This window comes from Ciconia boyciana, chromosome 4, assembly GCF_034638445.1.
Source record: "Ciconia boyciana chromosome 4, ASM3463844v1, whole genome shotgun sequence".
NCBI classification, from domain to species: Eukaryota; Metazoa; Chordata; class Aves; order Ciconiiformes; family Ciconiidae; genus Ciconia; species Ciconia boyciana.
Window position 1 is genome coordinate 20,080,685 of NC_132937.1, and position 72,089 is coordinate 20,152,773.

Genomic DNA, 72,089 nt, shown 5'->3' on the forward strand with positions numbered 1-72,089 from the left:
AAGTGTGCGTAGGGGAAAAAGCTGTTGTGGAAGGTTTTTTTTATTTTTTTCTTTTTGTTTTCCCTGGTGGTACAGGACAATGTATAGATTCATTCAAGAAGAAAATTAAGGCAGTGAAAACATAAAAATAAGAAGAGGGAACATAGTGTGGGGTTAAATATGCTGTATTTAGCTCCCTAACAGGAACTGAAATTGTCAGCACCTAATGAAGCAGTCCTCCTACAGTAAGTGAGGATGATCATTATCTAGCCAAATGAAAATAGATGTCTTTGAAGAGCTCCAGTTTGTAATGGTGTTTAGGGAAATACCCATTCAGGAATTAATTCCCTGGTTATTTTATCAAAAGTATGGTGTGGCAATAAGTTAAAAATTGTTTGCAATAAATTTCGGTCTGCCTATCAGCTGACAAGACACTGACACAACCTAAACAGTGATCTGAGGACACTGCCAGCCAGTGACGAACAGGAGGGAAGAGCACAGATCTTCTCTTGGAGGGGGCTGCGATGTTATCTCTTAAACAGAGCAAAATAAAAAAAACATGAGAAGTAGGACAGCAAACTCAATGTGCAGATAGCTATTTCTCCAAAATGCATGGAGAGGGATGAATACAGGATTAATCTGAGACAACTTGAAATGTCATTGATTTACCAAGCTACACTTTGGTCTTTACAACCCTTCTCTTGCTTTAAATAACAATAAATAGAAAAGTTCAATGCCGCCTTTAAGTCAGCTGTTTTAGCATTTGTTTTTTTAGATTGTACACTATCCCAGTTATGGATAAATACAAGGAAAACCACTAAATATCTTGATCTTTCCACAACACTGGTTATATTTCTATAGCCAAAAATGAATTTTAAAAGCTACAGTTTTAAATCCATAAAGGGTGTGGGTTTTTTGTTGTCACATCTGTTTATATATAAAAGGCCTGCTATTGAGATCTGTATAGAAAAAGCAACACTAAAGTGCTTTCCAGTAGTTAGACTAACACTAAGTCAAAGTCTTCCTCACTTCCCATCAGTACTTATTAATCATTTCCCAAAACAGCATGTCTGCTTATCAGGTTGGCACATAGGACTGTGAAACCAAGGACAAACTGACATGATGTTTTGGGTGTATGGCATCTCATCAGTGCTTCATGACAATTCTAACACATATGATGCAGATTTCCCATTTCTGATCTAAGACAGTGGAATTTGCAAATAGATGCTACCAGCTTTTAGATGGTTCCTGTTTCCCTTCCTCCACTAACAGGAAAATATAAATATCTTTCTCAAATGCATAAGTTATTATGTAGCACAGAGGTCATAACTTCACTGAAGTCAGCAGAGCTGCTCCAATTTATATCAGCTGAAGTATAGCCCAAGTACTGGGAGTGCAACATTTTCAGGCAAATTAGCTTAAAAACTTTACTCCTCTGTTTACTTGTGTCTTTTTCCATTTGGTGTCTCATAGATGGGGGAAGCAAAGGACAACCTCTGCAGCTCCAGTTCAATACCTTCATACCACCATCATTCTTTTCATCCCTGCTTGAGAACATACCAAGCAATGAAAAAGCAAAAGAAAATGAAAATTTACAGTAGGAGAGGAAAGAAAAATCTCATTAATAAAACAGACCTCTGTCTACAGGAATTCTACAGTTCTGTTCAGATTCACATCCAGTTATGTGATGGATAACTCCCTTTTCTGAGCCTCAGTTTCTTCCTGTGTAATGTGCGGAATGACAATACTCTCTTTCACCTGGATGTTGTGAGCCTTAAGTCCTAATTTTTGCAAGACTATTGGAGATTAGTTGAAGCAAGAGAACAAGTCTTATGAGGAGCGGCTGAGGGAACTGGGAGAAAAGGAGGCTGAGGGGAGACCTTATTGCTCTCCACAACTACCTGAAAGGAGGTTGTAGCGAGGTGGGTGTTGGTCTCTTCTGCCAAGTAGCAAGCGATAGGACGAGAGGAAATGGCCTCAAGTTGGGTCAGGAGGGGTTTAGACTGGATATTAGGAAAAATTTCTTCACTGAAAGGGTTATCAAGCATTGGAACAGGCTGCCCAGGAAAGTGGTTGAGTCACCATCCCTGGAAGTATTTAAAAGATGTTTGGATGAGGTGCTTAGGGACATGGTATAGTGGTGGTCTTCGCAGTGCTAGGTTTCCAGTTGGACTCGATGATCTTAAAGGTCTTTTCCAACCTAAATGATTCTATGATTCTGTGAAAGAGTTGCCTAAATATGCACATTATCCCCATGCTAAGTAACTACCACATCAGTACATGTTGTATTGAGACTACACAAATCACTCTGCACTTACTTGTTCTCTTTATTATTGAGGCCAAATACTCTGTCAGTAAAAACACTGTGCCTACAAACCTGAAATGTGGACGGACAGAACTCTAAATGCCTGGGAAAGAGCAAAAGGACATTTTGCAGTATCCGTGATGAATAAGGTTAATGCTATCTTCAAAAAGTTAAGGGAAGTAATATTAATTTTTTTACTGGAGTCTCTCATGTCTCATTAGCAATATCGTATCCGATTAGCACATTAGCAACATTCCTTTGTGTTGCTTTAGCATTCATATCATATCAGAATATATTGTTGCTAATACAACGTTACAGTCGTATCGTATTAGTGACTTTCATATCAGATTACTGAGAGAGGATACTAATAAGACATTCCGATTCAATTAGTAAGGTATCAGAATTCCCTTCTTTCCAAGTCACTTCCAGCTTTGCTCCTAAATATAAGCTGATGATATGCATCAGTGGAGTAATCCTTTTACCCTCTCAAAAGAAAATTGCCCTTCAGAAATCATGTCTGTAGAAAGAATTGGAAATTGAGCCCAATGTTCCTATCCTGCTAAACTCGGTGATCTTTCCATTTCCAGGGATGCTGAAGGGAAGAGAAAACTCTCTCATTAGGCACAGGCCTTATTGCCTTAGCTGACAGATAGTGCTATTTTCTGGGGTGAATGTTGTGAAGGGGAAATCAGCACTTTGCAGGATGAAACTTTCAGGTGGTATGTTACAAATAGCATAGAAATGCAGATTTATTTATTTTACATTTCTTTCCCACTTGAAAAATCCTGTTTAGACAACTTTCACTGAAGAATCCAACAAATCACATTCATCCAAATTTTGAGAATTTGAAAATATTTTGCCTTTATAAGTACTGATAGAGTCTCAGCATTAGCGTGCAATGCACAACAATTTAGACTCTAACCTGCTCAGAAATGCAGTTTGAAGAGGAGGAATGCGCTTTGGTAAAAAACATATACCTAGGATTCAAGTGATGCAGGTTGGATTGCTAACTTTTTTATTATTACCTTCAATTTTGTTATTACCTTCAATTAATCTGTGTGCACCACAGGCATTAATTTACTGTGAGTGAAGAGGGACTTCGGGAACTGTTTCTTCTCCATCTTTCCCCATTAGTTGGCAGTTACAATATGTGATCCCAGCTCTATGGTACAGTAATGGTTACATGCCTGTACAGCACACTTCCCCTTCTTACCATGGCAGTCGCAACTATGTGAGCTTCTGCTGTATCCCACCTATAAATCACAGATACAGATGCTGACAGATGCTCCAGAGGATGCACTGCAATTTCCATGGACTGAGGTTAGGATGATGTATTGAAATAAAAGTATTCCCCAGATGTTTGTTCAACTCCAGGGACCTCCATACTGCTTTTGCTAGCTGGAAGTCATGGCCATGTGTTGCATTTTCCTTCCTTTGAAGGCTTTCCATCAAGGGCCAAGTCCATGAGCATCATCTGTGATATGTCTCGCAGTCAATAAGAAAATACTATAAACCAAATTAATCTTTTATGTCATCTATGAAGTAGATAATGATTTACAACATCTCCCTGTCTCAAAGCAATAATGAAATGTATGGATGAAATGTTAGCTACCTTTATCTCAGTGTAAAGAATGTGCTGGTTTCAGCTGAGATAGAGTTAATTTTCTTTATAGTGGCTGGTATGGGGCTATGTTTTGGATTTGTGCTGGAAACAGTGTTGATAACACAGAGATGTTTTTGTTGTTGCTAAGTAATGTTTGCACTAGTTGAGGACTTTTCAGCTTCCCATGCTCTGCCAGGTGCAGAAGTTGGGAGGGGACACAGCCAAGACAGTTGATCCAAACTGACCAAAGGGCTATTCCATACCATATGACATCATGCTCAGTATATAAAGCTGGGGAAGAAGAAGGAAGGGGGGACATTTGGAGTGATGGCGTTTGTCTTCCCAAGTAACTGTTACGCGTGATGGAGCCCTGCTTTCCTGGAGATGGCTGAACACCTGCCTGCCAATGGGAAGGAGTGAATGAATTCCTTGTTTTGCTTTGCTTGCGTGCGCGGCTTTTGCTTTCCCTATTAAACTGTCTTTATCTCAACCCGCGAGTTTTCTCACTTTTATTCTTCTGATTCTCTCCCCCATCCCACCAGGGGGGAGTGAGCAAGCAGCTGTGTGGTGCTTAGTTGCTGGCTGGGGCTAAACCATGACAATATATTGCCCATGCTGATTATTAACCTCATGAAGTTAATTACACAGACAACATATACTAGCAAATTGAGTAGTATCTCTGCTTAGGTCTTCCCAAATTAAAGTGATATTCATTAAGAGTCTCAGACCTATTCCTGACGTAATATGGCATCATCATTGTTCTAGTGATAAGCTCTTGCCGAAGACATTGTAAGTCATGAGTGGAAGTTAGCCAAGTTTTATCTGCTATGAGCTGGATTCTCTGCATAATGCAGTCAGGAGCAGAACGTGCATTGGATTTGATTGTACAAGGATAATGCATTTGGACTCTAGCTTTTATTAATACTAGAGGTATTAAATATTAGTTAATATGTAGTTGGAAATTTCAATTAGTGTAAAGTTATTGTGATTCTCATTAATTATGCTGCTATTATTACTATTGCTCCTACTATTTCTTCATCTAGCTTCATTGTACCTGTGGTTCTCCAGACTGTTCGTGTATTCCACACTAGATAATTGGCCAACTTCATGCAAAACAGACATCTTCCAGGTCCATCTTCTTTCAGCTGAGATCTCTAACCGTAGTGCTGCAGCCATCTCTTTTTTGCTTCTTTCCTTTTACCTCCCTGAATACTGAATTCTTTTTTGCACAGTGCTCAACTTTTACAGAAATAGTGTATCAAGATTTAAAATGTCCAGTTATCCAGTGCTTAACTCAACGCCTTAGAGTGTGTTACTACTCAGGTTAAATTCTCTCAACTTGAAGAATACTCAAAATTTCTTTTTTTTATTAAATGGGTGTTCAATTACTAAAGATACAGCATGGATGTCTCAAAAAAAGAAAATAGTTTAATTTACCCGTACTCATCTGATTGGCAGACTCCTGCCCACAGGCAATACACTGCAATATCCTGCATTTTCTTCAGCATTAGGGGAGGACAAAGAGGCACTCAGGTCAGGTCATGGGGCTCAGTTTAGTTGCCCATACTCAGGTGTCCAAAGCCAACATATCCAAAGATATCAGTCTTGACCTGGAACATGACACCCATATGACACCTAAGCCAAACTGGAGCAACATCTGCAGAAAAAATGCAAGGGCCTCTCAGATAGCCCTGGTTGACTATAAATGCACCTAAGTCAGGCCTCTGCAGTTTTCCAGCTAAATATCCTTCTAGAGTCTGCATTGACTAGATCTCCATTAACTATAATGGGTGCTTAGACACTGATTACTCCTGTAGTACATTTTACTTAAATTTAGGTGTCTATATCTGCCAGCAGATGTCCTCCCAAAGGATGAAATAAAAGATATTTATATATCCATTTCCCTTGGGTGAATGCTATCAATGAGAAATAAATATCCTTTTATTTTTTTAATCAGAAACTGTAGTAACGCCCATCAACGATTACAGTACACCTGCAAAATATTGTAGAAGATCACAAAGCATCTGTATCATCAAAGTTTTAACCTAAAAATAACGTAAAAGTAACATGACTTTACTGAACACTTGAGAACTTGGATATGAAGACTGACTACTTGCATAAGTTGCTCAGTGAAGAATAGAAAAAGAACATGCTAGTCCAATAAATAAACTCTATACAATACATGTTCAGTTTTGGAAGTGTTAATGTCAGAAAAACAAGAACTTGTGACTGTCATAAGACATCACAAAATAATCACAGAGATTGCTTTCTATTTGAATGAATATTCATAAAAAAACCACTATTTGCATATCCCTAGTAATTATATTCTTCTAAAGTTAAATTTCCCCCAAAAGGCTTATTGGAGGGTGGAGGATAATTTCCTTATAGTATAAAATGTTATAGACTTAGGTTAGATAACTGCCCTAATTTTAGCTATCCATTGGTGGCTACAATTCCATGGAGAACTTGGTAATGAGTAAATTTGTTAATTCCTTCTACAAAACAGTCTCCATTTGCATTAAGCACTGATGTCTGGAATCCTTTTGCACTGAAAATATTATATCAATGCCATTATTAGCTACTAAGAGATGTAACCAACCAAATAAGCTAAAAATAATGTTTAGAATATGCTTCAAAAGGCAAAAAGAAAATATTACTGTCTCTGCCATGTGAGATTTGGAACTTTTGGGAAGCAATTCCTTAAAAACACAATAGAAAAAGAATATCTGAGGAAAAAAAAAACCCAACCAACTGTTATTATTTTGATTTTGAAAAAAATAGCAATATGAAAAAAGATATGCACTTTAGTTTCAATTCTCCTGAGAAAACCATTTGTCTTTTATTTTTCATGTCACTTCTAACTGAAGCTGATGCTTAGTAGCAGATGCTGTTTTCAATGTGAGGACAGAAAAAAAGAATTGTGAAAATCCATCCTCAATAAAGTAAAATAAAATTAAATTAAAAATTCATTACTTGCTTGTTTGATGTAACTTCATTACAGCTTTCACTTAGATGTCCACAAAGCTGTTTGCAATATCAATATCATGTAAAAATTCATTGGTTATTTGCACTATTTTTGAATGAAAATAAAGCATGAATGCCTGCAATATGTATGTTGGATATACAAGACACCAATATTTCTCACTTTATTTCAATATTAAAACTATGAAAATACTTCGAAAAGTGAAAAGGCCAGCAAGAAATCTGTTGTTATTATCAGAATTTTTCCTGCAATTTTCAAAAACTCTTTTTATTAATAGCATTATACTCCATGGGAATCACTAATAAAACTTCTATTTAACTTCAATATATTTTCCTTTGAAATAATTCTCCTAAATACCATCTTAATGTATTCTGTTTTCAGAAACAATGGAGCTTTTGTAAATGTGCTGTACAAACTCTTAGCAGAGATATCTTGCCCTGGAAGGTATGAAACCAGCATTTGAGTCATAGAGCTGGTCGTTCTGAGGTCAGCTCTGCCTTCTTTTTGCAAATTATCTGACCTTTATATTAATTTCTTCCCTTGCTCTCTTCTTTGATAGTGAATGCTCAGCTCTGTATTGCTTTTGTGATCTATGCCAAGGAAAAAGTTTGCTCCTGTGCTGTTAGGAACTAGTTTGTGTCTGTATTATTCCTAAAGGTCAGACTTAAGAATCATCACCAATGAGAACAATTGCTTTAGTGAGAATTGGAGACACTAAGTATGCAGTAGGGACAACCAAGGAAAAAAATGGGTGGAGAAAAGCAAACTGGTAAAGTGGGTACAAGAATTTCTAAAACTTATTTCTTGGGAATGTTGCAAGTTGATGATTTAATGTCATGTTTCACTATGTTCTCATGACTTCTCATCTTCCTGTTTTCAGAGGCAGCATTTGTTTTGTCAGTAAAATCCTTGATGCTTTGACTTTTGAGCTCTGAAACTAAGAAGTTTGGCAGTTGTGAATTCGTCATGTTATGCCTGATGACAATTCTCCAAAGAAATGCAGTAACTAATGCATTCTTAAGGTGAGAAACTTAATTTTATTTATTTATAAGTACAGGGTTCTATTATTATTATTTTACATTGAGGTTGTCTATTGGTTTTGAAGTAGCTTTTCTGTGATGTTAAAATTATTCAGGATAAAAGATTTCTAAAGCATCTAAGTTATATAAATATGTATGGAGGGATACAAGCTGTTTGTATGCACAATAGGATGGTAATAAAAGCAATCTGTAAGCTTCTTCCAATAGTGATCTCTTATAACCACCCACTTTTTAGTCATTTTGTAATAAAGTGATGGATGAAAATGTTTCAAAGCTGAAATACCAAATAGATCTGCTCAAATTGCATCTACAGATAGCAAAATAATGCTGGAAATATATAGATAATAAAGTGTCCATTCAATATCTCTAACCACTGATACCCTGAAAAAGCAGATTCTATAAGCTAATATGAGGTTGATATATCCCACAGCTAGTGATAGCTTTGTTTAAATTAGACTAGCGATCTAGACCTAAGTGGTCCCTTTCCCAGTTATAGGAAAAACTGGGATTTTCTAGTACATTCTCCACTGTTAAATCCTGAGCCAGATTCTTTAGCCTTAGCTATTGACCTGGAAATGTGGTCTAAGGAGCATCTGCAAGTTGTGTCAGACTAGATACGGATTTTTTGCAGCTTTGTGTAATCTCTTTTCCTGACAGGTATAAAAGGGTAATGCAGAATGATATCAAACACTACCATTTTGATTTGTTAATGTGTTCTACCAACCTTGCATTCACTTTAAGAGGTATAAATGGCCTCAAAGTCTCCAGGTGACTTCTGTTAACTTAGGCAGTCTTAACTTGGCATGGTACTTTAAGCACCATGGAAAGAAATATAATTATTTCTTTTTATCTATTATCATCATAATGTATGAGGCTGGAAAGAGATAGGTCTTCAGAGTTCCAAAGTTACGCTTCTGAATTGGGCCTAACAACTGTAATCAAAAATTTTCACTAGGTTTCTTATACTAATTAAAGGAGCTAAAGACACTGAGGAGGATTTACAAGAAGACATTCTGTTCCCAATGAGCTTTGTAAAACCTAGAAGCCTAAAATGGAATTCCTTCCTCACCCTGGTGTAACTTCTGTGGTGTGAGAATACCAGAATTACATCAGAATAAATCAGATGTTTGTAAGAAACAAATCAGTTCCTGTATGGTCATTTCTGACAACAGAAAACTCAACATGTTTTTACACAGTAACAGTAATTCTAAAAGATATAAATAGAAAAAAATATATCTTGAAATTGGAAAAAAAAAAAAACACCAAAGAAACAAACAAACAAAAAAAACAAAACCCAAAACCTACAAGAAAGCTCTGAAAATCAAAACTACAGAAGACTTTAAAAAAGTAGCCAACTTCATTTATATATACAAAGACTCTGGAGAGGATGTAATCAGTGCTACATCTTTTTAGTGGGCAGCTAGTGTAACCTGGTAGAATGACCTATAGGTCAGATCATATACTTTAGTATCAGAAAATGCCTACATTTGCCCATGGGAGATACAAACTTTTAGACAGAGTTTAAAGGTATAAAACAAACACTGTTTTAAGTTCTACAGTACACAACCATGGCTAAAATGTAATTAGTAAAAAATGCTAGGCAAGAGCATTGTGTGACCAGAACAATTCAATCAGAAAGTGCTGATTGAACACATATAACCACAATCAAAGCCTTTATTTAAATAGGGGTTACAGTCCTAATAAAACACAATGGGAAATAGGGGCAGAGGGCTTCTAGACAGGTAATGAAAGAAAAAATTAAACTCATCCAATTACATCTGGGGAAAAATCCATTACCTATAACAGTGAGAGGACAGCCCCAGGAAAATTCAGATGCAAAACTAATAATAAAGGCACAGTGTCCTTTCAACAGATTCTAAATGAGCTCTAATTTTCTTACATCCACCATTCCCAAAGTATATAAATTTCAACTAAGCAGAAAAAAAGTGACATGCTAGCACAATTGTTATTCCAAACAGGCACAGCTGCTTACTCACCTTAATTAGACCTAATCCCAAAAGGGAACCAATCTTTCCCTATTTTCTTTGATGAGCTCACCTGATTTACCTCAACTTTTCTTTTCTAATAGGTTTTGCCCTAACCTTTCAGCTATTGTTGTTTCAGAAATTCTAATGGGAACTGAAGAGCTGCAGCTCCCTTGTGCCAAACTGCTTTATCCTTTTTTTTTTTTAAAGCAAGTTTTTCCCAAATGTCAAAATCTTACTGAGGTGAAGAGGCATTTGGAGACATGATGGGATGGGGGGGAGAAGCTGAGAACAAAGAGGGGGAAAAAGCTGAACATCTTGTGTGATTTTTTAAATCTCATTTTCTAAGATTCTGGGTCAAATCAAGAGCTTGCCTCCAACAAAACTTCTAGGAAAGTGTGGATTGCAGAAAAGACTAAGGCTAGCAGGATCTGACCCCTGAGTGCTGTGGCAATGCACAATTTCTCAGTGTCTGTGTCAGTGAGTTATGGGAAGAGAGTTTCAATACCCACAGAGGTAAGTATAATATAGGGATCTGCTTATATCTTATTTTTGTGGACCTCCACAGCAAGTTAGGTAATTATATCTGGAGAATAAACCTTTCTCATTAGTGCTCTAGATAAGAAAGAGCATCCAGAGGAGCAGAGCAAGGTCCTGAACCCAGGGTCCTGAACCTTTCATCTTCAGTGTGTTCACTTTCCTAGCTTCATCTGTTCCCAAGTTTTTCCATCAAAAGTGGCAACAAAGACACACTCATTTTTCACAAGAGATGTCAGAGTTTATACTGTGGACACATTCACAAAGAATTGCACTACAAAGACTTTTTAGAACCACAACACAATTTAGAGAAAAAAAGTTTCCTTGTAACACAAATCAGTCTGTTACAATTATCATCAGGATAGTTTTCAACTCATTGTGTTTTGCTGTTTCAAAGGAAAGCTGCACTAGTGGATATAAACCCACTTGTATATATAGTCTCTTCACTAGCTATCAAAATGCACACTCAAAATGTATTTTAAAAAACAACTGCAGATTTTATTACTGCTCACATTTTTTTCCCTCCTCTGAGTTTAAACTTAAATTTGCTTTGTTTAATTTTGGGCATGTGAGGTCAGGTAATTTGGAACTGATGAAGCTACTCATGAATAAGAAATTAAAGGACCTAAAAGTATTTCCAGCAGCCCAGCCTATGTATATACACAGTGTCACCTTTGCCAAGATATCACTTCAGTGTTCCTGAATTCCCATTGACTCATAGCCGTTTGATTTCAGAGCAACTGCTTTGACTTAAAACAGTTATTGCAATTGAGAGATGAGTGTCGTGGTTTAACCCCAGTTGGCAACTAAGCACCACACAGCTGCTCCCTCACTCTCCCTGCACCGCAGTGGGATAGGGGAGAGAATCGGAAAAAAGTAAAACCTGTGGGTTGACATAAAGGCAGTTTAATAGGGCAGCAAAGGAAGATATAATAATAATAATAATAATAATATTAATAATAATAATAATAATAATAATAGAATATACAAAAGGAGTGATGCACAATGCAATTGCTCACCATCAACTGACCGATGCCCAGCCCAGCCTCGAGCAAGGATCGCTGCCCCCTGGCCCACTACCCCCAGTTTCTATACTGAGCACGATGTTATACAGTATGGAATAGCCCTTCAGTCAGTAGGGGTCAGCTGTCCCAGCTGTGTCCCGTCCCAGCTTCTGCCCCTGGCAGAGCATGGGAAGCTGAAAAGTCCTTGATTTAGTATAACCACTACTTAGCAACAACTAAAACATCAGTGAGTTATCAACTTTATTCTCATACTAAATCCAAAACACAGCACTATATTAGCTACTAGGAAGAAAATTAACCCTATCCCAGTTGAAACCAGGACAATGAGAAAAATAATAACATCTGAATTACCTCTTCTTCACCTGAATTTATATATAAGCAAACAAATACACCTACCTGTTTAATATACTTTCTAAAATATGCCTTACCTGTTCAATGTACATACAAGTTCATTACAAATGAAAAAATGTTGAAGCTTCCTTTTAAAAGATTTTTATTATGATGTAGCTCATGGAGCTTTTGCACAAATAGTTCAGGATAATGAACACCACTGAAAACATTTTCTAATGCAAAAATGCATTCATTTTGGGGGGGGGGTTATATACCAAGTACTTTTCTAGATACACATTTCTTTTATTTCTGAGTGATAAAGTATAAAGGGGGAAGAAGTAAGTGAAGAATAAAAGGGAAGAGAAAAGAAGGGAAGGGAAGAGAAGAACATGTTTATTTGCATTTAATAAAAATTCTAACAATTAGGAAATGTTAGAAATTGAAACACTTTTATTATTACAGAAAATAAACAAGTTTTTGACTACTATGCTCTGAGATTATACTAGTATTTGTACAAAATCCATCCTTAAGGACTGAAACAATTCCCTTGATCAATTTCCAGATAGTGTTCTTCAAAAACTCTGAAAGAAGAAAGCTATCTACTGTTATGTGTGTAGACAGAGAGGATCTTCAGTGCTCAATATATAGGTAAAAATTTGGTGTATTGTTTTCCTTTTCTTGTCACATATCTATAATTTGAAATGTGTATCTTATCTCCCAAACTTGTTTTTTATTATTTTCAAAAATGATGTCAGAAAAACAAAATGCCCCAGAGAAAAAAGGACTTTTTTTCTTATTCTTTTTTTTTTTTTCCCTTTTTTCCCCCTGAGATATCATATATCTCTTTCTGACTCTTCCCTTATGTCTCTCTCTGACTATTCCCAAGGGGACATTAAGACCTCAATCTTTGTGAGAAAGTGGCAAAAGGAAACTCTCCAGAAGAGAGTCAGCAAAAGTGACAAGAATTCACTTGTGCATTGCAACTTTAGTGAAGTACTGACTCTGCAAATCAAAAATTTGTACCTGAATATTCACATTGCATAAACTTCACTTTGTCTTCTTTGATGGTCCAGGCATTTATATTGACTGCTCTGGTATGGCCTGGTTCCTTCACTTCTTTAAATCCTCTTGTCAGTGCAGAAGCACACCTTAAGAACTCTCTCCTCTGCAGGAGAGGAGGTGAAGTCCAGCCTTTAAAAAATATCTGAGGAATAGAGTTGTATAAAAAGCCATTGACTTGTAAGGGAAAACATCCTTCTTGATAATAAAAGGCTGAGATAAGAGATCATGCTATACAGTCTAATGACTGATACAAGGGGAATATTATCATTACTGTAATTAATTATTCATTTATCACATGGAAAACTGAAAACAAGGGACAGGAATAGAAAGTGGGATCCACAAGTGGAGTCACAAACAATGATTCCCAGGAGTTAATTCTGGAACTGAAATACCTACATCCACTTCATCAAGGTGCATCAGCATGGTACCATGACCAGTTAGTTAATCAGAAGGTGCTCAGCTGTGCAGCCATTACACCTTTGGTGGTTTGAAGCTGTATCTCTGCTCCACTTTGCACTGCATTGTGGACACAATGCTACCCCAGAGCTGTCCAGTGGCACATGTTATCTCAGGCAGGCCTGCAGTGAGATGAAGCAAAAACTTTTCATTTCTTTTTATTTTTTTTTCATTAGGAGCACTTTGCATACAACTGTGCTTTCCATCTCCCCAGTACAGGTGGTTCTGGCAGACCAGCAAGCATATTTAGGTTTTGTAAATCTAGTTTTCTGTTCCCCAGTTCTCATTTAGATGGGGCTTCCACAAGACACAGAGGTAGAGTCAAGCACCTGAGAATGAAATGCCAGAGAGTGAGACTCAATATGAATTTCTGCTATCAGCATTAGGACACTTAGTTGGAAGAAGGGTAAACTTGAGCTCTAGGCAATGTATGACTTCTACATGAAATAATCTTTACAAGAGGGAAGAGAAGCCAAGAAAGAGCCGTACTCACTGAGCAAAGAATTACAGTTTGAGGCTTTGGAGCTTTTGTGAGTCTTCCTCTTTCTCTCTTGTCGGTCCAACAAATTTTAATTCTTTTATGTTCAGAAGAAGAAGAACCATGAGCTCCCCTTATTAAATGGCCATCACCATAGTGATTAAAGTGCTTTATTTAGGGGTGAGAAATGTGGACTTGAATCCACTCCAAAGGAGGAAGGAACTGTACACAGGTCTCCTGGGAGCTATTAAATAATAAATAAATCTCCTTCTTCTCTGGCCAGGATCTGTCCAGTCTGACTTTGAGAAGAGACATTTTGAGAAGTTTTACTGTGTGAAAATCACACTGCTGGCTGCTGCCCCCACAGCCAAGCATGCATCTCCATCCAGGTGCCCTGTGGTACATCACAGACTGGGAGAGAAAAAGCTGTAATGATGGGAATATAGTGATGGCTGTTTGGGTTTTAACTGAAATAGATGCTGTCTGTCTGGGGCTTCAGTGCAGTGTTCCTGGAGGTGACAGTGAATACCTGAACAAAGTACCTATTGATTTAACACAGCAACTTCCTACCTAACAGAAAAAATTAGGACACCTTCTTCATATAGGAAAGTATTTAAGCACAAGCTTCATTTTAATTTAATTTTAGGCATGTTTAATATGTTCCTGAATAAGGGCCACTTAGGTAATTGTGTGGCATAATTGCAACAGCCTACTTTAAAAGCTCTGTGTAGCACCACAGAAATGTAATTCCCAGTGTTTGTTTAAGGAGGTGATCTATAGCTTAATGTTAGTATAATTGTCATTTGATGTAGCAGTTGCTAAGATTGTAACATGTCTACTGAACAGTGTTTAAAAAAAAAAAGATAAATAAATACATAAAATAGCATAGTTTAAATTTCTCTTAAATTACCACTCCCCCCCCTCTATGCATAATGCATCAAATGTATTTAGCACCAGTGAACCGGATAACACTTTTTAAGATGACTCACTGTCTTCATGTTGGAGTCACATTCCCTTGCGGAGAATAAAATGTGTTACCCTTGGGAGCAAAGAGATTTGAAGAAAAAAAAAATCTGGGGGAATAGCTTCACATCCATTATTTGAGATGGTTCTGTAAAATTCAAAGAGCTTGTGACAAAGACATAGATTATTGTTGTTATTATTGTTATTATTTAAGAAAATGGCCTCTAGCCAGCTTAACAAACCATCTTGCAGCTTGCATTACTTATAACATTTTGCACTGTAAATTTCTTTTTGTTTCTAAAATATGTATGTTTTGAGGGCTTATAATTAACCTTATTCCATCATTTATATTTTGATGCATTCATGTGCAACTGAAATAAAAAAACCATATTGATGCAACTAATTAAATAAAAGTAAAATCGTATAAAGTTTCATTATAACTGTAATTGATTTGTCAACTGAGTAATATAGCTAGATATATTACTCTGTTGACAACTTAAGTTAAAATGATAATGACACTTAGCCTGATCCTTTTTTTTTATTGCATTCCTTCCAGATAATTTCTCATTTCTTACAAAAATAGAATTCAACTTTTCTTTTTGGTGCCTCATAAGTCTGTGGATTAAAATTCATATATTAAAGTCCTTCACCATTTCTGTTTCTTTTAACTGAAGTAGAATAATTTAAGTAGTTAATCGGCTTTTGCCAAAGTTAATTTGATAGTTGTGATAGAATGCAGTCAAAATATATCTACTGTCCGTAGGTGCAATAACATTTAGATAAGTAGGTAATTAAACCACCTAGAATCTAGAGGCCTTCACACTCTCCTTCATCAACAAGGAACTTGTCTTGGAAAATGAATGCCCTTGGCTTGGGACTAATTCTGTATAAGACAATATATTTTCCTTCAAGAAGAAGGGTGCAGCTTTAGGGAGGCAAGAAAAAGCTGCCCAAGGATGACCTGTGATGATAAGTGGTGAGTGATGAGTGAGCAAGAGGTAAAAGAGGAACAGTTATTCAGTGTTTCTCATAATACAGGAACTTGAGGGCAAAAAAAAAAAAGGTAATGTTCAAAACTTGAAAGGATACCATGATGGGTTGCCCTTGGCTGGCTGCCAGGTACCCACCAAGCCACTCTCTCAGTCCTGCTCCTCAGCAGAACAAGGGGAGAAAACAAGATTAAAAACTCATGGGTTGAGATAAAAGCAGTTTAATGAAAGAAAGTAAAGGCCACATGTGGAAACAAAAAAAAAAAAACAGGTTTATTCTCTAATTCCCATCAGCAGGTGATGTCCAGCTGCTTCCTGGGAAGTAGGGCCTCAGTATGTGTAGTGGTTGCTTTGGAAGACAAACGCCTTAATAATGAATGCTTCTCCCACTCCCCCCTGACCCATCCTCTTCCTTTCTCTTAGCTTTTATTGAAGAGTATAACATCATATGGTAGAGAATATCCCTTTGGTCAGTTTGGGTCAGCTGTCCCAGCTATGTTCCCTCCCAATCTCTTGCCCACCCCCAGCCTACTGGCCTTTGGGGGAACAGGGGTTGGAGAGACAATCTTGATGCTGTGCAGGCACAATTTAAATGTTGTGATGTGAACAGTGCTATAGGCTTCAGCCATTTTGCCTTGTTCAGTTGCAGTTCATTGCAATCATAATTAAAGATTAAGCATAGTTTTTATTTTATAATGTCTTAAGTGAAATATTTCTCCTCTTTTTTTCTTTTTATTTAAAGAAAAATATTTCTAAATCTGTATATCCTTCTAAATATAAGTTGTTCCAAAACTTAAGGCATTTTGAAAATATTCAAGCAAGATGTTTTGATTTGGAAGCGGGGGATGTCTTTCGCTTTCTCTTTTTTTATTTTTCTCTGTCCAAACTAAAAGCATTTGAAGTTCTTCAAATGGCTTTATTTTGCATCTACACTGAAAAGAACAGTGGGTGAAAAATACTGTCTAGGTCCCAAAGATACCAAAGTCCAAGGTCATACATCTCCTGATACTTCAAAATCCACAGAACAGAAGCTATAAACAAACTTTATTCTTCTGAAGCCAAGTAGTGTGTACCTCAGTGTTGAGAAATGTGTAGAATACAATGCAACTGTACAATACAGTTGTTCACAGTTCACAGACAACAAAGGCACGTTATAGCCCCCAGCTATTTAGTACTGGCTCCAAAGCACAGAACTGCTCATATGTTTAATTCTGGAGACCATCTCAATTGAAGTACCAGTGTGCTGGCCATGACGACAAACATTACACTTACAGTCAAGCATCATGCCCTGAGGGCTGAAAGTTTTAGCCAAACCATGAATAAGGTCTTATGTAACAGCGAAATAGTTCTCTGTTAAAATATCTTTTAATCTAAGACAGGTACATTTTATTGAACACTGAAATCCTTAAAATCATGCTCTAGATAAAGGACAGGGAGATAAGATAACACCATATTCTCATTGGTTTGCGATCCACACAGTGTTAATCTACTAGCAGTCCTCGTGGGCACACCATCTATTGAAATTGAGCTCAAGTCCTTCAAAATTAAAAACATGTGTTTCTATTGTTATAGCTAAAACACCACTGTCAGCAGATGAAGGTCAGCAGTCATGTCATGACCTTTTTAAAGCATTCCAACAACTAGACAAATTTTTAGCTGATGTTTTTACACACTTATGAGACAAGAAAATTCAGAAGTTTGTGCTGTGATGTTTTTTTTTCCACAGATCATGTTATCTACATATCATTCCCATGACACCTGGGCTTTCAAGCTCTCCAGGAGCTTCCACATGTTAATGGCACTTCATAGTGCAACTAGTCACAGGTAACTGCTCCAGGGTCTGTTTTCAGACTCACTCTTGCAGAGACTAGACTCGTTCACTCTTGTCCAGCTGAGGGCAAGTGCAGAATACCATCAGGTATTCTTGCAAAGCTATAACCAGATAACACTTTCCAAGTACCTGAATCTAGACACCACATGGTATGACTGCCTTCCTATTAATTTAATCAGTTTGTACACCACATCATGGATCCTCCTGTTAAATACCATGCTGTATACCTACCCATTGTTTGCTTTTTAATTAGCTAATTACTGTGTTCATACGTTAAAGAGGACTCAAGTCCCAGCTGTTTGGGGGCTTGTCAAGATGCATATTTTTAAGTACTATATTTATATAATTCCAGGACTACACAGTGTCCAACATACAATATCATAGGTGACATTCATAGACCTTTTTTATTCTTTCAATGGACTGCAAACATCCTGTTCATTAGTCTACTATCTAGCTGCATATCAGTCATACTTCTAATCTTTTTGTTACTTTTATTGCACAGAAACCATAAGGATTCTCAGGTTTGCATAGCATTGCTTTAACATACACATAGCACTTAAATCAGTTTGCAGTGATGTGTCTCTTCTTGCCACACACGAGATACAGAAAGTGCATCTGATTCAACAATAAATTGCTATGTCTTGTTCTTTTTCCAAGGGATGTTAAAAAGAGTGGAATATAAATGATTCAGCTTCTCAGCATGGTAGTACAAGTATTTCATGTTTTTTAGTTTTAGTTTGCACTAAAAACATGCACAACTTTGCACAAGTTGTCCAAGTGCTCTCTGTCCTATTTATCTGACGCTAAAACTGAGGTACAGTGTAGATAAAAAACTACTATATTTACCATAGAGATTGTGGGTCAGACTCTCACATGAACCACATTAGTGATGAAAACAAACAAATACAATTTAATTACCTGCAATCAATAGAACAAATTCTATATGCTGAATGCAAGCTGTGAAAAATAGCAAATTAAAGCTCTGGCACTGCCTGCAAGCATAAAAGCACAAAGATTCTATAAGTAAAATATGATTGTAAAGCAACAAAGTAACTGCAAAAACCAACCAGATCAGCTCTTCCTTTAGGAGCATTTTTTTTCTAAATTACCTAAGTAACACAGCTTCATACGTCATATTTTCATAAATCATATAAGCATTTAGGATCCCAGTGGGATCTAGACTCCAAAGTACCTATGTGATTTATGTGTGTATACAGAAGTCATTTAGGTGCTTTGGAAAAGGATACTTCTAGATTTTTCTCATTTCCAACTTAAAAAGAGGAGGAAGTGCCACATATTTTTGCAGGATTTTTCAGTGCCCAAATAAGACTTCGGGATTTTCTGCTATAGGTGTCCTTTGATAAGTAATCTTGTCACTTGGTTAAGAAAAATTTTAAGCCAAAAAGACCACCTAACCTCTTTTGGAAAAAAAAAAAAAAAAATGCAGGGCTGCAGTGCAGGGCTGTCACAATGATTTTTATATACAATCAATTCACAATGAGGCTAGACTTTGTACTTTCTTTATGTCATTGATTTGGGTTTTGTTTTTTTTTTTTTTGTCTGTCTTTGTGCATATATGTATTCATGCTTTTTTATTGTCATTTTAAGTCTTCAAAGTAATTTCATGGACCATCTTTTAATTGCTTATAGGCAATCAGAGAAAGAGGGGCTATAAACTGAGAAATGGTGTTAAGAAATATTCTGTTATTTTTCTTTTTAAATAGAACTAATAGCATATCTTTGCCTTTCAGATGTGTTTGGAATATAAAGATTATGGTATAAGAAAAAAAATAATTGTTCTAGCAATAGGTGATATAAGTGCAGTGACATTGGTCTTTTTTTGTAAAAAAAGAAAAATATTACTTTTACTGTTTGTGGAGTAGCTGTGGATAGCCACTCACAGGTTTATAAATGGAGAATGAAAATCTGAGATTTGGGTACATTTGGTCTTATTTGTTCCTACTCTCCCTGCCAGAGCAAGTGTCCACCCAGGTTCAAGCCTGAAAGGTACTATTTTAATGCTATATTTACAAAAAGAATTAGAAGGGGTGAAAACAGTGAAAACAAGTAACAAAAGTGTAAGCAGGTGCAAGCTGTGTTATTTCTATTTTAAAATATATCTTCTAGCAGTGTGGTATAGCAAGCACCATCTTAAACTTCCATGGTCAGATGCCGAGTCCCTTCCCTTTGCCGCAGATCTGGAATAGATACTTGATGACTACATTTTTTTTCTTGTTTTACACCACTGTGCCTGATATCATAACCTGGACCCTTGACATTCACCAAGTCTCCCCTAGCCCAAATGTAATTTGCACCACCAGTTAATTCATTATTCAGCCTCAGACCTTGAGTCTCCTTCCCCAAAAAGTCAACAACACAATACCAGAAAGTGTCAGTGTTAGAAAAGGTATTTTGCTGTATAATAGGGAACATAATTTCCTTCTCCAACAGATTTCCAATCTAAATAGTCTCTTATTTAGAATCCTGCATGCAGTGGTAAGTGACGTTTTGGTACCCAGCTAGAAATGAGCAATAACATTCAAATGAAAATTGGAAGCTGAAGATCTAATCATTAACAACAGATGGTTCAACTCGAATCTGATAAACAAGTTGTTGGTCCCGTCACCCCCCCTTCTCCCTGCCCATTTCTTTTCCTTTCGCTTGCATATGTTTGTGTGTATGCAAGTTGTTTTACCACAGTCAAATCAACAGGGGAAAGAGAACTTCCAAAACCAAAAGGTAAAACTCATGGTAAATCTGGAACACATTCAGATGGAAGTGGAAATCACTTGAGCATCAGATGCTGAGGAGTTTGGGATTTAATTCAGGCAGTTCAGCTAGCACAGTGGCAGCTTTCTTAGGCTCTGGATTGCCTTCTGCATTGGTCCATGTCCCAGTATTCTCAATGTACAACCTGCTCCACTAAAAAATCCAAATATGAGAGACTCTGCTCCACTCTTGGATGCTTATGTGCAGAACACAGTGAAAGGCAGTTGGAGACCTACAAGCACATCTAATCACAGAACTTGGCCCATCATGGCTGGATTTCATCCCAGTTTTACAATAGCTCCTTCTTTCTTTTTCTCTGTTCACCGAAAAGAGAGTCTTTGCCTTTGTGCACAATCACACGTTCAACAGAAAGGGGAACATGGAACACAAAACTGGAATATTATCAAAAGCAATAAGTGAAGGAAACATATGGATAAAATACAGAGGTATGCAATTGCCCCATTTAACATCCTGCTTAGTACTTGTCATTGCATAAGTTCAAAAGCTGTGCAAAGGCTTTTTGGTCAGATAAACATTGTTATTTTGCTCTGTATGGAAGTAGTTTGCTCAAGCCAAAGCTTAGTTAAAAGTAATTTTATTTTGAATACTCCTTAAGAACCCCGGTGGCATAATTGTCAAAATGCTGCAAGTTTAAGGAATAAGTAGCACAGAAGAGCATTCAGTGAATCATATGGTCCCACATCTCTGGTATTACAGACCTGGAACCACACTGCTGAATGTATTGGGTGGGATATATCCAGACTGTGACTCAAAGGGGACTACAGCAGCTCCATTGAGTTTCTCCAGATTACCCAAACTAACTTTTGAAGGAAACTCAGCAGTACAGTAGGAAGAGTAAGTGAGTCTAAATCATTAAGAGCTGGGACTAGGGACGTGCAGGTCTGTAAATTCTGGGTCACAGAGAGGCCATAATATCCATCAGTTAGGGATTGTAACAGCACTCATATTCCATCTAACCAAAGGTCCACCTGCCCCATTATCATGAGCAACCATGTAGTCTCACAAACAGTCATCCTGGTACAACTTAGGGAAAGGGGGGGAGGAAACTGGGAGTTGCTTAAAGTAATCTGTCACCAAGAAATAAGCCTCACACTACAGCCCTGTCTGAGATGAACTCCATACAAGGAATATATATGTACAGCTTCTGGAAATTATCAATTAAAGGACTTACTGGAGCATTAGCCCAGTGTTGTGAGGAGAAATGTGGTGAAAAGGTCCTTAAACACCATGGCATTGAAGAACATTGGGTTTCTGAGACTAGCAGTAGCTTTCTTTTGTTTCTAGACTGGAAAATAATTTCTTCAGAAGAAATGATGTAATAAACACAGTTTTCCTTCCTATAGTATGGCCCCACATTCTTTTGAACATGGAAGGAATAATCACACCAAATCAAATGAGTTTTGAAGTTTGATCCAAAATATTTATGTTCCAAGCAATGAATTATTTTCAGTAGTTGCCAACTCATGACAGATTCAATCTACATCTGTAAACACCAGAACATTTTACATTCTGATACAATTTTCCTGAATTTACCATAGAAACAAGATTTCTGTGTGTGCGCATGTTAATCCCAGTGTAAAATATCCCCAAATCAATCGATTAATCGATTAACAAATTAAGTGCTAAATAATGTATGGGACTGTGAACATTTCCTGACAAGATGCTGAGAATAAAATATGTGTCTACAATTCTTTTGTAAAATAGTCAGCCAACAAAGCATTGCAGTGTTTTCTTTAGGAGTTTACATAAATGCCTGGAAAACAAATGGAACAGTGTGTTCAAACAATATTTTATCATTCATATAAGCCAAGCAGAAATGGTCATTACACTGAAAAATGAATAAAATTCTTTTTCTTTCAAATTAAATTTTAATGTAGCAGAACTTTACATGATCCCAGGAACATAAATAAATACAAGGCGACAACTAAATATTTTCCACAGCTAATTATGCCATTAATACTGAACATAGTGTAAAGTACTCATGAAATAATGTTGCTAAATACTAAAAAAAGGAAGGCAAAGCAAGAGTTGTGCAAACACTGAAGATTTCATATAGTGAAGTTTGTCTTATGCAAGAGCTGTATTGTATTTATTTTAATTCCTAATCATTATTTTCTTTTATGCTGACATAATAATATAACTAATTTGTGGGCCGTCTGTTACCATAGTTTTGAATCCCTTTATATATATATTAAATCATTGGGGCTTAGTCATTTAAAGTTGTTTTCAGGTTGAAGTGTCAATCTATATGTTTGCACATCACGAAGTGTCTTACGGTGAATGAAAGCTAACAAAATGGCTTGTTTTCTCCTCATCATAATGCTATGAAAAGGGGACTATCATACTCATTTTGCAAAAGCAAAGTGAGGCATGAGATAGATAGTAAACTGTCACACTAGTCTGTGGATGTTTGTGTGGTTAAATCAGAACTTGAACTCTGCCCTCCCATGGGCCAAGCTAACAGCTTATTTTCCCCCGACCATTTCCCTACTTCATTTATAAGCAAATGTACCGTATATCTACAGCACATGCAATGCCACTCAGCCTTGATGTGATCAACATGTTATAAACAACAGTCTAGTTTGGAGTGTTTAGGGCTGTTAGGATAATGATTTTTCATGGCTACTCTACTTCCCAGTGGAGGTGTGTTTTCCTAGATTTGCTTTAATGCAAGTGCTTTTTGCAAACAGAGACACTGGAGAGGTTTGCAAAAATGTAAGCCCTTTTAACAGTTCATTGGGAAGCAAAGAAGGATCCCTTGCTAACCAGACTGACTGTAACTGTTCAGCTGAACAATCTTGTCACTCCTATAGTCGCTTTTAATATTTGATGACTGGTCATGTATGGCATGCCTCATCACACCATCTCTGGAGGCAGTGCATTGGGAAATTTTAAGAGATGCCACTCTGCTGGAAGGATACTGTTGCTGATTTAATGGTGAGGCTATGTTTCTAGGTTCTTATTTCACATCTCAGGATTATTAAATTACTGGCTACTATTGAAAATTAAAAGAAAATAAGAATATGTATAAGTTTGTGCCATGCAAGGCTCAAAGGGCCACTGTACTTTGTGACTGACCTGTGGTCACATATCTACAAATGTGGAACAAAAAATCATTAAATAGAGATGAGAGATTTCTCATTAAAAAGAGAAAGTAGGATGTTATTCCCCCACATCCATGTACATAATTCCACTTGATCAGTGGCTAGACTGAAACCTTGCTACATTCACCAGGGACTCTCCCACACACTTTAAAACCAAAATATCTTCTCTATTATTTCACTCAAATTGCAAAATTTTTCACAAAATAGCAAGACCGTCCTTCCAGTCTATGGCAGAGGGAGTACCACATCTGTTAAACTGGGTGGAGATAGGAGTTAAAAACCCCAGTGAACTAACCTAAGGCCAGAAAGCCAAGGGAGTAGAAAAACAAGAAAAGATGAATGTGGGTATCTGCTAGCTCTGAGCTTCTGCCAGCCTTCTGAGACACTTCTGAGGAGTTTTGAAGGCAAACTGAAAGAAAAGGTGCATGGCACCCATCAGGACATCAAGGAAAATGACTTTGTGTTAGAATTTTGCAAAAATCAGTGTGTTCTTATAGGAATTTCTGTATCTGTATTTGAGTTTGGTTTTGTGCCAAAAATTTAAACTCAGATTAGCAGAAGTCAGTAAACCTGGTGACAGGAGCAGGTACTTATTGAAGTTGATGGCTCCTGGTTTAAGGGTATATTATTAGTGATTTAACAGCTCTCAACACTTTCCATGCTTCTCTATACTCTTTAAATGGTGTGGGAATGAAGGAGGAAAAAACAGCCCAGGAAAGAAAGAAACATTTTGGTTTAGCCTTTGACAGTGAAAGCAATGATTTGTAGCCATGGGCTCAAAAGCACACAGATAATAGCTCAGCCATTTAGACTAATCTGAAGTTAGCCATTTCGTACAAAATGTCCCACCCCTTTGTAACTGATGCTCCTGAATTTCAAATTCTTTCCTTTATTGAATAATGAAAAACCTGGTCTTCAGCTAACCTTGGTAAAAAATTTCTTTTTGAAAGCAATAAATACTTAGTTAAGTTCTAAAATGTTAATAGTTGTGCAAATAGTTACTGCTGTCTAAATGAGTGACCATTTAATGAATCACTTCCACCAAAAAGGTCAGTGTAGCAAGTCCCATGTGCATCATGTTATTACAACTTACCAGCAAATGACCACATTAATATTAACTGACAGATTGCAGACTTTTATGTTTAAGTACAGTGGGTTTCTGGAAAGTGCACTTCTGGGAGGTGTTAGAAAACTTTCTGCCAGCATATCATCCTGTAAATTGTGCTGTTTTCAGGTCATTACTTGTTCAACATGTGGACGTCTAGTTATGGAGATTTCTGAACGAGAAGTATGTTAATGAATAAAGCACACTTGACCTCTCACCTTCAAAATCTTGTCTCAAAACAAGCTGGTATTCTTAATTCCTCTTGTTTCAGGGGTCTGAGACATGTCACAGACAGGTGTTCCTATCAGGAAACCCCATGACATCTCTGAAATAGCTAATTGTGTGCACTAAGGTCAGAGACTGTTTAAGACAGAGGCAACAGCACACTTTCGTGTCTCTGATGATGCTGGTGCTTGTAGTCCCTGTGATAAGGGTGATTGCGTTAAGGTGAATTTCTGAATTAAACATGTTGTATCAAGCTTGTACTGAGGACCTGTCATGTCACCATGGCACAGAATTCCCACACTGAGGGCAGACACTCCCTCATGTTCACCTTCTGAAATGACACGGTGAGCTGCATTTCCAAGTCAGCTATGGAATATTGAGCCCTTCTTACTAATAGTGAACCACTTACACAAAAGCCTCATCTATCCTAATAAGGACCGGATTAAGGATATGCTTAGACATAACTAAACAAGGGCCAGGGCACAGTCTTGAGCTCTGTCCTTCAGAGGAGGAATCAGGAGCGTCCTTGACTTTGCACACTGTAGGAGCCTGAGCATTGCTCCTGTTCCTATCCCATCATGCGGCTGCGAGTGTGTCACAGCAGCACTACTCATCAGAAAGAAAGGGTAAGAATGAATTCAGCTCCTTCCACATGGGAAGATTCCTCCTCACCCAAGGTCTCTTGATGTCACCTCTCCTTCAGTCTTTTCATTTTGTCTACTCTCACCAGCCTACTTAGAGCTCTCGTCCTTCAGACCTGTAAGAGATCCAAGTTCAGGACAGGAAAATCAGGCACACATACACCCTGGGTCAATGGTCTTGTAGATCTTTGAGAAAGGTAATTTGTTCCTGATCACTCATAAGCCATTTTTACCTCCTCAGAAATTTAGTGAATATCACAAAGATGCTGGAAAAGTGATCAGGAAGTTAAACCCTTGTAGTCTTTTAAAGAAAAGACCACCAACCTCTCACCACCTTTTCAGAGAGTGTAGAGAGGAAGAATGTTATTAAAAAAATCCCTACTTGCTAGTGTCCTTTTAAATTATGTAAAGGCAATTTCTTGTAATATTGTCACTGAACAAATAATCAGTTGGTTGAGGAAGATTTGTGTCTGTAATTATTTATTCATTTTAATGTTTGTTATTAAGCCCTCCTCTTGCTGCTTGCACCCATTATATGATGAAAGATCAATACGAAGAAGATGAGGAAGTGCAGAAATTACGGTTAATTATCGGGGAGTGAGGAGGAGGAGAGCAGCCCTGGTACAAATGGCTGTGAGAGCTACAGCCAGTGCTCTCGTCTTTTGCTGATATTAGCCTTTCTTTTACAGCGGGGGGGGGGGGTGCATGTGTGTGTTTGTTGCTCTTGGTTTTTTTTCAATCAGGACAGTGGAGTGAACACTTGACATGAGTTTTATCATGCTTTTCTAATCCACTCTGCAGCTGGGATTGAATTTGGAGAAGCAGTGGTGCCAAGTCGATAGAAAGAGCCTGCAGTTGAGAAACAAGTTTTTTTCCCCAGTTTAGCAAGTGACTTACTATGTAACTTGTTTCACATCTTTCTTCTTTTATTTCTACAGGTGTAAAACAGCAAGACCCACTCCTACTTCTTCTTTAGTGTTTTGTAATTTAAAGGTGAAAAGTAATGTATCTTTACTATAATCACAGGTATGTATTTGCATCTACATATCTCTGTTCATTTATGTATATATATACACATACAGAAATACATATATAAAACATCATTATTTTATAGATTAGATTAAATTGTGTCATTGCTACCCAGGACATAAGACTAACAGACATAAAAATCCTGGAGATGCATTACCATTATTTGCATTTATGCAGCTGTGGAGAGGTAAAATACATACCAGCTGCTGCTTCTAGGATAGCATGATATCTGTTAAAAGTGATTTTTCTCCAGCAAAATTTTTGTTTGTTATCTGACATAATAGCAAATACTTGGTAATTAGTCTGGGGTAATATCACCTGGTATTAGGATCCCCACTTTAATTTTTTAATTGGGATTGCAGTGAGTGTATTTCATGTATAATACCAAAATTGGGTGTCACAGGCTGCAATGCAATAGACTGCTCAGACAAGTCCTAAATGGACAACACAAGTATTCATCTGTGAGCACCTGTGTATCATAACAAATCTGGTGAGTGCAAGGGCTACCCAAGTGGGAGAAAGTAGGTCGATGTTCAAGATTTTATATAGATCTCAAGGGTCTCTGTCTAAATGCTTGCAAAATCCATCATATAGCTTCAGGCCAGCCCTGAAACTTACCTTTAGTGAAAATCTCCCACACCCTAGATACTGGTACATACAGATGACAGGTAACTATGGTAAATATCTCTAAGAGTCACTTTCTGTTAATGCGGGGCCAGTAACTCTATTAAAATGACAAAAATAATAATGCCTCTGAAATCATCCTCTTTCATGCTGCATGCCTGCAAAACCTTTGCCAGAGCCACCTTCTTTTCTGTTTTCCATCTGGCTTCCTGTCATGGTTGAGGAAAAAAATAGTTCACAAAATAACACATTTTCGCTGCTTTTTTTTTTTTTTTTAAGACTTTACAAAGAATATATAATAATAATTAAAAAATCCTTAATTGCAGTATACCCATATAAGTTTTTCTGCTCATCCAGATTCTGATCTGAAGAAAGATATTCCTTTCAGTATCACTTATTTCAGATATTCCTTTCAGTATCACTTATTTCAGCCATTCACTTCCTTGAGTTATTAACTTACAGGAATGCTGAATTTCACAATGAGAAGAAAGCCACTTTTAATAATATCAATTACTTTATGGTATCATTTGCACTGTGTTCAGCATGATATTTTTGCTGCCTCTGACAGCAGGTGAGACTGAAAGTGCCTACAAATGCATATCTGGAGCAGTAGTTTTCTGTCTAGTCTGTACAATTGTGTACCATAGAGCAAGGCAGCAATTTATGCATATAGCTATACACCTAATACTTAACTGTTTCATTCTTGTTAGACATCCTATTTGACTTAGGTAAATCTGATACTTCTGTTTACAGAAGTATACTTTTGTAAACAGTAAAAAATACTGTTTACAGTAAAAAATACTGTTTACAATATTAAGGCTTTAACAACAGTAGCAGAAACCTTGAATATTTTCAGAATGGATAAATCCATCTCATTTTCTTTACTAAATGCTGTCTGGCAAGCAGTGTTATAGAATTTAGCAGCATAAGACACAAAATGGTTGGAAACAAATCTGAAACTCCGGAGATCACTCACAGAATTAAGTGCATTTCAACATGTAGGTAGTTGTCAGAAGTGGCCCATACACCTCATTCAAGTAGAAATATTGCATGATTATTTTTTCCCTGCATACATATTTGAATAAAATAGAAAAGAAGTTTGCCTTTTAAAAAGTTTATGTTAGATTTTAGTTTTTTTCTTACTTCACAGAATTGAGTTCCTGTTACAAAAACAGACGTCAGAAGAAATACATTTCTTGGCAAAGTTAAGAGCTACAGAGAAGAGCAAGGCATTGTTCTTCATTTTACTATGCACTTACCCTTGAAACTTACTGCTTAAATCATCTCAGCTACGCAGAAACCTTTAGCAATAAAATAAAAACTGTATTAAGTACTAAATTTTACACATAACTGGTATTTCTGATTGACAGAGAGTTTATGGAAGTTGTCAACTTCCGAGTCCAACTTATATGAAGGCAATCATAATCTGAGGGCATATGAATTGATCTAGTCAGAAATAGTGCAAATAAAATTAACAAATTTATTAATTTTTTTTCCCCGGCTGAAGCTCTATTTGCTGTTTTCCATACTCTTGGCAACGGATTAATAGAAAGCTGAATACAGAAGTTTAGTCTCTCCATTAAGTAGAAAGTTCCTGCTGGGATTTGAGGAAAAGACTGGCATAGAAATAGGTAACCATTTAGCTTCTGGGCTGCTTGGCCTCTGTAGCTCAAAAGAAGCACAGGGCCAGAGGTTATGTATTATTCATTTTTCAATTGGACTCAGTGGAGAAATTTGAGAGTTTACTACATAAATATGTTACATTTAAGTACATCACGCATTTCCATAAAATTCACTGGGGCTCAGATTCATCATTTCCTCCCAGTTCAACAAAATACTTTAAAATATTCCAGGACGATGAGGCAGACGAACTATTCCATAAGCAGATGGGAGAAGCCTCACGATCACTAGTCCTTCTTCTTGTGGGGGACTTCAACCTACCGGATGTCTGCTGGAAATACAATTCAGCAGAGAGGAAACAGTCTAGGAGGTTCCTGGAGTGTGTGGAAGACAATAACTTCCTGACACAGCTGGTGAGTGAGCCAACTAGGGAAGGTGCCCCGCTGGAACTCTGGTTCACGAACAGAGAAGGAATTGTGAGTGATGTGATGGTTGGAGGCCATCTTGGGCAGAGTGATCATAAAATGATAGAGTTTTTGATTTTTGGAGAAGCGGCGAAGGGGGTCAGCAGAACTGCCACCTTGGACTTCCGGAGGGCAGACTTTGGCCTGTTTAGGAGACTGGTCGACAGAGTCCCCTGGGAGGCAGCCCTAATGGGCAAAGGAGTCCAGGAAGGCTGGACATTCTTTAAGGAGGAAGTCCTAAAGGCACAAGAGCAGGCTGTCCCCAGGTGCCGAAAGACGAGCCGGCAAGGAAGAAGACCGGCCTGGCTGAATAGAGAGCTCTGGCTAGAACTCAGGAAAAAGAGGAGAGCCTACGACCTCTGGAAGAAGGGGAAGGCAACTCAGGAGGACTACAAAGGTGTAGCAAGGCTGTGCAGGGAGAAAATTAGAAGGGCCAAAGCTGAGCTAGAGCTCAATCTGGCTGCTGCCGTAAAAGACAACAAAAAATACTTCTTCAAATACATTAGCAGCCAAAGGAGAGCTAAGGAGAATCTCCAGCCTCTAGTAGACAGGGGAGGGAACACAGTGACCAAGGATGAGGAAAAGGCTGAGGTACTTAATGCCTTCTTTGCCTCAGTCTTTAATAGTAGGGCCAGTTGTTCTCTGGGTACCCAGCCCCCCGAGTCAGAAGATAGGGACGGGGACCAGAATGGAGCCCCCATAGTCCAGGGGGAAATGGTTAGTGACCTGCTGCACCACTTAGACATTCACAAGTCTATGGGGCCTGATGAGATCCACCCGAGAGTACTGAAGGAACTGGCAGAAGTGCTCACCAAGCCCCTTTCCATCATTTACCAGCAGTCCTGGCTAACTGGGGAGGTCCCAGTTGACTGGAGATTAGCAAATGTGACACCCATCTACAAGAAGGGCCGGAAGGAGGACCCGGGGAACTACAGGCCTGTCAGCCTGACCTCAGTACCGGGAAAGCTGATGGAGCAGATCATCTTAAGTGCCCTCACATGGCATGTAGAGGATAACCAAGGGATCAAGCCCAGCCAGCATGGGTTTAGGAAAGGCAGGTCCTGCTTGACCAACCTGATCTCCTTCTACAACAAGGTGACCCGCCTAATGGATGAGGGAAAGGCTGTGGATGTTGTCTACCTAGACTTCAAGTAAAGCCTTTGACACGGTTTCCCACAGCATTCTCCTGGAGAAACTGGCTGCTCATGGCTTGGATTGGTGTACTCTTCGCTGGGTAAAGAACTGGCTGGATGGCCGGGCCTAAAGAGTGGTGGTGAATGGAGTTTACTCCAGTTGGCGGCCGGTCACAAGTGGTGTCCCCCAGGGCTCTGTGCTGGGGCCAGTCCTGTTTAATATCTTTATCAATGATCTGGATGAAGGGATTGAGTGCACCCCCAGTAAGTTTGCAGACGACACCAAGTTGTGCGGGAGTGTCGATCTGCTTGAGGGGAGGAAGGTTCTACAGAGGGACCTGGACAGGCTGGATCGATGGGCAGAGGTCAATTGTAAGAGGTTCAACAAGGCTAAGTGCAAGGTCCTGCACTTGGGCCACAGCAACCCCATGCAACGCTACAGGCTTGGGGAAGAGTGGCTGGAAAGCTGCCAGGCAGAGAAGGACCTGGGGGTGTTGGTTGACAGCTGCCTGAATATGAGCCAGCAGTGTGCCCAGGTGGCCGAGAAAGCCAATGGCATCCTGGCTTGTATCAGGAATAGTGTGTCCAGCAGGACTAGGGAAGTGATTTTCCCCCTGTACTCGGCACTAGTGAGGCTGCACCTTGAATACTGTGTTCAGTTTTGGGCCCCTGTGACGGTGTGCTTCCCCCACCCCCGACCTTTATCTCCTGCAACCCTGCTTAGGTGATAACCACCAGTGGTGATTGTAATGGATGCATCTGGTCAGGATGGCTGCATCAGCTCAAAGTGCATTCAGGAGACAGATAACAACACAATAGCCTAGGGCTATTGTGCAATGCACCCACCGAAGAAACTAAAACCTGTGGTTGGCATGCAAATATGACTATGGGTCAATCATCTTATCCCCCATAAATAGTGAGCAGCCCAAGAGCCCTTTGTGCTCTCCTGCACAGCATTGGGCTGCACGCCAGGATCTCCCCTTGAGCAGGGACGCCTCTCAAGGTTACTCCTCGAGGTTGAGAGATTCCTTGCCACAACAGATCCTTGGTAAGTGACTAATAGCATGCTAAACTTTGAAATCTTAGCTAAGTGATATAAAGGATTGATTGCACATATATAATCCTTTAGATATAAACTGTTAACCAAGTCTGGGACTAGGACTGGATCTAGCCGCACCTAGACTCCTCTCTGAGAAGGAGTTTAGAAAGCAAGGGGATCTTTTTCCGAACCTCATGACTCAACAGGAGGGTCTCCCTGACAGTTTTTTCTGACCGTGTCCTCTATGCAGTAAATAATCAAGTGTACCTTGCCATCAAATCTTGTTAAAACACTGTCGCATTGAACTTTGTTAACTCCCTATTCTGTATCAATAAACTATATTTTTACTTCTCTCTTGTGAGTGAAGTGCACCCTCACTCCATCCGCGACAGCCCCTCACTGCAAGAGAGACATTGAGGTGCTGGAGCGTGTCCAGAGAAGGGCAACGAAGCTGGTGAAGGGTCTAGAGCACAAGTCTTATGAGGAGCGGCTGAGGGAACTGGGGTTGTTTAGCCTGGAGAAAAGGAGGCTCAGGGGAGACCTTATTGCTCTCTACAACTACCTGAAAGGAGGCTGTAGAGAGGTGGGGGTCGGTCTCTTCTCCCATGTAAGAAGTGATAGGACGAGAGGAAATGGCCTCAAGTTGCGCCAGGGGAGGTTTAGACTGGATATTAGGAAATTTTACTTCACTGAAAGGGTTATCAAGCATTGGAACAGGCTGCCCAGGGAAGTGGTTGAGTCACCATCCCTGGAAGTATTTAAAAGATGTTTGGATGAGGTGCTTATGGACATGGTGTAGTGGTGGTCTTGGTAGTGTTAGGTTTACGGTTGGACTCGATGATCTTAAAGGTCTTTTTCAACCTGTGCAATTCTGTGATTCTGTGAAAATACATTTAAATTGACTTCAGTGGAGCTGTGAGCACTTACTGAAATTTCAGTGTATCTTTAAATGATTTGGAGAATGAGGACAATCTGTATATGTGTAAGTGCTTTGCTGAACGTGCCTAAGTATCCAATCCACAGCCCCATGAAATCCATGAGGTTTCTCCATTGATGTCATTGGGCTTCAGATTTGGTCTTAACAGTTGGATATTACCAGTTCATTATCAGTTCAGAGCTCTCTTGTTGCTTCCTTGAAGGCGATGACATTCAGCTTTTCACAGCAATGCCCTATGCTTTGCATTAGAAAACCCTAGATAGCATTCTAGGATTTCTTACTTAGTGGTGTCTGTGGGGCTTGTGATTATGATTTTAAAATGCACTGCTCAAAAGTGTCAACTAACACAACCATAATAATAATTCCTATTGAAACATATGTGCTGTCTGTACAATAGCCTACAGTAACAGAATGTCATAGAACAATGTTATATACATTGGGCTTTTATGCAAGGTAGGGAACTTCAAACTACCTGTTGCACACTCAGTGATGCATTTCCAACAATAAGAACTTGTCATAGAGCTATTTATTACCAGGATGACTGCAGATATTAGAGTCTAAATTTAAGAATGTGATGAATAAACCTGATTCTCTATTAGACTGTCTCTACAGTCAGAGGAGATGAAAGCAGTCTATGCTTTAGTTAGTTCCCTGACCCATATGTTAAAGTTACATGGGGGACTATTGAATTATGTTCTATAATCCTGATTTTGAAGGCAATTTCATTCTTACTTATCTCAGCACCTTCTGCTTTTAATGACCTCTTCTGTTTTCCCACTTATTGATAGGACGGATAGGACTATTTATACTACCGATGAGATAAGAAGTTATTTAAATTCTCTCTGAGACACATCCCTTTCTACAACATCCTGAAGTAAATTATCCACAGGACCGATTCTTTCCTTCTCAATGCCTCAGAAAGAAACTTAAAAAAAACCCTGTTGTTTTATTATGGCACACTGATGTGGCAGTTATTAATAAATCTCTAAATCGTTCTTCATAATTTATCTGGAAAGGGCACTGACTTAGATTCTGTTGAAAAAGTTAGGAGTGTGGGATATCAATAAAGCATTTGCTTAATGGAAGGACAGCTGGGTAACTGGCTGTTAAGAAACAAAAGAAAATAAACTGAGCCAATTTAAACAAAATGTATCTTAATTCAGCTAAAAGAAGAGAAAGTTTTTGGATTTTGCAGAAATGCAGATTCAAGCCACAGCTAGAGAAAGAGAAAAGGAGAATCTGAAGGGGGCAGTGGTATCATGCTAGTCACAAAAATAACAAGCAAAGAAAGACCACTCAGTGCTTCCATGCAGTATTTCCCTACAAAGGGGCAAGGATATTTTACAGAAAGAGGGCAGGCACTGCATTGGGAAGACCAGTCATGGAATATTATACAGAACTGTAGTATCCACATTGTGCATTTACTCTTAAGTGTAGAGAAAACTCACAAAAATTATCTAAGGACTGGAAGAAATGCCTTAAAATAGAAAATGTAAATGTAAAGAGGAGAAAACACTGGAAATTTGTAAGTTTGTTTCATTGAACAGAGAAAGGTAACAAAGTCAATGACTGAACACTGAAGTCAAATAAATTCAAATGAGAAATCAGTCTCACATTTTTAAAATGCCTAGATAAACAAATTTTGGAACAAACTGTCAAAGGAGATGGTAGTGTTTCTTGGTGGGTTTAATTCAGCACCACAGACTTTTCTAGACAATGTTTGGTGTAATGTAGGCTGCTATACTGAACATAGGAACAACTAGATAAAAGACAAGGAACTTATTAATGCAGGGTATCGGACTAGAAAATCAAATGATTCCATTGGGATCAAATTTTTATATGACTTTATGTCTACCACATGATCAGAGGTTTTGAGAATGTTCTTTATAATGAGAAACTAGAGAGGTTCAGTCTGTTTATCAAAGAAAAAGTAAAGAGTTGACTGGATTGCAGTCTGTAAGTAAAAGAGAAAAAAATAAAAGCCATGATTCGGTTGTTGGAAGCTGAAGTGTCAAAGTTTAGGATGGCAACATGGATGGAAGGACAGAAAGGGAGTTAAGGATGACAGTTCAAATGTCTGGTTTACCAGTGTGCTAGACTCTGCATTGCTTGAACTCTTTATGCAAAGACTTTAATGTCATTCTAAAAGCTGTAATACAAAAATTGCCTTAACCCATGGCTCACAAGTGATCAGATGATGTTGTTGGAAGCATCCCCTTGTCCTGGATTCGATGGGATAGAGTTAATTTTCTTCCTAGTAGCTGGTATAGTGCTGTGTTTTCGATTTTAGTATGAGAATAATATTGACAACACGCTGATGTTTTGGCTGTTGCTAAGCGGTGTTTACACTGGTCAAGGACTTTTCAGCTTCCCATGCTCTGCCAGGTGCAGAAGAAACTGGGAGGGGACACAGCCAGGATAGTTGATCCAAACTGGCCAAAGGGCTATTCCATAACATATGAAGTCATGCTCAGTATATAAACTGGGGGGAGTTGGCCGGGGGGTAGCGATCACTGCTTGGAGACTGGCTGGGCGCTGGTCAGCGGGTGGTGAGCGGTTGTATCACTGTTTTTTTCCTCCCCTGGGTTTTGTTCCTCTCTCACTCTCTTGTTCTTTTCCTTCTCATTACAATGTATTATTGTTATTATTGTTATTATTTTTATAATTCTTGTTATTATTATTATTATTGTTGTTGTTGTTGTTCCAATTATTAAACTGTTGTTATCTTAACCCATGAGTTTTCTTACTTGTGCTCATCTGATTCTCTCCCCCATCCCACCGGGGGGGAGGGTGAGCGAGCGGCTGTGTGGTACTTAATTGCCAACTGGGGCTAAACCACAACAGTCCTTTTTGGCACCCAACGTGGGGCTCGAAGGGTTTGAGATAATAACAGATTAACCAGAGCGTATTAAGGAATTTAGATCTGTTAGCAGTTGCGGGCCATGATATTGATTCATCTGTTCTCAGCATTGGTTTACCTGATCTGCACCATGCTCATTGTTTTGCTGTACATGTTAAAGATTGGTGATGGCTTTTGCAGTTTGCTGTGCTCTGCAGTGATTAGTGATGTTTTTCCTGTGAGATTTGTTATTAAAACAGTGACCTTGGGTCATCTAAGTTTGGTATCTAAGTTTCGTACTGAAACCATTACTGTATGTTGGGTACCAGCTTATGCAGACAATTAGCAATTATACTTCTGCCTCTGAGAGGTTTTTTATGGAGGAAATGCAGAATGGCACATTCGCTACCATCTTCTACAATGTTTCCTCCTTCGTTACAATAACTTTTCAGTATTTTGAACATCCTTGGGTAGTTAAGATACTTCTATTGGTATTGCTTGGGAATATTGTTTCGGTTTTGTCCAAGATAAGTAAGCAATTTAAGAATATCATCCAGAGATCTGCCCCAAGGCTGGATAGTTATGAGTGGCAGGGTGTGTGGCATAGCATGGGCAAATGCCTAAGTTATTGGGCACCTCCAGTGTTTTGGAACTTCACCCCTGACCAAGTGCAGAATCCTGGAAAATTAGTAGAATATTTGGAAAAAGTATGTGGTCACCCTGGCAATTCTAGGGAGATACGAATCACTGCAATGTGCTGGGGCCTGGCCCATGCCTACCGAGCCCTGTTCAACACTATTCAGAACCCTCAAGGATCTGGTGACAAAATGACAGGCACCATGGCTACTCCAGCCCCCACTGCAACAGGCACTGTGGCTATTCCAGCCCCCCTTGTGACAGGTACTGCAGCTACTCTTGCCCCCCCTGCAACAGGCACTGCGGTCATTCCAGCCCCCTTTGTGACAGGCACTGTCGTCATTCCAGACCCCGCTGTGACAGGCACTGCGGTTCAATCAGGGAACCAACCCGTGTCAGTATCAGTAGCCCCTATACACAAGAAGAAATCGTGGAAGTGAAAGTCAGCTCGTTTAGAAAGGGAAGATGAAAGACCAGGACCATCACTAAGAGAGGAAGAGGAAGAACTTATGGATGAGATGGAAACTACCTGATCCCTATCCCTGAGTGAGCTGCGAGATATGCGAAGAGATTTCAGCCATCATCCAGGTGAGCACACTGTCACCTGGCTGCTCCGACGCTGGGATAGTGGGGCCAGTAGCCTGGAATTAGAGGGTAAGGAAGCCAAATAGCTGGGATCCCTTTCTAGGGAAGGGGGCATTGACAAGGCAAGTGGAAAAGGGGCACCAGTCCTCAGCTTCTGGAGGCAATTACTGTCAGCTATGAAGGAAAGATATCCCTTCAAGGAAGAGGTTGTATATCACCCTGGGAAATGGACCACCATGGAGAAAGGTTTCCAGTACCTGAGGGAATTAGCCATGCTGGAGGTGATTTATGGTGACCTGGACAATAAGCAGTTTCCCAAAGATCCAGATGAGGTCCAGTGCACACAACCCATGTGTCAGAAGTTGGTACGGAGTGCACCAGCATCATGTGCCAACTCTTTGGCAATACTGACCTGGAAAGACAGAGAGGGTCCAACAGTGAATGAAGCTGCTAGCCAGCTCATGGAATATGAAGAAAGTATCTCTTCCTCCCTTGTCTCGGCTGTGCAGAAACTGTCCCGGAAGGTCCCGCACCTCGAAGAAGACAGGTCCTACTTTCCACCTATATGGACCAGTGTCTCAGCTATTAGGAGTCAGCGTTCCTCTGCTCAAGAGAGAGGATATAGAGGGTACACACCACAGGGCACCCTATGGTTTTACCTGCGCGACCACGGAGAGGACATGAGGAAGAGGGATGGAAAACCTACCTCGACCCTAGAGGCACGGGTACGTGAGTGGCAAGGAAAAACAATCACCAAAGGGGGTTCTTCCAGGAAAATTGCTGCTCTGGTTTCCAGTGGACAGTTCCCCAGACAGAGTAAAAGGGCTGATCTTACTCCTGATTTTAATGAAGGAGCTCCTGACTCGTATATACAAGAAATGGGTCATGAATACTATGACCAGGATTGGGGGGCCTTGCCTCCAGCCAGGTGGAGGAAAGGGACAACCGGGTTTACTGGACTGTGTGGATTCGATGGCCTGGCACATCAGACCCACAGGAGTATAAGGCTCTCGTAGACACCGGTGCACAGTGTGCCCTAATGCCATCAAGCTATATAGGGGCAGAACCCATCTGTATTTCTGGAGTGACAGGGGGATCTCAACAGCTAACTGTATTGGAGGCCGAAGTGAGCCTAACTGGGAATGAGTGGCAAAAGCACCCCATTGTGACTGGCCCAGAGGCTCCGTGCATCCTTGACATAGACTACCTCAGGAGAGGGTATTTCAAGGACCCAAAAGGGTACCGGTGGGCTTTTGGTATAGCTGCCTTGGAGACGGAGGAAATTAAACAGCTATCTACCTTGCCTGGTCTCTCAGAGGACCCTTCTGTTGTGGGGTTGCAGAGGGTTGAAGAACAACAGGTGCCAATTGCTACCACAACAGTGCACCAGAGGCAATATCGTACCAACCGAGACTCCCTGATTCCTATCCATAAACTGATTAGTTAACTGGAGAGCCAAGGAGTGATCAGTAAGACTCGTTCACCTTTTGACAGTCCTATATGGCCAGTGCAAAAGTCTAATGGAGAGTGGAGACTAACAGTAGACTATCGTGGCCTGAATGAAGTCACACCGCCCCTGAGTGCTGACTTGCCAGACATGCTGGAACTTCAATACGAACTGGACTCAAAAGCAGCCAAATGGTATGCTACAATTGATATCGCTAATGCATTCTTCTCAATCCCTTTGGCAGCAGAGTGCAGGCCACGGGTTGCTTTCACTTGGAGGGGCGTTCAGTACACTTGGAATCGACTGCCCCAGGGGTGGAAACACAGCCCTACCATTTGCCATGGACTGATCCAGAACGGCACTGGAACAGGGTGAAGCTCCAGAACATCTGCAATACATTGATGACATTATCCTGTGAGGCAATACAGCGGCATAAGTTTTTGAGAAAGGGAAGAAAATAGTCCAGATCCTCCTGAAAGCCGGTTTTGCCATAAAACAAAGTAAGGTCAAGGGACCTGCACAGGAGATCCAGTATTTATGAATAAACTGGCAAGATGGATGTTGTCAGATCCCAATGGATGTGGCTAACAAAATAACAGCCATGTCTCCACCAACTAGCAAAAAGGAAACACAAGCTTTCTTAGGCATTGTGGGTTTTTGGAGAATGCATATTCCAAATTACAGTCTGATCGTAAACCCTCTCTACCAAGTGACCCGGAAGAAGAACGATTTCCAATGGGGCCCTGAGCAACGACAAGACTTTGAACAAATTAAATGGGAGATAGTTCATGCAGTAGCCCTTGGGCCAGTCCGGGCAGGGCAAGACGTAAAAAATGTGCTCTACACCACAGCCGGGGAGAATGGCCCTACCTGGAGCCTCTGGCAGAAAGCACCAGGGGAGACTCGAGGTCGACCCCTAGGGTTTTGGAGTCAGGGATACAGAGGATCCGAGGCCCGCTATACTCCAACTGAAAAAGAGATCTTGGCAGCATATGAAGGGGTTCGAGCTGCTTCGGAAGTGGTTGGTACTGAAGCACAGCTCCTCCTGGCACCCCATACTGCCAGTACTGGGCTGGATGTTCAAAGGGAGGGTCCCCTCTACACATCATGCAACTGATGCTACGTGGACTAAGTGGGTTGCACTGATCACACAACAGGCTCGAATAGGAAACCCCAATGGCCCAGGGATCTTGGAAGTAATTATGGACTGGCCAGAAAGCAAAGATTTCAGAATATCGCCAGAGGAGGAGGTGACGTGTGCTGAGGAGGCCCCACTGTACAATCAACTACCAGAAAATGAGAAGCAATATGCCCTGTTCACTGATGGGTCCTGTCATATTGTAGGAAAGCATCGGAGATGGAAAGCTGCTGTACAGTGTCCTATACGACAAGTGGTAGAAACTGCTGAAGGAGATGGTGAATCGAGCCAATTTGGAGAAGTAAAGGCCATTCAGCTGGCTTTAGACATTGCTGAATGAGAAAAGTGGCCAGTGCTCTATCTCTATACTGACTCATGGATGGTGGCAAATGCCCTGTGGGGGTGGTTACAGCAATGGAAGCAGAACAACTGGCAGTGCAGAGGCAAACCCATCTGGGCTGCAGCATTGTGGCAAGATATTGCTGCCCGGGTAGAGAACCTGGTTGTCAAAGTACGTCACGTTGATGCTCACGTACCCAAGAGTCAGGCCACTGAGGAACATCAAAACAACCAGCAGGTGGATCAGGCTGCTCAGATGGAAGTGGCTCAGGTGGATCTGGACTGGCAACATAAGGGTGAATTATTTATAGCTCGGTGGGCCCATGACACCTCAGGCCATCAAGGAAGAGATGCAACATAGAGATGGGCTTGTGATCGAGTGGTGGACTTGACCATGGACACTATTGCACAGGTTATCCATGAATGTGAAACATGCGCTGCAATTAAACAAGCCAAGCGGTTAAAGCCTCTGTGGTATGGAGGGCGATGGCTGAAATATCAATATGGGGAGGCCTGGCAGATCGATTTTATCACATTCCCAGAAACCCGCCAAGGCAATCACTATGTGCTTACAATGGTGGAAGCAACCACCGGATGGCTGGAAACATATCCTGTGCCCCATGCCACCGCCCAGAACACTATCCTGGGCCTTGAAAAGCAAGTCCTATGGCGACATGGAACCCCAGACAGAATTGAGTCAGACAATGGGACTCATTTTCGAAACAACCTCATAGACACCTGGGCCAAAGAGCACAGCATTGAGTGGGTATATCACATCCCCTATCATGCACCAGCCTCCGGGAAAATCGAAGGATACAATGGACTGTTAAAGACTACACTGCGAGCAATGGGTGGTGGGACATTCAAACATTGGGATACACATTTAGCAAAGGCCACCTGGTTAATCAACACTAGGGGATCTGCCAATCGAGCTGGCCCTGCCCAATCAAAACTTTTATGCACTGTCAAAGGAGATAAAGTAGGATACATAAAATCACGCTGGGGAAGACAGTCTGGGTTACTCCTGCCTCAGGCAAAGGCAAGCCCATTCGTGGGATTGCTTTTGCTCAAGGACCTGGGTGTACTTGGTGGGTAATGCGAAAGGATGGGGAAGTCTGCTGTGTACCTCAAGGGGATTTGATTTTGGGTGAGAATAGCCAATGAACTAAATGGTACAATGTTAATTGCTGTATAATACTGTATGTCATCACTTTTATGGTTGCTATACACCATATCAATGGTATTACATTAAGAATCACCCAGATTAATGAAGAATGAGCTTTGCTGAAACCAAGCAAAGTGAAGTGGTGATGGAACCAGAACTGGCTTCAGCATGCAACAATCCAACACCACACACCATCTCTCCTGCCCTGAAGGACTGTTATGACAGATGGAGCCCAAAGTCATGGACTAAATGAACTCAACGGACATTTTAGATGAATGGCTCACAGACCAAGGGAATGATATCTGTGTGTATATATCAAGAGACAGGAAAAGTGGTGGTGATTAATTGGAATGTATTAGAAAGGGTAGAACCTGGGCATGACGTAGATGGTATAGAATAAGGGGTGGATACTGTCCTGGTTTCGGCTGGGATAGAGTTAATTTTCTTCCTAGTAGCTGGTATAATGCTGTGTTTTGGATTTTAGTATGAGAATAATATCGATAACATGCTGATGTTTTGGCTGTTGCTAAGCGGTGTTTACTCTAGTCAAGGCCTTTTCAGCTTCCCATGCTCTGCCAGGTGCAGAAGAAACTGGGAGGGGGCACAGCCAGGATAGTTGATCCAAACTGACCAAAGGGCTATTCCATACCATATGACATCATGCCCAGTATATAAACCGGAGGGAGTTGGCCGGGGGGTAGTGGTCACTGCTTGGAGACTTTCTGGGCATTGGTCGGCAGGTGGTGAGCAGTTGTATCACTGTTTTTTTTCTCCTGGGTTTTGTTCCTCTCTCGCTCTCTTGTTGTTTTCCTTCTCATTACATTTTATTATTATTATTATTTTTGTTCCAATAATTAAACTGTTCTTATCTCAACCCATAAGTTTTCTTACTGGTGCTCTTCTGATTCTCTCCCCCATCCCACCGGGGGTGAGCGAGCGGCTGTGTGGTACTTAATTGCCAACTGGGGCTAAACCACAACACGCTTTTGACATTGAAGTCAGAGAATTTTAAATATCTACACCTCTCTAAAAAACACACACACAAACGAAATGAAGCACAATCCCAGTCTGCTTTTTTAACAATAAGTATTATTGTGAAAAAGGTTTACAATTTAGAATCCTTCTGTCACAATGAGTCATACATTGATATATATTTCCATGTTTAATCTAAAATAGCTGTTTTACTTGCACCATTTTTACCATGATACATTAGAATATAATTAAAGAGCTATTAGCACAGTTTAGCAGGAGAAGAATGCAATACCATGCTACTATCTTTGCTCTTCTATATCAATAAGCTTTTCCAGCCTTTGAGACTGGTTTCTATTTTTAATCTATTGCTGCAATAAAGAAATGATAGTCACTTGTGTTATGTTATTAACTTTACCCCAAAGGGTTCTTGTTCATTTCCAGATAAATATAATTTCCTGTTGTTGATTATTTGGATATAGACATAAAGTAGGATCCTGATAAGCTCCTGTGCTACATGGAAATATGGCAGGATGTTTCCTGGGGTTTATGCTGTAATCATTTCAAGTGCTTAGAGCAATGATGTCAACATCAGATGGCATAAACTGAACAGGTTTTTTCAAACCCACTTCATTGTCAGCACCCCAAATGCATGTTTCAGAGCAGCATCTTGGTTTACAAACTCTGAATCTCCCTTTGGATCATGGTACAATATCTGTTGTCTTCAGGATCTGTGCTGGAACTTAAGCCAGATTTATCCAAGGCAAATTATTTGGGTTAATTGCAGCACAGTCACCTGTTTTGATTACACTCAAATAGAATCCAGCTTCAACTCAATGCTTCCTACCTTAGCAAGTAAGAGGCTCAGTCCAGAGTCAAAGACATTAAAGAGGCAACTGGAAAGCTTAGGAGCTTCTTAATACAAGCTCCTAAATTAGATGACTGAAATTTAGCAGAAAGGGTACTGTTCCGTCTTTCCCACCAGCCTAAGTCACTTCTAATCTTCTGTGGCAAACAGAAACATTCACTTTTTCTGGACTTTAATGGGTGTGTGCAAAAAAAATCAGGACAAAGTAACCAGTCCCTAGGGTTCTAGTTCATTCTAAACCGTGTACATTCTTAGTGTGGGACGAATGGTAAAATTTCCCATCCCCTACTAGTCAATGGTCAAAAATAATAAATAAATTATTTATCACAGATATGACCAGATTTTTGTCTGCTTGTTGGCCCATTTTACATTGTTAGTTTTCTGTTCCCATTAGCAATGTGGAACTGAGGAACATTAATGTAAAGTTGTTTCTCCATCAATCCACAGCACTGTTACTTTTAATTCCATTTCCCTGATGCTCACGTAGTAAAACACATCATTTCTTTTCACAAGTTGGCTTCAATTACTTTAATGCATTCTAGATGCCTTGATTTTCTTTGGTCATTTGTGACATCACCTATATTTTTCTCAGATATTTTGATATTTGGTAATATCAAGGAAAATTTTTAAAAGTTTAGATTTAGATATCAGTTCCTATAGAACTAAAAAAAAAAAATAAATCTGATTACTCTAGACTTCATTCCCTTAAGAAAAAAAAAAAGAAAGAAAGAAAGAAAAAAGGACAGGAGAACCAAAACTCAGTTCACATTCACACCATGTGTACTTGGAAAATTAGATCCTATAGTGGGAACCAACTTTCATGATTATGATATCTTTTATGTGATTGGCCTTCTGATACCAGAATCTTTCTCACTCTAAAAAAACATGAAGCGGGGAGAAAGAGGAAGGTAGGTAAGTTCACGTAAGATTACCAGAGACTTCCAGCACAGCTTTGAAAAACTGAATTTGTTGATTTAAATACAGTACAATAAATCAGATTACATGACCCTCTTGGGGTCAACTTCTACCCTTGGAGAAAATGAGATAAAGTAAAAAACCTGAAGATAAAAAACAGTTATTGAAAGCACTTTTCCCTCCCAAACCCTCTTGAGAGCATTTGAGCTTGTAGGCCCTTTTGAGGCTTGCTTTGTATGCATTTTAAAAGGTGGGGTTTTTTTCTTTTCCCCCCCACATTTCTCCACTATAGGCTACCTATTCACTGACTACCTACCTCCTTTCTTTTTCACTTGCTTCTTAATATTTGAAAGAACTCGGCCATGGAACACTCAGAGACCTTCCTCTGTTCTTAGAGATCATTCATGCTTATTTTATCCATACGTATTCACAAATATGTACACATGTGTGTATAATTACAGACAATAAAAATATACATTTAGCAAAAAGCTGGTCCAAGAAAGACAGACTCAGAAAACATTATAATTCCTACAGGATTTTTTAAATATTCATGCAGCAATCCATCACCTTCCACTTGTTCTTTATGGCCACCCCCATAATCAGGGAATCGATGTTCCAGAAGAACCCAGGATAGTCCCAGGATATAACTTTACTGATCTTCCTTCCTCTAGAAGGCAGTACTAACTCCGTCTTAGCTGTCTAAACATCCTGTCTGGTAGAGAACATCAATTCTTATTAAAGAAGTCCTCTACTTGATGTTTCCCTGATGACTTCTCTTTCAGACTGCCTCCTTGCTCCTGAGGCAGACGATATACAGAGTTACAGCTGGGCTAAGCACAGAGTGTTTTTACACTTGTGCACACACCACACCATTTGCTCTACCATGCAGTATGCAGCTAGACTTGGCAGCATCTAGCAGTTAAATAATGTGGCCACAAAGCAAATGTTGCTTCAAGCCCAGTTCGATTCCACTCTTGAGCAGCAATGTTAGATGTGGCTTATACATCCAAAATGACATACATAATGAAACCAGCCATATTTCTAAAGTGTTCTGAGGTGTAAAGAAGAATATTAATAACAATGCAATATGCTATTGCCATTAGAAAATAGAAATGTTCTAAACATTTGTACAAATTTCAATTAATGTAAGATCTTCACATGCGATTAGAGCAAAGAAACAAAATCCTGAAACAAAAATAATAACGATTCAGAGATAACTCAGTGCACAGCTTAAATATGTGTATAACCAACTCCTAAACCACCTAGTTGTCCTCTTATATTTATTACAGAAATTAAAATGCTACTGCTGTTACAGTTCATGTCTTCAATTCCAAGTCTAGGCAAAGATAGGATGTAAAAATATCAAATATCTCATAAGAAATGTCCTTTGAATACTGCCCAAATTAGGACATTTACAAATCTTGCAAGAACTTTAACTTGCAGAGCAAAGTGATTCTGGCAAACTTCAAGGAACCAACACATTCAGAATCATTAAACTTGAAACCATCAGTGAACTAGGTCTGACACAAGCATGAGATGCAACTGAACAAAGTTTCACTGCTCTTAGTTGTAATGAACAAGATGGAAGAACTGCAGAGAACAGGATTATTCCAGATGGTCAATGGGTCAAACTCCAACCAGATCAACCGATTTATGTCTTGGCTCTATGATTTTAATAGCAGGAAAAGTACGCAGGTTGTTTAAAATCATTCAAGTTAGGCAGAACTCAGCGCTAAAGTATGCCTCTGAATCCAGGTTGAACTAATCATTACAAGATAAATTAATTGGAATGCAATTAGATATACCATTTATACAGCATTTTTTTGTATCTGGTCTGTTGGAACCACAGTACTATGGACAAAAGATCCCATCCTGTCTACATTTACATTGTTCTACAGAACCCATTGGAGCTTAAACAGTTAAACCCTATTTGAGGACTCAGCTCCCTATATCTATAAGCCAAGGTGTAATTCAATACACTTTCACAAAGGGAAAAAATCTTAGTTCTTCTCTCCCTACCCTTTCTGCCTTTCCAATACACATGTTGCCATAAAGCTAAGCTACCAGAAAACATATAGCAATGAAGGTTTTTTTGAAAATTTATACAAAATCCTTATGTATGCTTATGTCCTTATGAATCTTTATGTATACATGTATATGCATATACATGCACATGCGTTGTGGTTTAGCCCCAGCCGGGAACTAAGCACCACACAGCCGCTCTCTCACTTCCCCCCTGGTGGGATGGGGGAGAGAATCAGAAGAGTAAAAGTGAAAAAACTCGAGGGTTGAGATAAAGACAGTTTAATAGGGAAAGCAAAAGCCACGGACACAAGCAAAGCAAAGCAAGGAATTCATTCACTCCTTGCCATGGGCAGGCAGGTGTTCAGCCATCTCCAGGAAAGCAGGGCTCCATCACGCATAGTGGTTACTTGGGAAGACAAACACCATCACTCCGAATGTTCCCCCCCTTCCTTCTTCTTCCCCAGCTTTATATACTGAGCATGACGTCATGTGGTATGGAATAGCCCTTTGGCCAGTTTGGATCAACTATCCTGGCTGTGTCCCCTCCCAGCTTCTTCTGCACCTGGCAGAGCATGGGAAGCTGAGAAGTCCTTGACTAGTGCAGCAACAACTAAAACATCTCTGTATTATCAACACTGTTTTCAGCACAAATCCAAAACATAGCCCCATACCAGCCACTATAAAGAAAATTAACTCTATCTCAGCTGAAACCAGGACATGTCACATATACATGAAGCATACTTATAATATATGCAGCATATACATCTATTCAATATATACACACTATATGTTTATATATTTTATACAGAGAATCCATAGATATAAGATAAATGTATATGTATGACTGTGTGTGTGTGTGTGTTTATGTGCACTCTTATATTTTAATAGCATAAACTTTAAAGGGAGGGAAGGGGATGGGAACAGGAACAGGAACAAGAACGCCCAAATGTTTGGGAAAGTTCTGGGATGAGAAGCTTGGTTAAAATGCTTCTGCGACCTTATTGGGTGCAACTGATGCTCTCTGTAATATCCAGATAGATGTGTCTTGTTAACTGCCTTATCCTGTGGTGTCATCATTACTGTAATTAATGAATTACCATAGCAAACTGCAGTGACTATAAAGTTTTAGAGAATAAGCAGCTGTTACCTGTGACAATATGGGTTGGTGGACACCAGTGGCATATATTTCATATTGGACTGGTTAGGGACAATGACACCAGAAATGTCCTTCACTTAAAGGGGAAAAAGAAATTAACTTAGATCCTTCCTAAATGAAAAACTTTGCCCTTTTGCTGCCTTTCCTAATAGAAAACAAGTTAAAATGTACCATTGGGCAGGTTAATTGACTTACAAGTATGTCTTTTTAATAAGTGTCATAAAGTATGTCATGCAGCCAAAACTTGCTTTCAGTGCATTTTTTAAACTGTTGTCAACCAGATTAAAGTTTATTGTTGGCATGTAAGTTTCCATTTTCAAGCAATAATGAAAGACATTAAATTGATTTGCCATGCATAGATATGAAGTGGGTTATGTCCTTTGTTCTTTGTCAATGTGCCTTTCCCAGCTGCTTGCTTTCTTTGCTGTTTGTCTAAGCAATTAATGTTCATGAAATGTTCTCCCTTCCCCACGGCCTGAGACACACAACTCTTCATTTCTTTCTTGTCCTGTTTAAGTTAAGGGTTAGTGTCTATAGGGACCTAATTCACCATAGATTGACTTCAATCTTGCCCTTTCATAAGTCTTTGGAGTTTTGATGGAGAAGTGATTGAACAACTCCTACAGTGAATCAGACTCTAATAGCGTGCTGTTCAGGAGCATCTTTCTTTGTACAGCATCAGCATGGTGGGACCCTTTTACTGAAATTAGCATCTGGCATAACTTGAGACTGTAAAAACTCTAGAATAATCCCAACATTTGGCTACTTAAAACACAGTATGCCAATTGAGATTGTGCGTCATCTTGGCAGAAGGAAAGGACAACTGAAATTAAAAACAAACAAAAAAAGAGAGGTTTTACAATGAGGAAAGATGAATTTTAAGGGAAGGGACCGGTTTTCAACAGTAACAGAGAGAAGAGCATTGCAAAGCATGACAGACATGGAGAAAATTCCTGGAGCAGGAAGTATTTAAAAATTCTCTGGTGAAGGGTAGGATTATATCTAGTAGTACCCTGTTTCTTTGATTTTTTTTAAATGATACACATCACACTCAAAAAAAATTCATGAATGGAAAAAACCAAAGAAACAAACAAAAAAACCCCCACAAACACACCCTTCCAGGTCCGTCTCTGCTGTAGAAAGTCACCAGTGCTACCAGTCCAAAACCTCTGTGTGCTAGTACTAAAAACCATTTTTAATTTATATTTTTATTTTTAATCATTTTTCCTTTTTCAATAGAACAGAAAAATCTTCATTGGGTTTTGGTTGGGGGTTTTTTTGTGGGTTTTTTTGTTGTTGTTTTTGGTTGGTTGGTTGGTTTTTTCACCAGGGACACAAAAAGAGCAATCTCTCAGGTGCAGAAAGCAGCACAATTCAGGTAAAGAAATTTATTATCCTGTTATAAACTTACATCTCCATCAGGAAATTAGAGACTCCTTTGCTGCAAAATTACATTTCTGTTACCCAGGTAATTCTGAAGTTATTCAGCTGATAGCCGTAAAGATTTCAGAATTTTTGTTAAATACGTATTTTCGCAAGCTATTTACAGTAAATTCAGCAAAGTCACATGTTAAGGACACTAAAATGGATCCTGCAGGTCAAAGTAGTCTTATCGACTTAATAAGTTGAGACAGCACTGAGGTTTTAAGGATGTATGTGTAGATCTCATGTACAAACAGATATGGAGTGGTACTTGTGGTGACATCATGGGACAGAGTTGTTTTATCCTAGAGGATTACTTTTCTTCTGACTAATATAAGTAAATTCTATTATTGGCAAATGATATAAATTAACTGATTTTCTCTACCTGTGGAGGAAAGAATGAGACCTTAAGTAAACTGAAGCACATTTAACAGAATAATGTCACCATTACCATCCATAATTATAGAAATCCAAAGTCCTGCCTCAACCCTCAGTGAAGATTTTCTCTTTGACTTCAGTGGGCTCCATGGCTCCTTCCACAATTTCAACCTCAGCAGTGAAACAAAAAGCTCCAGAAATTTTGTCTCAAAGGAAACTCTTCTGAGTTTCTCCCTTCCCTCAGTGTCCTCCAGGCCAGTCTGGGTAGTTACTGACAAGAATTTCATATGAATACTCTCTATGCATACATTTTCCATGTTTTTTTTTACATATCCTTGCTGATTTACAGCCCATTGCCAACCCCACCACAGCCCACTCACACCCAGAAACCAGCAGATACATGTGCTTACTTGGCTTCCATTTTCCAAACTAAAGACATCATGATCTGGACACAGTAAACAAAGCCAATTGGAAGCTGCATGAATAATTTAATCACTCACTGAGGATTGGCCAGGCAGGCAAGATGAAGCTGCTTCCCCCAAATTAATAAAGGCTTTTATGAAACCATAAAAAGAGCAATAATTCAATCATTTTTTAAAGGGCACTGAATATAATGCTTATTAAATGTTGGGTACAGCTGAGGTGTGCACTGGGATGAAATAGAAAGCATGCTCAGCAACATTATGCCAAATGCATGTTTTCCCCTTTTGCTGACAGGCAGATAACTTGACCCAAGCATTTAATAAGATATATTTACTGATTTTTCCTTTTTTTTTTTCCCTCTTCTTCTCCCCCTCCACCTTTCTTTTTGAACTGTTTTGCTAGGTCACGGTACACTGCTAGAGAAAAAAAAAAAAGGAAAAAAAAGAAAAATTTTAAGAAAGAAGTCTATATTTCCCCCTCTTTTGCTTTCCTATGACAAAGTGCCATGTCTAGTGGTGAAAATAGAGGCAGCAGTGACAGGAGGGTACCAGGGAAAGAAAATATGTGTACCCTTTCCTGCTCTACTGCTGACTCACTGTCTAGTTGTGAAGTTGCACTTTCTGCTCTTAACATTTGCCTCACTCTCCCCACCTTTAAATTAGGGTTAATACTATTTACTAACCTTAGTATGGCAACGTAGTTCACTAATGAGACACAATTCTGCCTCCAGAAGAGTCATGTAACTCTGAATGTTTTGCTTTGATTTCAACAGTAACTGTAAATACATTACCATCTTCTGGGAAACAAGAAATGCCAGACATGTGAGAGAAAGGTAGCCTGGTGATGAATGGAACACAAAATGTTAGCATCCCATTACACAGGCATGGATAAAGCTGGTCTTCTCTTTAACTGGAAATATCATGCTCTTAAGTATCATATTAAATAATAATAAAAAAACCCTGTTCTGCAGCAGCTTAGTAGATGTAGTATTTCTTCTCTGTAGTCTGCCATTTCTCTCACTATGCAATTCTTCTTAAATCGGGTTGCTTTGACCATAATCCACCATCTACTTCTTACCCTTTGGAACTGATAGGTCGAATTGTACCATCACAGTTAAAACACCACAAAGCCAAAACCCAGAAGAAATCCGGCTGCACCTGAACTACAATCCCCGTGAAGCACCACTACAACACCTAAAAATTAACATAAATATTACTGGATATTCAGTTCTCCAATTTTTCCAGTGGAAAGCATCACGGCTGTACAAATGATAGTTCAGACCAATTTAATTAGACCAAACATTACAATTTTCTATCGAACTGGCTATTAAATCTTCTTCCAGCAGCTACATTCCTGCTTGCCCTTTCTACTGTTTCTGTCTCAAAATGGTCTGTTCTTAGCCTGAAAACAGAGCCCTCCAAAAAGGACAATTAAAACACATATGTATTTGTGTACGCACAACTGGACACTGACACAGAACATTGTCAAAATGTGTATTTTCAGAAAACATGGTTTTGACAGAAACTTTCCCACAAGTCCTACTGCTAACACCAACCTGCTCATGAGTCTAATTTCTTCATGGTGCTCTTTTTAGAGCCCATAACTTTCCATTGTAATTTCTCCTGCTTTTCTTGTTGATAACTTCTGCAAAGAAAAACATCCCAGGTGATGAGCCTGAAGCATGTTTTGAACTATTCCTTTGCTTCTTGAGGTAATCACTCTGTATAAAGAGTGTATCCTCAGCTGGACTTTACCATTCTTTGTAGCTCATATGGAAAACATTTGCTTGAACATTCACATCTTTAAACATGATCCTGTTGTAATGCAAATTTGTATCCTGGAGTCTAGTGGACAGGCTACTGTACAGGAACACAAAAAACCATATCTATTTTTGTCTTGTCTGTAGTTTACTGACTGGATTGAGGCAGGTTGTGTCAAATCATGGTACCTTACTTCCCTCATGTTCTCTCCTCTTTTAAGAACTGCTGACAAGAAGGGATGTTTATACGTAGCCTAAGGACTGGAGCAATTACTGTATTTGCTGCACCTGAATTGAGGAGTGGTTTTTAACACCACAAACAATGAACATAATTGAGTTGTCCTACTTCAGCTTGTTCTGAATGACTGTCTCTATTCACTGTCCATGCACTACACTGAGAAACTGCTGCTCCACTCATGGTTTGATCATTCATTTCAGTGGACAAACACACCACAGGAAAGGTCTTACAAAACGAATTTGCCAGGTTAGTATCATTGCTGAAGAGGATATTTCTATTTGCAACTATCCCACTGAAAATATCTAAGACTATTGTAATGGTTTAACCAAAGCTGGCAACTAAGCACCACACAGCCGCTCACTCACTCCCCCCCTGGTGGGATGGGGGAGAGAATCAGAAGGGTAAAAGTGAGAAAAATCATGGGTTGAGATAAAGACAGTTTCATAGGTAAAGCAAAACTCACACACGCAAGCAAAGCAAAACAAGGAATTCACAGAATCACAGAATCACAGAATCGTATAGGTTGGAAAAGACCTTTAAGATCATCGAGTCCAACCGTAAACCTAACACTACCAAGACCACCATATACCATGTCCCTAAGCACCTCATCCAAATGTCTTTTAAATACTTCCAGGGATGGCCACTCAACCACTTCCCTGGGCAGCCTTTTCCAATGCTTGATAACCCTTTCAGTGAAGTAAAATTTCCTAATATCCAGTCTAAACCTCCCCTGGCACAACTTGAGGCCATTTCCTTTTGTCCTATCACTTGTTACCTGGGAGAAGAGACTGACCCCCACCTCTCTACAACCTCCTTTCAGGTAGCTGTAGAGAGCGATAAGGTCTCCCCTCAGCCTCCTTTTCTCCAGGCTAAACAACCCCAGTTCCCTCAGCCACTCCTCATAAGACTTCTGCTCTAGACCCTTCACCACCTTCGTTGCCCTTCTCTGGACATGCTCCAGCACCTCAATGTCTGAACCCCAAAAGTGAACACAGTATTCGAGGTGCGGCCTCACTAGTGCCGAGTACAGGGGCACGATCACTTCCCTAGTCCTGCTGGCCACACTATTCCTGATACAAGCCAGGATGCCATTGGCTTTCTTGGCCACCTGGGCACACTGCTGGCTCATATTCAGGCAGCTGTCAACCAACACTCCCAGGTCCTTCTCTGCCTGGCAGCTTTCCATCCACTCTTCCCCAAGCCTGTAGCGTTGCATGGGGTTGCTGTGGCCCAAGTGCAGGACCTTGCACTTAGCCTTGTTGAACCTCATACAATTGGCCTCAGCCCATTGATCCAGCCTGTCCAGGTCCCTCTGTAGACCCTTCCTCCCCTCAAGCAGATCAACACTCCCACACAACTTGGTGTCATCTGCAAACTTACTGGGGGTGCACTCAATCCCCTTCGTCCAGATCATTGATAAAGATATTAAACAGGACTGGCCCCAGCACAGAGCCCTGGGGGACACCACTTGTGACCGGCCGCCAACTGGAGTAAACTCCATTCACCACCACTCTTTGGGCCCGGCCATCCAGCCAGTTCTTTACCCAGCGAAGAGTACACCCATCCAAGCCATGAGCAGCCAGTTTCTCCAGGAGAATGCTGTGGGAAACTGTGTCAAAGGCTTTACTGAAGTCTAGGTAGACAACATCCACAGCCTTTCCCTCATCCACTAGGCAGGTCACCTTGTCGTAAAAGGAGATCAGGTTGGTCAAGCAGGACCTGCCTTTCCTAAACCCATGCTGGCTGGACTTGATCCCTTGGTTATCCTCTACATGCCGTGTGATGGCACTCAGGATGATCTGCTCCATCAGCTTTCCTGGTACCGAGGTCAGGCTGACAGGCGTGTAGTTCCCCGGGTCCTCCTTCCGGCCCTTCTTGTAGATGGGTGTCACATTTGCTAATCTCCAGTCAACTGGGACCTCCCCAGTTAGCCAGGACTGCTGGTAAATGATGGAAAGGGGCTTGGTGAGCACTTCTGCCAGTTCCTTCAGTACTCTCGGGTGGATCTCATCAGGCCCCATAGACTTGTGAGTGTCTAAGTGGTGCAGCAGGTCACTAACCCCGTGGATTATGGGGGCTCCATTCTGGTCCCTGTCCCTATCTTCTGACTCGGGGGGCTGGGTACCCAGAGAACAACTGGCCCTGCTATTAAAGACTGAGGCAAAGAAGGCATTAAGTACCTCAGCCTTTTCCTCATCCTTGGTCACTGTGTTCCATCCCTCGTCTACTAGGGACTGGAGATTCTCCTTAGCTCTCCTTTTGCTGCTAATGTATTTGAAGAAGTATTTTTTGTTGTCTTTTACGGCAGTATTCACTACTTCTCATCAGCGGGCAGGTGTTCAGCCATCTCCAGGAAAGCAGGGCTCCATCATGCATAACGGTTACTTGGGAAGACAAACGCCATCACTCCAAACGTCCCCCCCTTCCTTCTTCTTCCCCCAGCTTTATATGCTGAGCATGACATCGTATGGTACGGAATATCCCTTTGGTCAGTTGGGGTCAGCTGTCCCAGCTGTGTCCCCTCCCAACTTCTTCTGCACCCCCAGCCTACTCGCTGGTGGGGTGGTGTAAGAAACAGAAAAGTCCTTGACTCTGTGTAAGCACTGTTCAGCAATAACTAAAACACCCCTGTATTATCAATCATCAACACTGTTTTCAGCACAAATCCAAAACAGCTCCATACTAGCTACTATAAAGAAAATTAACTCTATCCCAGCCCAAACCAGCACAACTATTTTTTGTCATTTGTAAAAGACCTCTTAAACTTTTATTTTTTGTTCCCCAGAGAGTTTTAAAATCAATATGAAAATATCAAATATTTCATTTACTGTTTTATTTCCCATTCTTTCTTTTTTTTTATTTTACAGTAGGTGCTCTTGGTTTTCAATTTTTTTATGAATTTATTAAGAATTTTATTAGACTGGGTTTCTTTTTTTCTTTTTTTTTGCATTACTTAGAATATTACATTTTCATACCTATTATAAAAATATCTTTGAATGGAGGTGAAACCTACTTTAAAAACAAACAGATAGGATTTTCAAAGACATTTCAGAGACCAGGGACCAGATGAGTCTTAGGTGCCTAGATGCCTGCTGAGGATTTGAACCTAAATTCCTGGGTTATGAATGTTCAACCCACCTGATATATAATTTTAATAGGACTTGATCTAATCATCCAAAAGCTACTGAAAGACTGCCACCAACTCCAGCAGGCTTTGAATAAGGTACCGGAATGAGGAGCAGAATGTTTTGTGTTGCTGATGCATTATATAAAATTTAATTCATTATCGTGATTCCAAAGACTATACTTTTTCCCAGTTGCCTATTGTGTAAATATCTCAAAACCCTGTGGGGTTGAGATGTCTTGGCCTGTTTCATGTTCGGTGTTCATTTTCACTCCAATTATTTCTTACTTGCTTTATCTACACTTATAATCTGCCCATTCCTCCCACTTAACATATCCTTTGAACTTTTCAAATGCCTTCTGCTTCTCCTTATTATCTTTGCTTAACCACATCCTTGTCTCTGTCATCCTATTTTTGATACTTTTTACTGGGATTAATATAGTTGGTATCCATCCTCTATATCTGCCAATTAGATACAGAACTTCATACTTTTTTTTTTCTTCATAATGGTAGATTTTCTGCACTGCTGTTGATATCATTTCACTTCCTGCAAATCATTCCATATATTATATTCTCCAAAGCAGTCTTAAAAAGGGGGGGAAAAAATTATATTAACTTCTGAGATTCTATTTTCACATATACCTGGAGGAATATTTCATATCTGAATAAATTATGATCACAAAAGTAGACCTTGGTTGCTCAACTGTTTCTGTCGTGTATGTCATACTTTGGCTTATTATCAGATACCAAATCCAGAATAGCTTCTGATTGCACTTGCTGCTAAGTACAATTGATAAAAGAGGTGTACAGAGCTGATGACCACACCATTTCTCTCTCACCCTTCAGGTATTGTCCAGTCATTAGCAAAAGGGTTGAGATTTATCTTTAATGAATGTTCAGCTGGGGTAATTGAAGATTGGAGATGGAGAAAGAAAACGAACAGGCATATGTAATGAAATGATTCATGCTTTATTTTTTCTGTATCTTTTTCAGAAGTCTAGATGGCATCAGTGACTTACATAATCCATTGCCAACATTTATTCTTATTTCAGTTATCTCCATAGTGGTAGCCAAGCTGCTTATATCATTTATCTCTTCAGGCATAGTATCTTCCCTCTCATATTACTTTAATCAATCATTGTTAGCTTATATATAGTGCATATCATCACTACTCTTTTGTGGTGTGTCAGTTATTCATACCAAACAGACCAGCTAGCAGCCCCAAAGGACCTCTATAAATGGACATTCTCCTCTGCAAGCAGTTAAGCTTAAGTGAGAGCATGAAAGTCCTTGCATGAGCATCATAACCTTCTACGGTGCACGAGGGTTTGCTAACGGTGATGTCAGCACTTCCCAAGCCAACGCACCTCCAGGCGATGTGATGATCCTGCTCATTGCTCTGTGCCACAGCTGTATAAAAATCATCAGCAGAGAACTGGACTGAGGTCCAGACCTGTGGCAAGACCCAGCTGCCTCCTATCTCACTTTAAATGGTTGCCCAAAGCACTTTATTTAACAGTTTATTAAACTTTAATTTAGCATTCAGTATCTTTTGTGTCAGTGACATGAGATTTCTTCTATATGCGTGTTGCTAATAACGTGGTAGGCTCTGACTGTATGTTCAGAGCTGTATAAGGTGCAGGAAGAAACCCCACTCCTCTGTAATGATGAGTCTGTGCCAGACTGAGAAACAAAAAGGAAATGGAGGCACAGAACTAGGGTTGACTCAAGGTGAAATCCTAATCCACTGAGTCCTCACAAAACCTCTGTTACCCAAAGCTGCACTTGGATTATAGGACATGGCACCAGAAGAGGAGTGACTGGTTACCAGTACCTTCCTACTATGAGTTACTGTTTATGTCCTATTTGGTTTGTGAGGCTCTGTTTTGAAGAACTAGTTAAATATCATGCTAATGGCAAGGCTCTGCTGTAACATAACTGAATAGAAACTCTCATCTGATTCTCATGACTCATGTTTGCCCATTTGCTCTTGTGTTAATACTCTTCAGTGGAAGAGCCGTGGACTTTATTTAGATGAATTTTGCACCTTAGAATATACTATTCCAAACTCCCAGTCCTGTGCTCTGATTCCATTATTGGCTCTATCTTCTGGGTACATTGTGGAGTTATAGCATATTTCACCATCTGAGAATCTGGCTCAGAGTTTTTATTAAACACTCTTTGGCAGACGGTGCTGTTACGTCAAATGCTGAACAACAGAGAGGACGTAAATATCCATTTCCACTGTCTCCCATCTCAAAATAATATTTATATTTATTATGTTGATTCTTCCTCGTTGGTCAGTTATATGATTCAGCAGAAGTGATGTTCCACAATTCCACCTGTTTGCATTTACTCTATGGCTGCCTAGGGAACAATGGGAAAATAATGCTCTCATGAGCCATTCCGTTCACTATGTGTCAAAAAGTAATTTGAATCAAAGAGTCACTAACTTAATTGATGGCGATGGCTCCATCCAAAAAACAACCAAAGAAATTGATGTTGTGCAAATTGCACATATATTGCTCTTGAATTTGTGAGCATGTTTTTGTTTGCCTTGACAGCATTTAAATTACCTTTTGGACAGCTCAACATATTACTTAAGATGTGTCTGCATGTGAATTTTTAGCTGCTAACGGGGGCAATAACAGCCTTCCTATGAAACTAATTCCTGTAACTTCAAGTTCTTTTCACTGTGTTTTTTCTGCTAATTCATGGCACATACCAGTCATTGCTTAACATCTAGCATTTTAATACCCATGCCATTTCAGCAATGCAGCATACAACAGATTACAGTGAGGCAGTGGTTCCCTCAGTACAGTAAAACTGGGGGTGATTAGCAAAGATTCAGCAAAGTGCCTGGGAAAAACACACTATTTCAGAGGCTTATCTAAGACATTTAGACTTTATTTGATCTCAATTAATTTTAAACACTTAGATGAGTTATATGAAGTCAGACTGTAGTTGCCTGAGATTCCTGCTATAGTTGGTGGACAGAGACAGGCAACATTCAGAAGGGATTCACTGCAGTTCCTGAAGATTTTGGAATCGAATCGAGACCTTGGTCTTTGTTATGCAACCAAAAAGGTCTATTTAACCCTGCTTTGCAACAGGTTCACTATTCACAACATATTTGTTTAACAGTAACTCCAGAAGGCAATGACTGAAATTAATGTTTGTCATTTCAGGGACTTTTCAAACACATATTCATGGTATTTGTTGTAGAAGCTTATAACGTAAACAGAATTGACAAAGGATGAGTGAGGAAACAGAGCTGAAAGATAAATGTGACATCCCAAAATCACAAATTAAAGTTGTTTGAGAGATGAGTTGTTAATACAAATCTTTCTTGATGTGCACGTGTGTGAATGTGTGTCTATGTATGAATCCCAGCAGAACTGTGATGGTTTTCTTAGATAAGGAAATGGTTTGAGAAATTTTTTGTCTTATTTTTTCTAGTTCAAATTGGAAAATAAAAACATGGTTATTTGATATCAAGGAGCAAAAAACAATATATTAATATTTTTGTATATATATATACATGTGTGTGCAAAATATTCCTGTCTTATGACTTCCATTAGATGAGTGACCTTACAGACCTAAAAAGCTGCAGTAGCTACAAATACACAGCATCTCTTGGAAGGCTAATATATTAACCAAGCTTGAAAGAGTGTAAGTTAAATCACACTTAACTAAATTATTCCTCTAGTTTCAACCAGCTTTATAATATTTAACTTTCTATCCAAGCTGTTTGAGTAACAGAAATGTTACCCAATGTACAGTTCATTAGGCAAAGAACAGTGGTTAATTTTTGGCCCATTCCATCAAGAAATTAGATTAAACCACTGTACCTGAGTCTAAAAACATGGTCCCAACCTGAGAGCAGCGTATTTTTCTTCTAGGCAGTGACATGAGTGATAAGCCGTGTTTGCTCCATACTCAAAGAAAAACCTCTGAGAACTAGCAGGTGCTTATGTTGGTCCTGAACTGAGAAAACTGAATGGGCAAGGCAATTCCGTCTTCCATGAACAAAATCCTAATACCAACAGAAAAGTCCCGGGGAGCAATTCCACTTCAAAAACTAATTCCTGAGTATCTAGTCACACATTTAAAAAATCCAATTCCTTGTACAGTTCCTCTCTCACAATGATCTGTAATATCATAATCTCATAAAACTGAATACAAACAAGGCATACAACATGTTTTTTTTCTTTTCAAGGGCCAGTGATGTTTGCATGTGAAAGACTTTCAATCTAATGTGCCTTGTGATCTCCGCACAAAGGCCTTACAGAACTTCTAACAACAGATTTTAGAAAAGTTGCACCAATCTTTGTTGGTTAAAAAAAGGTAACAAACTTCTTTCTTTTCATAATTTTTGTTTTACTCAACTTTTTTCTTTAATTGCCTTCTCTCATCCAGGTAGTTCCTTTGCATCCATATATCATATCAGTATGAACCCTGTATTTATAATGGCATAAACATACACAGAAACATTCATACACATACCTCAAATTGTTTTGTTATTTTGCCATTCATTTTTATTTTTGCTGTGGGTGGACTATAAAGTTCTGCTGAAACCAATCAACACAACATAAAAAAAAAAAAAAAGGCTTTCTTCCCCTTCTCAATTGTCGTGGTTTAGCCCCAGCCAGCAACTGAGCACCACACAGCTGCTCGCTCACTCCCCCCTCACTGGGATAGGGGAGAGAATCAGAAGAGTAAAAGTAAGAAAACTCGGGGGTTGAGATAAAGACAGTTTAATAGGGAAAGCAAAAGCCGCGCACGCAAGCAAAGCAAAACAAGGAATTCCTTCACTACTTCCCATCGGCAGGCAGGTATTCAGCCATCTCCAGGAAAGCAGGGCTCCATCACGCGTAATGGTTACTTGGGAAGACAAACGCCATCACTCCAAATGTCCCCCCTTCCTTCTTCTTCCCCAGCTTTATATACTGAGCATGACGTCATATGGTATGGAATAGCCCTTTGGTCAGTTTGGATCAACTATCCTGGTTGTGTCCCCTCCCAGCTTCTTCTGCACCTGGCAGAGCATGGGAAGCTGAAAAGTCCTTGACTAGTGCAGCAACAACTAGAACATCCCTGTATTATCAACCCTGTTTTCAGCACAAATCCAAAACATAGCCCCACACCAGCCACTATAAAGAAAATTAACTCTATCTATCTCAGCTGAAACCAGGACATCAATATTCTCATAATGTTCTATGCATATGAACCACCTTTGGGAAAAAAAAAAAAAAAAAAAAAGAATTACCAGCTTTCCATGCCTGCAAGCAAATACTGATCGGCTCTTAACAACAACAGCAAAATATATATAATTAATTATACGCATCCCTCCCTCCCCAAAACAGAAAATGATAATGTATCAGTTTGGGGCATTAATGTATCTGATGATAGAGCATCTTGAGTTCCCACAACACTCCATCTGCTGATAAACCTCCACTAGAACTGACTGTGATGCAACATATTTGAACCCCCTAGAGGCAGATGAGGCACATTAAGATGCCATTAATGTCCATTTTACATGTCTGAGCTCTTCCTCTGAGTTGAGCTTCCTTTGTAAAATGTGACTGTGGGGCTATTTCCATCCAGATGTCACAGTGCGTATCTGTATTTGTTTATGGTATTTAATAATATCTTCTGGCTGGGCAGAATAGTCTTAGAATGCAGTATATTGTTTTCAGACAAAAGTGGTAGCTGCCATATGAATATGCAATGTTTTAATGCAGCAAAATTAAAGGAAAAAAAAAAAGGGAAAAAAGTGCCACTCATAGATGAAGAGGATGAAAGAAACCAGGAACAGCATTGTTAGGTTTTTAAACTAACATTTTAATGAGAAAGAATTAGGCCCTGATCCAACATAAATTGGACTATTTACATGCTTAAATTAAGCATGTGTTTAAATTGAGCACAAGCACTTTGCTACCTGGGGATTTGGTGAAGATCCATTACAAGAAATGTCTTGGAAAACATGCGGACACAGTAGGCTAGTACTCTGAACCAAGATAGGTTGCTACTTATTTCTGTTTCTTCTGCAGGCTTGTTTGATCTGGTTTTCCATGTATGCTTGCACCCTTTCACTCACATGTGTTGGGAAAGCATGACTGCTTCTTCTGAACCTGTGGGCCTTGCCTTTTGCTCTCCTGTGGGCAGTCAGGCTGAGAAATGAAGTGTTGGAGGCAACGTTACAATTTGTTTTTCTTGCCAGTGGAAATGTTAGTGGTGGTGACTTCCAACAGCCACATATAATTTATTAGAGGATCTCCAAGGCACCACGTTGCCTTTGACCACAGATAAGGCACCACTCAGCTAAAAGATCAAAATCAGTCATGTTTCTCTTCATTCCCTTTCTATAATAGTGGCTTCAGGATTAGAAGCTGATGAGACTAATGCTGAAGCAGACTGAAGTAATGAATCTATTTTTCTTTTGCTGTATTTTTGAGCCTTTAGGATTCAGGTTTTCTGTATTTCTCAGTACTTGCAGGAACCAGAAGCTTTATCTTTAACACTATGCAGTAACACAACTGATTTCTGTACCATCACTAGCTTACAAAAGTCTTTAACTAAAGCATAAGGTACTACAAAGCTTATGGCACAATCCTGAAATTTGTCAATACTGTGATATCCTGCTGAAGTCAAGGGGAGCCTTGTCATGGACTTGTCTGAGCTCCCAACAACAAAAGGGACTCAGTAGTGCAAGTAAGGTATGAGCAAATTACTCTTTCATGACCCAAAGTAAATTGCCTAAATTTGCCATTGATTCTCCTGGCAGTCTTGGAAAAGCAGTATGGCTCACCTTGCCGATTTGTAAACTGCAGGTATCTTTCCATACCTAGTTTTGAAAAGGACTTTGAGAACCATGTTAGAAAAACTGGAGAGCAATCCATGAGCTCTAGACCTGAAGGAGAATCTATTTTTGCTAGACATGACTGTATGACTTGAAGAGGAATAGTTCTGATATTCTCTCACGGGAGGCATTACACACAGGCTGATCTCACCACAGCTTCAGGCAAGCCTTGGTGCTCCAGATTTTGTCGTGCATTTTGATTCCCTGTGCCATTCTGATGCAAGCAGAGAAGGATGCACGCAGCAAAAAAAAATCTTCTTCCTCTTAATGATGCCAAATGTGAATGGTGCAATAAAGTACATGTGTAGCCATATTAGCTTCTTTCCAAAATGAGGTGCACAGAAATCGAGAAGTGCCCATCACACAGTATGAACATGCAAGTAGTCATTACAAGAACCATCCTCCCAAATGTGGCAGCAAAGCTTTGGAGGTCTGACGAAGATGATTTCATGCCATCTGCCACCTGCTTCTGAAGGATAATGGCTGGCTGGTGTGTATGAGGCTTGTTCTAAATGTTATCATACTGTCTTCTTTCTTAAATTATGTGGTTAAAATGAGCCTGTCTGTTTTATTTCAATTGACACCAGATGCAGGGACTTGGATTTGGGTTTTCTGTTTTGCAAACACAGGCTTGTCAAAGAGAAAGGAGGAATGATAGGCAAAGCAGCTCAGATAACAGAAGAAACACTTCTGATAAACCTTCACTTAAATTTCATCATTAAAAAGAAGAAGAAGTAAAAAAAAGCAGGATTTGACATCACCCCTGACTGGCATTAAAGGAATAAATAATCATGTTGTTTCAGGTCTTTTGCTATTTCTATTGCTACTAATAATATTGATCATCATTGTAAAAATCCATGCCTAAAATACATTCTCTGCGTCAACCTAGCACACTGGCCAAGATTGCAAATAGTGCTATCAGAAATTATTGTAATATTCACAGTAACAACAATCAACTTATTTAAAGTTAACTCAGGTCTTTAATTATCTTTTACATTACACCAGGACAAAAAGGTTGTTTCATTTCACTGGAGCCTTTTTTATTTTTAACCAACTATCACAGTAAAGCATGAAAGATTTGGTAATGTCTGGCTTGCCAAGGAAATCTGAAAGGACAGTTCAGTCCTCAACATGTAAGGATTGTTCACCTTCCTTTACAAACACGCCGTGGACAACCTCTTCCCCAGATTTCACAATTTTAAATCAACATTAGTCTCGTTATTAACATCTAAACTTGAAGCAACTGTTATAGAAAAAGAATGAAGAGAAACATGATTGATATTGATCTTCTAGCTGAGTGGTGCCCCATCTGTGACAAAGGCAATATTTTGCCTGTGAGACCCTCTGATGTTGCCCATGGCCTCTGGAAGCCTGAAACAGGGCAGTACTGTGCTAAGCTGACCCTTTCTTTCTTTCCTCCTCATCTTGGGAAAATGATTCCACCCCCTCCAATGAAGTACCTAGTAGATGAACTTGGATTAGATAACTAATTTTTTCAGACAATTTAAGGTGAGAAAAAATGCACTATAAGGGGCTTTACCATACCACAATGTTAGAAGATTATGTGCAGAATGGATCTTTTTTATTTTTTCTTTAGAGAAAAAGAAAGTATTATGTTTTGTATGCAGGGGACATGGCCTGTTCATAATACTAATTGAACTTTGTCTGGACTAAAATACACTTGGGAAGCACAGCTACCTTTCTCCTCCTCTCATTCTCTCTCAGGGTGCACTGAGAGTGAGGCTGCCCTGTGAGGGGGAACAAGCTAAGGGTGACCCAACATGGGCAGTGCCCTCACCAACAGGGTAGTCTTGTGGGGTCCTGACATGGCAAGAAGAGATGAGGACTGGTAACATTGTGAAGGGATGAATTGGATCCAGGGTCTATCCACGTGTCCCATCAGGATGAAAAAGAGATGGAGCTGACGACAAGGCTGGAGACAAGCCATAGCATATGTCTGAGGGGTCTATCCAGGAGATGAGCAACCCACAGTGCAGGTCCAAGGTCCACTCAGGAGGCAGGGATGGAGACCAGCATCCTATGGTGTCATTGGGGCAGGGACTTGTGTCCAGGACTGAGCTGAAATGGGACTCCTGCGCCATGGCAGTAGATGGGTAGGGGTCTTGGGTGAGGTTGGTCAGGGTCATTCAGGACCATTGGTGCCCTCAGGGTCCTGACACTCCCCCTGTAGGACTAATCTTATATTTGTGCAGCAGGGAACCAAGATGTTTCCCAAAGGTCACTTGGGCTGCAGCCAGGTGGCAGTGGCAGTGCCATCCCATGTTCTCCACAGTCTGCTTGGGACAACCCATGGGAGTGGCCATGGTTCCTTTCTCGTTTCCAGATCTAAGTTTCCTTCTCTTGGAAACCAGGAAATGGAGTATGTGCTCAGCCTCTCAACACCTCTGTTGCCTTAGGGACTTCAAGGCCAAACTGAGATGACGACTTCACATGTTAGAGTGCCCAGCCCATAGACTGACTACACCATACATTGATTAATTTCTTTTTCTAACTCAAACACTCATTTTCTTTCTCTTTCTTCTCCTTAAAGAGTAATGAACAAGGCTGAGTTGGAGTACATGATATGAGTTAAATGCCCCTCAAAATCACTGTAAGGCGTTGTAGGGCATCACAGAGACATTAGCCACAGAATATCTTGTACTACATATTAACATGAGAGGTGAAAAGTATCATGAGAGGAGGAAAGGAAAAAGTAAGAATATTTTGCCTTTTTTTTTTCTCCTAAAGGAACTTAAAAAAGCAAGTAAAGCAGTGCAGAAAATAACTGTATAATTCTGTTATACGCACTGTATACAGAGCCTAACCATTAACGTAGCAGAGTTCATGGACTCTAATAAAGAGGAAATTACACCATATTTCAGCACTGTGTTCGCAGAGTTCCTTCTCATGTTTACAATCAGTGGGTAGCTATTGAACTCGCAAGGCTTTTTTTCCCTCTGCCTAGCAGTCTGCCATAGTGAGGCATATTACTATGGGATGTGCAAGTGAATTTAAAGTAAGAAGCATTTCGCTTAAATGCTTGCAATTTTCTGGTTCCTCAGCCGCTAGCAAATGTCTCATTGTGTTCAACTAATATTTACACATTTTTTATACAGCTGTTTTTGTATTATTTTTATTATTTTTGCTTTCCAAGGTTAGATTTTTCCAGAGTGGCTTTAACTGTAGAAATAGATTATCCAGATGTATACAAATGAGCTTCTCCGTAAGTTCAAAGTCACTCGTAAATAAGGGAGATGTGGCATTTTCCCCTCAGCTGCTACTAAAGCCTTACAAATCTCACAAGCTCAAGATAGATCCCTCATCTAAACATCATGTAAAAGTCCCATATTTTCAGGGGAATAGAAGTTCATTTGCTCACTCACCCAAAGTAAAAATTGTAAAGGAAACCTCCAACCTTCCTCTGGAATAGGAGGTAGCAAAGATATTACATTTGTATACTGTGAGGTAAATAACTTTATATAGGTATATTTATATATATAAATACACACATATATTTCTCCTGTTGATATTTCTACAACAATAGAATGGCTACCTAGATATAATTAAGGTCACAGGCTAAGTACCAGCTGAGGAACTGCAAAGTGCCAAATAACAGCATACAATAAGTGAGTCAGAAGTGTGTGGGAGAATAAAAGGGGGGGGAAGTAGCCTTTAAGACACAGAGGTAGAGAGAGGCAGGACTTTTAATTAGTAAATGCTGCTTTCTCTAATATTGTTGTTTTCCAAACTTGCACAAAACAGAATGGTGCTTTAATGGGGTGGGAAACTAATAATAAAAAAAAACCAAATCAAACCAAGACCCAAACCCAAAAACCAACCATGAAGCACAATTCATTTTATCTCTTTGAGGAGGAAAAATACAATTCTGTGGAAAGGTATTTGAAAAGTGTCCCATGGACACCCCCGCACTAGACACATCATATAAACCAAAGGGGCAGTATGTGAAGGGAAACCTTCAGTCATGGTTTGTTTTAAAGCATAGCACAGCTCAGTTCAGCTGCAGTCTGAAATTTGCTTAATGGTTTATGTGTCTCATTCTCATCCCTTATTAATGTTAATTTCCACATTCAGAAACTCCTGCCTTCTTCCCCTCCTCCCTCTCCCCCTGCTCCCAATAAGGTTATTGGGCCAATTCACAGATCTCTCACTTTTTCTATGTTAAAGTCTCTTTCCTAAAGGCCCACACTTGCCTAGTGGATATGTACTTTAATTAAAAGCAATATATCTTTCTTTTTTTATTTCCTTTTAATCTCTATCTATAGGCTTGTCCTTGGAGTTTTCATTCTTCAGGGCAAGGTGAATGGAATTTGCTTGTTTGCCTGGGATATACCTAGTAAATTTAAGACCCTAAATATAACAAAAATAGGGGATTTTTTTTTTTTTTTTAGTGTAAGCCTTGATATATAACACTCACCAGGAGGAGGAACAAGGGGGTAAGAATTCCTTAAAAATTGTCCCCAAGGCTGCTTAATATTTACCTTAAAAAATAACAGGTCAGTTCTCTTAAAATTAAATACTGCCTTGGTGAAGTCAATGGCAAAGTTGCTATTGGCTTCAAAGGAGTCAAGGTTTCACCTCTTGTCTTAAAATGTAAGCTCCTCTGCTACTGTAAATCAGTGTCACTCCCCTGACTTGAAATCAATAGCGCTCTTCTGATGCACACTGCCTTCATATCCTTCTATATTCACACTGCCTGCTATATGAATCAGGACACTTTCCTGCAACTTTTTGCTGGGGCAATTAAGTCCTTCTAATTGGGAGCACTTTGGATGATCAGGAAGCGCTTCACAACACACCAGCTCATTCCTCGCTCCAACATTGGTGGCACAGGCCTCAGGAGAGACAAATATAGCATTTTCCAGATGGAGAGGCCTGGTCTTTGGTCTTCCGATTTTGCTGGAGGGAAGGGCATTGCTGGGAAAGAGGAGGGAACCAGGGTGGGGAGATAGGGGAGAGGAGGTAGAGCATCAGGTTGAATTAGTGCTTCAGGAGCTAAATTATGAGATATCTGAAGGCATACACTGACAGCATTCAACAGCAAAGAGCCTAAGAGACATCAGAAGAGGCAAAAACACCAGGAGATTGCTGGGAATACCTTTTCTTCATGCTATACAGGAGAGGTCCAGGGCATGCAGCCATTTTCTTAGTACAGGAGATGGTTTATTTTAGTCTATGATTTATTTCATGTCCAACTCATCAGATACCTCCCAGGTTTAGAAGTGTTCTGTACATCCTTTAGTTGACTTCTCAGCAGTGGCAGGGTCAGCTAAGCTGTTTTATGTTATTTTGACATCAATTGCCTTCCTTACAAGATATTTGGAAAACCTTTAGCTAATATAGAGAAGTCCCTGGTTGGGAATGATGAAAATTATTATTCTCAGTAGGGGGAACAATATTTACCTTCTGATAGCCCTGGACTTCTGGGAGCGTGTCCAATGCTATCACTGGAGACAGCAGAAGTGTGCACCAAGATCTTCCAAGTCAGGTGCTGAAATGTTTGAGGCTGAAGTCCATGTTTAAGCAGCTAAATAAGCAGCCTAATCTTCAGCAATGATATGCTGGGTAGGCAGGATCTTTCCAAGGCAAAGCATTTATTTAGGTATTCAAATTTGGGTTGAAAAGACTACCTCCAGGCCATCAGAGCGGAACAAGCCATTGCCCAAGTTTCAAAAAGAAACAGAGGTGGCGTTGGTGTCTGTACATGATACTGAACCACAGGATACAATGTCTTATTTAGAAGATTCATCTTTTCAGTACACAGAGCACCAGCAGGAAAGTTAACAGCCTGTCCTTCATTCTGCCAATTAATGGAGGTGCACTTTTAGCAGCAGAAGTATTACTGTGCTGCTCCCTGGTTTTTCTCAGAGCTAGGCACTGCTGAGACGAGTGTTAAACAGATCCTTAATATAACTGAAAATGTTGCCACTTCCCCCTGTAGAACTGAATTTACTTGTATTATTACTTTTTTTCCCCAACTATTGTAGAGCCAATAGACCCATACTAAGAATGGGGTCTGAACTCTGACACTCTCAAAAGGAAATGATCCTACCAGATGGGCTGAAAATTTAAATAGCCAGAAGAGACAAGTGAATACTGTCAGTCCTATTACACAAGTGGGGAACTCATTAAACATAGTGCCCTAGATTATACACTTATTTAGGGGTAGAACTATGGGTTGAACCCAATCTCCTCTATCCCAGCTGAGTGCATTAGCCACTGTGTGTAATAAGGCCAGAAAGGGCAATTTTAAGCAGGAAAGAAAAGGAATCAAGGGAGAAAGCAGCAGAGTTGTTAATGTAGCTGTGGTTTTGCATATGTGTGAAAAAGGAGAGCAAGGGTCATTCTGCAGAGACATAAAAAGAAAAGAAGAAAGATTGGAAAGTGACTCAGGAAATAACTCTGCAAAAAGATGGAGCAATTAGCCTTTTCTTATTTTCTTTCTTTGCATTATTCCTCTAAACTTTATTGATTTTTTTAACCATGTAGATACAACATTTTATTTTTTGTTTTATTATAACACTCACCATCTCTTCAAATTCCAATTGATCTGGCTTTTGCTTTAATCATCCAATTAATACAGCTTCAGAAAAACTCAAGGGAGATGTACCTAATGCTGAGAACAAAAAAAATGTACAGGCAGAGCTGTGCTTATGACCCTCTTGGAGGCTTTTTGATTATGCCTAACTACTGTGATCAATACTTCAGGACTTTTTAAAACATGCATATTGGGTGAAATGTAAATGATTATTTTTTTTTTTTCTCAATAGGTTTTATTTAAAACCAATTTGCTCCATTCTACTTAAGTCACACAAATGCAAATCTGAAGTGCTTTCTTCTGAACCACAAGAAATGAGAGAAACATTTAGCCGTAAATAAAGCACATGTATATGGGTGCATGTGCATGTGTGAAGGTTATGAACAGGATATTGTGGGTGTATTCCTCTGGTATCAGGAGAGGAGCATTGCACCCTGGCAGGACTCAGGTGCTCTATAATTCTCCATGCTAGAGCAGCAGTCCTTGTATGTATTATAGGCACTAAAACAAAGATGAAAAATCAGCTGTGAAAAAAGGTGGTGAGCATGGTTGAGTTTTCCCTGCAGTTCAAAGGGAGTTACATTCAATCCTCTTTCCCCTCCTGCCCCCCCCCACCTCCCCAAAAAAAGTGTCCCAAAAATCTAAGACAAAACCTTTATGGAAAATTCAGATATTGGTGATTGCTTCATTGTTTTTTTTTTGTTCTGTTTCTTCTTATAAATGTTGAAAAAAATTTCCAGTGAATCTTTTCAGTAAGTTTCAGACAAAACATCTTCAATCATTACCGAACCCATGTGCCCTTGGAAGGGAACATGACTCTGCATTCTCCACTCTGTAGCTGTCCAGTGTAAGGCCTCCTGTATCTTCCTCTAAATCCCCAGTACTGGGCACTTCCCAGCTATTGCCCTTGTGTAAGATGCAATGTGAGACCTCCCGTCACGAGCACCAGCTGGTATGACTTTACACACCATGTCACTCCTCACAGGTAAACCTGAGAGCCATGTCTCAAGGGATGGAGCACCTTAGGTCTCCCTAACACTTCTGGAAATGTCTTCCTTTCCCCTTGCCCATCTTTCAGATGGATAGAGTGAGCTTTCACATGGGTAGAGTGAGCTTGTAGATGACCTTTCCTTCATTCTTACAGCTTTGGCAGTGATTATCTTTCCCATTTTCTTTTATTTTACATCTCTACATGTCAGCTGTGATATGCTGTGCTGCTGTTCCCCCGTTTGTGATGGTAGAACTGTGTAATTGTGCATGGAGGATGTTTTCAGGTTTCTTTTTTAAATTATTAATTTTTTTTAATTATTTTTAACTGTAACAGAGACTGCCTTGACAAACAAATACAATACTGTTTGCTTGGACAGCTAATAAAATTGTGAGCCAGAAAAAGATGGAAAATGATAATTTACTGTTTCTTATGCCAGGCTACAGTTTCTCTTGGACAGAGACTATGTTACACAGAGACATTTGATTTTTAGTACAGTGAAGACCTGAAGGGAATTTAAACATCCTTGTCAAGAAAAGGACCATTTAGTTCCATGTCCTGTCTGCAGCTATGATCAGAAGCAGATGTCCATGTATGATAAAAATAGGACAAGCATATAAAGACATATAGAAAGGGCAAGCATATGAGAAGAGGGGAAGCACACACATCCCTGTAGAATCTCCCAGCTTCCAACAGTTTGATGATCGACTCCGTTGAGGCAGAAATGCCTCTTAGATTCAACAAGGCCATGTGCCAGATCCTGCACTTGGGTCACAACAACCCCATGCAACGCTACAGGCTTGAGAAAGAGTGGCTGGAAAGCTGCTCGGTGGAAAAGGACTTAGGGGTGGTGGTCGACAGCCACCTGAATATGAGCCAGCAGTGTGCCCAGGTGGCCAAGAAGGCCAATAACATCCTGGCTTGGATCAGAAATAAGGTGGCCAGCAGGACTAGGGAAGTGATGCTGCACGCTGCACCTCAAATACCGTGTTCAGTTTTGGGCCCCTCACTACAAGAAGGACATTGAGGGGCTGGAGCGTGTCCAGAGAAGGGCAATGAAGCTGGTGGAGGGTCTAGAGCACAAGTCTGATGAGGAGCAGCTGAGGGAACTGGGATTGTTTAGCCTGGAGAAAAGGAGGCTGAGGGGAGACCTTATCGCTCTCTGCAACCACCTGAAAGGAGATTGTAGCAAGGTGAATGTTGGTCGCTTCTCCCAAGTAACAAGCCATAGGACAGGAGGAAATGGCCTCAAGTTATGCCAGGGGAGGTTGTCGCGGATGGAGTGAGCATGCACTTCACTCGTTAGAGAGAAGTAAAAATATAGTTTATTGATACAGAATAGGGAGTTAACAAAGTTCAATGCGACAGTGTTTTAACAAGATTCGATGGCGAGGCACACTTGATTATTTACTGCATAGAGGACAGGGTCAGACAAAACTGTCAGGGAGACCCTCCCGTTGAGTCATGAGGTTCGGAAGGATCCCCTTGCTTTCTAAACTCCTTCTCAGAGAGGAGTCTAGGTGTGGCTAGATCCAGTCCTAGTCCCAGACTTGGTCAACAGTTTATATCTAAAGGATTATATATGTGCAATCAATCCTTTATATCACTTAGCTAAGATTTCAAAGTTTAGCATGCTATTGGTCACTTACCGAGGATCTGTTGCGGCAAGGAATCTCTCAACCTCGAGGAGTAACCTTGAGAGGCGTCCCTGCTCAAGGGGAGATCCTGGCGTGCAGCCCGCTGCCGTGCAGGAGAGCTCAAAGGGCTCTTGGGCTGCTCCCTATTTATGGGGATAAGATGATTGACCCATAGTCATATTTGCATGCTGACCACAGGTTTTAGTTTCTTCGGTGGGCGCATTGCACAATAGCCCTAGGCTATTGTGTTGTTATCTGTCTCCTGAATTCACTTTGAGCTGATGCAGCCATCGTGACCAGATGCATCCATTACAATCACCACTGGTGGTTATCACCTAAGCAGGGTTACAGGAGATAAAGGTCGGGGGCAGGGGAAGCACACCGTCACACTCCACCCCGTGACTATAGTCAATTCATCTTATTCTCACAGAGTGGTGGTACGGTCACCTCTTGCCTCTGTGCCATAAATAGTATATTGATAATTTATGCACTTATAGATCCACAGTAAGTAGACAGTGAAGCACTGCTATTTGTTATGCGTTAATTTGTATGTTTTGGGTGGTTGAAGTTGGGTTATTTGTTTTATCATGTGCCAAACCTTTATATACAATATAATTATAAGCAATAGACACACTAATGTTAGAGTTAGTAAAATAACAACTGGGTGAAGCATAAGATTAAACACTCCCGTTGCTGTCGGTGACCATCCAAGAAGAGTCTCCCACCAATGGTGTTCTCCATCCTTCTTTACTCTTTCCAAGACATGGTGTATCTCTTCTGCATCATGATGAACGGTGATCAGAGTTTTGTGTCCATTGTTTCGTATGCGTTCTAGCAGTTGACACAGGTTATCGTGTTGTAGTAGTTTCTTCACCAATGTAAAATTCATTCCGATGGGGGTAGGCAATAAATCTCGACTCAATGTATAGTTAGATTGTAACAATTGATAAGACGTAACAGGAGCTGAATAATTGAAGTCACATCCCACAATTTTTGTAAAGTTACAAACACAAATATTTGAGCGATTGCTTGTATCTACAGTAATGTTATCTACAAATATAACATCACAAAGGGTTCTCATACAAACACATACAAGTACAGTTTCAGGGGCTTCATCAGATATGACAAACATTTTTGTTCAGTGTCAAGACAGATGTCTTGGGCTTTGAGGGTGTTACTCTCAGAAATAAATCCTTGTTGTTCCCGTACAACGCATGCATTAACATCAACAGTTTGCCATTTGTTTCCATTTTGGTGGGCCCATACTCTATGTTCTAATGGATAGAGTACAGTTCCATTGTGATTCAATCCCAGCGCAATGATTGGGTATATGGTATATACCGAAGCATTGTGAATTGTTAAGACAAAAGCTGTGGCCTTATTGCTAATGGGGTCATAAGTGAAATTGACTAAATACCACCAGGACTGGAATTCTTTCTCAAATTTAGTTGCATTATCCCAAATTACCTTTCGAATTTCAGTGGGTAAGGTGCCCTCTTCACCTTCTCTTATAATTGCTGCTACCATAGATTGCATCCACAGTTGAGCTTGGATACAACTAAGAGCTAGAGCAACATTGGTTTGGGCTACACCAAGTGCATCCACAATCAGTTGGTGGTCCCTTTCATTAATTCTTTTCCACTGAGGTAATATATCAGATAAGAGCCATTGGTTAGTTCCCAATGCTAATAGAGAAGACCGTAATGGGTGTTCTAATTTGTTTAAATCACTTGTTGTTGTGCTCAGTTTGTTTACGAGTACTTCGGCATCGATACTATTTAAGACTCCCAATCCTGTCCCTATGATACCGGTCACATCTCTCCTTGTTCGTCTTGGAGAGGTGAGGGTTCGCCCATGTAACCATGCTAACCATCCTGCATAGGACGTACCTAGGAATGGTGAACAGGTCGGTTTGATTGCAGACATATTAATTTGCATCAGTAGTTCTACTCGTTTAAGAGACCATGATGGAATAAATAACACTTGTTGTTGGCCTGTATTTTTGATCACATACAGTCCAACTTCAGAAACCTGTGGGGATAGAATTGTCTCATCCTTTACAGTCAGGGCGGATGTTGTGCTAGGCTTAATAATGTCTATTTTAAATTTAAAGGATAATCCCACACGACGGTGAGCCCAGAGGCAGACTACAAAAACAGGTTGTACTAAGGTACCAACAGTCCAGTCTTTCAAAGGCGCAAAGTTTCGTATCTTTGGCTATTGGTTTTGATGTAATGTTGTACACAGAAATCTGAGATGCCTTCTCATGGGTAGACCCATTGATCATCCGGCATCCTATTTTAATTTCTTTCCCTGCTGTTCCTCGGAGCCGGGGAACTTTAT

The 72,089-nt window shown here is 39.8% G+C and overlaps 1 long non-coding RNA gene across 2 annotated transcripts; it reads left to right on the forward strand.

Moving 5' to 3' along the window:
- The first annotated feature begins 7,834 nt into the window (after positions 1 to 7,834).
- On the forward strand, positions 7,835 to 28,697 carry LOC140651490 (uncharacterized). 2 transcript variants are annotated; one of them, XR_012042400.1, is made up of 3 exons: positions 7,835 to 7,892; positions 26,370 to 26,457; positions 28,235 to 28,697. It is a non-coding gene; the product is annotated as an uncharacterized lncRNA (long non-coding RNA). The 2 variants fall into 2 exon arrangements; XR_012042401.1 differs by lacking the exon at positions 7,835 to 7,892 and adding an exon at positions 17,460 to 17,559.
- The last annotated feature ends 43,392 nt before the right edge of the window (positions 28,698 to 72,089 follow it).